The sequence below is a fragment of the Saccostrea cucullata genome, unplaced genomic scaffold (assembly GCF_032062105.1).
Source record: "Saccostrea cucullata isolate Sc308-1 unplaced genomic scaffold, CSIRO_AGI_Scuc_v1 ctg1615, whole genome shotgun sequence".
Classification (NCBI taxonomy): Eukaryota; Metazoa; Mollusca; class Bivalvia; order Ostreida; family Ostreidae; genus Saccostrea; species Saccostrea cuccullata.
This window is the reverse complement of record NW_026938994.1, coordinates 13,648-85,736: the sequence shown is the minus strand read 5'-3', so window position 1 is coordinate 85,736 and position 72,089 is coordinate 13,648. Positions and strand designations below refer to the sequence as shown.

Below are 72,089 nucleotides of genomic sequence, written 5' to 3'. Positions count from 1 at the left end.
CTGAAATTTACATCTTTTTGTTTCGTGTGCTGTGCACTTGGAATAAATCAAGGTTGATTTTCTTATTTGAAATGGGACCACTTTATGTTTGTCATAGTCATCAGAAATATGTTTTCCTACACAACGAATGCACAGATTGACTTCACATAAATCACAGTACATTTGTACTACAGCTGTCTCACAAAGGTCACAACGGGTGACATTTTGGGCACTGGTACTGGGATCCATGTCAAAACTGAAATTTGAGCGAAATGTCATTATGAAGAAACCAATGCATAACTGATCAGCGAAAACGAAAGTACCTAAATTCTACTTAGTTTTTATATAACTTTCTTCACACAAATCATTATGTCTTGGTTTATTAAAATGTTAAACCTGTAGGTCTATATATTTTATTTGTTGATACATGTACACTGAATTCTGTTGAAAAGACAAATGTTGACTCAGAAGTATTACAAGATCACTATAAATTTTTGAAAAGAATATTCCCACTAACTGACTCTATTTTTTTTTTTACACTTTGTTAAGAAAGCTAGGTCAAACATTATTTTAATTTTTGGTTTATATTTTATATATATACTATTTTAAAACATTTCTGCTTTCATCCTAAAGTTTATGTAAATGAAAATATAAATAAAATATATAGTTCTTTAATACTTTTTTGATCTCAAGAATATGTTATTTTGTTCGAGACCTGTGTTTTTAATGCGCAAGAAACATGACCCATATACAGGTAACTTATTTCCATCATGCAGTAAGTAAACGAGATTTCTTCATGCGTGTAACTAAGATAAACTTGCTATAAATAATGAACCTGGCTGCATCAGATGCTTATACATAAAAAATGATTTCAAGGCATTCATTCAACTTCAGCATATAATCATTAGATACCCCAATGATATCCCTGACCCAGGGGCTTCGGAGGTATGTAGTTTTCATCTGTCCGTTCATCTGTCTGTCTGTTTTTCTGCAATAACTTTACCTTTGCCTATAACTTATTGACCTTGGAGTTTGACCCACTTTTGCAAAATATTCCCTTCTTGTTCCTGGTGAAAATATCGACCCGATTCTCGTCTAAAAAAAATTAAAACTTTTCTTGTCAAGATATTGCCTAATGGACTTTTACGAGAAGCGCTGACTTTTACGGTTGACGAATTACTTTCAAACTAGGAAAGAGTACGGAAGCTCTTTAACGATATAAATATTTAGCTCAACATTTAGTTCAACGAAAACTAGTGCTAATTGTAACGGGAACCGTTACAGATGTTCCCCAAACGCTCCCCAACTCCCTTTCGGTGCCATATTCCCTGTAAGCTTCATTAAATAAGACAAACTCTGTGCATTTTTGACTTTAACAACGTTTTTCCAGAAGGATACCAATTATATTCAATTTTTAGCATTGCACCCAAGCGCATGTGAATGCATGTGCGTTATGACCATATCATCTTGTCTTTCAAGAGTATTTTTAAATATACTCGTTTCAAATGCACGCACGTGCGTGCACGTGCATGATGATCATACCTTCTTGTAGGAGTCCCTTACATCTATCTATGTTCTAAATCCCATCCTGTTTGGTTGAAAAACAAGGGAGTTATAGCCATTTAAAGTTTCAGCCAATCAGATTGCAGCACACGTGCATGCACATAATTTCATGATTTTTTTAATATCATTTTGTAGGATATCTTAATGCATGACTATATTTTAAATTTCAAAGAATTTCGTCAAAAAACAAAGGAGAAATAGCAATTTAAAGTTTCAGCCAATCAAATTGCAGCACACGTGCATGCGCGTGATTTCATGATTTTTTTTTTGTATATCATTTTGTAGGATATCCCAATGCATAACTATATTTTAAATTTCAAAGAATTTCGTCAAAAAACAAAGGAGATATAGCCATTTAAAGTTTCAGCCAATCAGCTTGCAGCACACGCACATGCGCATGCTTTCATGAAAATTCTTATATATCATGCGGTAGATCATTATAATGTAGGACTATGTTCAAAATTTCAAAGGATTATGACAAGAAACAAGAAAGTTATTGATACTTTAGTTTCAGCCAATCAGAGCAAAGCGCACGTGCATGCGCGTGAAATCTTGCTATTTTGACCATGTTATCTTGTCTATACTACTAATGTATCCTTATATTATGAGTTTCAAAAAATTTCATCAAAAAATAGAAAAGTTACGGCAATATCCATTATATTGGTAATTTCACCTAATGCACGTGCGCGCTCTTGCAAGCACGTGCGCGCAAAATGACCTTTTTTTGGCAACTCTACATAACATGCCTACTAACCCTAAAAAGGTTTCACCTAAGTCGGATGTGTAGTTTACAAGATCACTCGTGGACAAAATTTTCCCAGGAAGAAGAAAAATAATAATAACTAGACCTTATTTTTGTCGTTCAACAAAAACGGAGGGCTTTTCAACCCCTTAAAAAGAAGAGTCTTATATTACACTGTAAAAATAAATATCAAATAATACAATATCGCACAAAGTTCTTTTGAGATCAATTCTGAAACGAAAACATAACAATTCTCTTTGTCCACCAGTGTCTACTCAAAGAGAAATAACTCTTTCATAAATATTTAATACATACGAAAATGTACTAATTTTCAATCCAATTAAACTCCTATAAGGAGTCCAAAAGTGACACCACGGCCTGTAATTTTTTAACTGTACTCCTTATGCTTAATGCAAAACCAGAATTAGTTTGAAAATTGGTTGAGAAATAAAAAAAAAGTTAAAGAGAAAAAGCTGTTTTCTGTACTTACCCATAAAGTCCCTTCCATTTAAGGGATTTTATTTCCATGAACTTACAAACTGTAGACAATGATTGAGTCATTATTCATGTGAAATATTACGAGAATTGCTTACTTCCTTTTTGAGATATGGGACATTGTATGATTTCATATTTAACATAGAAATCTCCATAGACAATTTTAAGGGACTCATAAAACCGGAAGTACTCTTCATAAACATACCAAAATTGAAACATAGAGGAAATATTAGGTTCCAGAAAGGTTGACAACGGGAGATAACTGTTGCACAATTATTTTTCATACTACTGAAAAACACAATATTTCAGATCTCTAAAAGTCCTATAAGGGATCAAAAAGTGACCCCACGGACCAAAATTTTTTAAATGTCCTTCTTATGCTTAACTCAAAACCGAAATAAATTTGAAGATATGGGGCGAAATAAAAAAGTTACAGTCAAAAAACTGTTTTTCTATTCTGGCCCCTAAAATCCCTTTTATTTTGGGGAACTTTGTTTTCATGACCAAACCCCTTAAAGATAGTACAAAAATTATTATTCATGTGAAATATCACAAGAATTGCATGCTGTACTTTTGAAATAAAAAAACAAACGTGATTTCAAATTTAACATAGAAATCTCCATAGGGAATTTTAAGGATATTATAAAACCGGAAGTACTCTTCATATACATACCAAAATTGAAACATAAAAAGAATATTACACTATAAACAGATTGACAAAGGGAGATAACTCTTACACTATCATTTTATGAAAAAACTAAAAAATACAATATTTCAGGACTCTAAAACTCCTATAAGGGGTCAAAAAGTGACCCCACGGACCATAATTTTTAGACTGTCCTTTGTATGCTTAAGTCAAATCTGAAAACTGTTTGAAAATTCATTGAGAAATAAAAAAGTTACAGGGAATGGTCTGTTTTCAAAGTTGGCCCCTAGAAATCCCTTATTTTCCAAAATTTCAATTTCATACTTTAATGATGTCAGAAGTGTATCAAAGTCATTCTGTATACAAAATATAACAGGAAAATCTTGAATACTTTAGTAGAAAATGCGCCACGATTAATTTCATTTTAAAAGAAAACTTTTAAGGGTCATAAAACCGGAAGTTCTTTTCGGATTGACATGAAACTTTCAGTATATATTCTACTAATTAGTTCTAACATATTTCTTTGCTCAAAATAATTTTGGAGACGCAATTGTGACTTTCAAAAATTTCATCCCCCCTTCTTCAATGTTTGAAGTCTTATATCTCGAAAAGTATTTGTGTTCAAAAATTACGTACGCGCACTTTTTTATTGGATTATGTCTCTAAAATTCATATCTCAAATTTGGGAGTCTAGACACTAAAATTAAAAATGTTTTCGGCTCCTTAAGAATTTTCAGTTTTCCTTTAGTAGAAACCGGAAGTGACTATTCCGGAAGTTGTTCTTGTTTCACGCACGAGAGATTTTAATTTTCTATATAGTGGTAACACAATAATATACCTATTCTTAAAGGTACTCCCTAAATGCTGAACGATAGAAGTGTTCAGTATAATAATAATAATAATAATAATAATAATAATAAACAAAACGAAAACAATAGGTCTTTTCGACAAAAGTCGAAAAGCCCTAATAATAACTAGAAACTCTTGTTGCTACAGCAACAAAGAAGGTCTTCCGTTCTCCTCTATTTATCTGTATGCAGGATGTTTTTTTTCTATTTTAAAAAAGACAGACATATAATAAACTAGTTGACTAATTGTTCAGTGAACAATTAACGGCCTTTCTACCTTTTTAAGCATTTCAATATCATTTGGGCTGAAAGAAGTAGAAAAAGCAAGAAAATAAATAAAACAGGAAAATTCTCATTTCTCTACTAGGATTTTAGATCGGGCTCGCAGTTGGTATAAATAAACTCTAAACAGACTTCCTGGATTATACGAGTCGACTCGGGGACAACCATGATTTCATTGATCACGCAAAGAGAGCACGTTCAAAACATTGTATAACGCTTCTAGGTGTATATATGAGCTTGAATGAGATTGTTTTCGAGTTACGATGTAAGGGGTAGGGTCTGATTAAAATTACGATATACCTAATAATATGAATAACATGCATTTGATCTGCGCATCAAGACGGAAGCGTAAGTGAAAACGTTGTGAAATGTCCCATGTGTACCTGCATCATATGCGCATTAAACATGTATTAAAGAGATGTTTGAAAATATCCGATTTGAGTTGTTTTATGTTTGAAATGGATGGCGATAAATTATTTAAGAGCATGTGAGAAACATGAGCGAGAGATGCAAGGCAGTTTGTAATTATGGAAAAGGAAAACAGAGAATCGGGTTCGGGTTTTAACATTCCTGACCGAAATAGGCATGAAATTCAATGTAAGTAGCATAAATAAAATTCCAAACATGTAATTCTAGATGCGAAACACAGGGAAGAAACGTGTATTTCTTTTTACTATGCTGAAAGTCGCTATTTCTTGGGATTTTGTTATTCTAGAAAAAAAAATCAAATTTCAAATAAAATCAAGATTCATTCTATTAATATTAAATCGAAATAAAATTGAATAAATTCCATACACTAAAGAAAGCAAGAGTACTTGGTATTAAAATGTCGTAATAGAGCAGGAGAATCGAATGATATTAACAAAAATGGCAGAAATAGCCAATACGGGCTTTCATTAATTTTTATGCTCAGCAATAACAAAATTTCAGACCAAAAAAAAATGCAGATTTTGCCGATTTTCACTAGAATTTCATTATATTTTAGAGACTAACCTTAAAACTCTCAGGACACTTTCTTTAAGGTCTCTTCTTGCTTTTACTCCGAATCTTATGTCGATATATCGTGTCGTTTGACTTTTAGACATTTTCTCTATACTGCTGTTGATTTTTTTTTAAGAAAGGAGGAAAGGGGATATAAGCATTTGTTAGAGTAAGAGTTGCAAATACCTCAACGACATTAAACTTGATTGTGACCTTGGGGTCAATAGGGGGTCATTAATCAAGTCATCCAAAAAAAAAAACAGAAAGAGATAAACTTGAGATTAACACTTGAAACTGAATCTAGATAAACGTAATGAATATTTCTTTATTACTTTTTGAGTAAGGGGTCAAAGGTCAAGGTCAAAGGTCAAACATCAAACTCAAAGGTCAAGGTCATGTGGCATATATAAGCAATTTAAATACTTTTCCAATGACCTTGACCTTTGGTGTTGTTTTATTTCTTATAATGGAAGTTTTCGTTGTTTTTATTTATTTTTGGTGGAGCTGACATATTTCAAAACTACTAATTAGATACAATAAACTAATGAAAAAAAAAAATTAGAAAGAAAAAAGTTGGAATTTTCGATTTTTCAAATCACATCCTGTGTTGACTGGAAGTGACGGCGGGGACATTTATCCCTATATCTGTTGTTCACTCTTCAAGGTTTATTATTCATATAAGTTAAGTGTCTTGATGTGTTACCATAACCAAGATCTGGCTATGTTAACTACTCAGTTTTAGGACAGGAAATCATGAGACCGGAAGTCAATTTTTAACAGATATTTGTAGTTACTCTACACATTTGCAGTCTGAATTAAATGTTCTAAAATCATTTCAAATACTCTTTCTATAAAAGATATTTATGGGATAGTATGATACTCAATTTATGCAGTTTTTCTCTCGGAAGTTGCCGTTTTTGTTTCTGGTGGGACGGACATACATCAGAACAACCAATAAGATGCAATAATGTGATGCCGAGAAGTATTCCAAAAAGATAAATTGAAATTTCTGATTTCTTTGATCACTTCCTGTGACGACCGGAAGTAACGGCGAACGATCTTAACCCTTATGAGTTTCCTTACTTATCAAGATCTATTACTCGTTTAAGTTTGACGTCTCCATCTCTTACCGTTTCTGAGATCTCTTTGTGATAACTTCTCATATTGAGGACAGTAAATCAAGCGACCGGAAGTGAATTTTACAAAGATATTTGACGTTACTGAAGACATAAGCAGTCTATATAACATATCTAAAAATCAGCACAAATACTTTATGTATAAAAAATATTTATGGGAAAGAAAAATACTCAAATTATGTAGTTTTTCTCTTATAACCGGAAGTTATCGTTTTAGTTTCCGGTGGGACTGATATATTTCAAAAATGCAAATAAGATGTTAAAATGTGATGCAAAAAAAAGTTTCATGAAAGAAAAGTTAAAAATTTTGATTTTTTGGATCACTTCCTGTGACGACCGGAAGTGACGGCTGACAATCTTATCCCAACTGAATTTGCCTACTTATCAAGATCTACCACTTATATAAGTTTGGTGTCTTAATCTCTTACCGTTTACGAGATCTAGCTGTGATAATTTCTAATTTTGAGGACAGGAAATCACGCGACCGGAAGTGAATTTTAAAAAGATATTTGACTTTACTGAAGACATTTGTAGTCTCAATAACATATCCAAAAATCATTACAAATACTTTATCTATAAAAAACATTTATGGGAAAGAAAAATACTCAAAATATGCAGTTTTTCTCTTATAACCGGAAGTTGTCATTTTTGTTTCCGGTGGGACTGACATATTTCGAAACTACAAATAAGATGCTATAATGTGATGCAAAAAAAGTTTCAGTAAAGAAAAGTTGAAATTTTCGATTTCTTGGATCACTTCCTGTGACGACCGGAAGTGACGCCGGACGATGTTAACCCAATTGGGCTCGCCTACTTATCAAGACCTATTACTCATTTAAGTTTGGTGTCTTAATCTCTTACCGTTTCTGAGATATGACTATGACAAAATATTTCTGAAAAAAACGGAAATCGGACAAATCTGACGACAGGAAGTGAATTTTGAAAAAATGAAAAAATCGTCTGAGCATATTTTGGTTCTCCATCATCCCTGAAAATTTCAAGAAAATCCGTCCAGCCATCGCTGAGAAATCCGTCTTACAAGAAAAGGGGGAAAAAAAAAAATAATAATAATAATAATAATAATAATAAAAAGAAACAGTACAATCTCTATAAGGTCTTCCGTCTGAAACGGAAGACCTTAATAAGAAACAGAGTAAAAACAATATGTTCCCCAACTTCGTTTGGGGAACATAATAACGGGTTATTTCAAAGCACGGATAAGTTGTCCTTGAAGAAAACCACAACCATCCTAACCATAAATCGAGACCTTCACATACAAGTGCCCCTAACACCATAACCATGACAACTAGAAAGGCTTTCTTTTCCATTATCAATTCTGTACCTCCGTAGATGTGAATGTTTAAATGTCCAAGTTAGTAAACAGTCAATTGTAAAAGTCAGTGCTTCTCGTAAAAGTCCATTAGTCGGTCTTTGTTAGTGAATCAAATGAAGATATAAAATAAATGCAAGGTTATTTATATGGATGAACACAATACCTTGTTACAGATTAATGCAATGTTTTCTTTCTGCAAAATAAAGAAGCAGACATGGCGGACATCGTTATCGCCAGGTATTTATCAGGTAAACATACAATATAGGTTATACTTCCTGGTCTGGTGTCATTCAGAGTTATCTCTCTTGATTAATTGTAATCAGAACCTTGGAAAAAGAAGATAATGAGTTCTAAAAACTAGAGAAATCAATCATTTCAAATATATAGGTATATGAAATAGGTCAAAATCAAAATTTTGAAAACCTACTCTAAGATAACATTCCATGTGATTTCAATGTGATCAACAAAAATATTTTTTTTATACAAATAAAAGTACAACAAGTATAAGGAATGCCCCTAAGAATATTTCAACCCATGTTTTTGTTTAAACATTTGACCAATTAATTTTTCAAACAGATTAATTTACAAATGGAACAGAAAAACAGACTTTGTCTTAAAATGGCAATTACATGCATTTTATTTTCCTTTTCAATTATCAAATCATTTATTATTTTGATTGCAAGCTCATGATCATTTATAGACTGATGCTGAACGACAGACAGAACGACGGAGATGGACAGGATAAACACTATACCGGTATATGCCTTAGATATATTCATGGCGGGACTTAAATATCTTATTCTCAAGAACAGCAAAGTCATGATTGATCACATTTATATGGACACATCTTAGGTAGTGTAGATTCAATATTGTTCAGATCATAACTTCGGGTCATTTAGCCCAGCCATATTATAAAATTTTCTATCAAAATGGGAACAAATTGCAACAGTTTCAAAACTTAGTTTTATCAATCTATGAGATGATCTGAATAAATAATAAAAAGTTTAGAAAAATTCATTCATGGTAAAATTGATAAATTGAGATCATTATTGGGAAGTATTTGTTCACTTTGATCAAACGAGCAATGTAAAGTAGAAATTTCTATACTGTTTTGAATAACATATAACACTTAACTGAATAAACTTAAGGGGGAAGGAAATATGTTAAATTTTGGTTGCTAACTTGCTATATTTGTTGGTTGCCATGGAAACAGTATAAATTGAGTGAGAATTTCTCATACTTTTAAACATTGAACCTCAACAAACACGAATACAGCCAAACTGATCATTTAGACAAAGACTCATAGTGCATTCTCTTGCCACATATGCTTTCAAGAAATTAGAAGATTTATGTAAATAGGTGGTAACCATGGATACATTATAAATGAATTTCAAAAAGAAAAATCTCAGTATTCACCAATGCTAAGTAAAATATGACTATACTCAATCACCAACAGTTAAAAAACAATGAAAATCTTTGAATTAATATGAAAGGTAATATCCCAAAATAATTACATGTAGGAGCAGATCTACAGGGGTCAGGGGACACCCCCACCCCCATACACAAGATCTAGAGGTTCTAGTGCAATGAATTCTTTTCTGAAAAAGTAGCGGAAAAAGGCCCCCCCCCCAAAAAAAAATGGTTCCCTCCTGAAACTGAACGGTTTTGCCCGAATATGAATTTTTTTTCAGAAAGACCTCCAATAACCCCACTCCCTTATATACATCAATTTCATTTTATTTTATTTCATTTTTTGATTAGGTAGGTTGTTAACATTCTTTTTCAAAAAAAAAAAAATTAAAATCCGAATTTTTTACGCAAAGCAAAGCTGTTCTTCAAAGAATTGTTGTGTTGTCCACCCCTCAAAAAAAGTTCTTCAACTTTTGACTCCAGTTTTGAGTCTCTGCAATATGATTGGTTGAAGACTGACCCAGTATAAAATCCTCAAAAATAAAAATATACATTAGTATCATAAAATGCGTATACACTGTGAGTAGGATAGCCCTCACAGTGGGATAGCCCTTACAGGCTTGATAAGAACCCATGTAGTCAGAGTCAGCGCAAATGCTCAATAGGTAGTTTCTATACACAGTAACCTTTACCACAACAGCGCTAGCTGAGGAGGCTCATTACAACACTTTTTGATGACGTACTACACAAAAGATAACCCTAAAATAAATACTAGGTAATATGAGTTATTTTCATTGTGTGTACTTGTCTAAAGAAGATGTCATCATTTGACACTGAAATTCTGAAATTCTGGTAATAAAACATTTCACAAACTAGTAAATTTTAAAAAGTAAAAAAAATCTCTAAAAATATTTATGATATCAATAACTTCATATGGATATTTGACATCTACATTATAAGTGGTGCTGTAATGAAATCTAAAATAAATGTAATGAGACACCTTAGAATAATATTCTGTATGGAATGTAGAAAACAATTTAACCCTTCATTTGCATTCTTGGGATAACATTAAATGATTAAATTAAGGTTGTAGAATGACATGTTTTGCAATACTTTCATGAGATTTATATATATTTTCTAAATATTTAATCAAAACCTATTCTGTGATTATGCTTGTAACAGCTCTGAATTTTTTTGTCTGATAAGCCTCCTTACCGACTTTTTAAAAAAAAGTTTTCATTCATTTCGTGTACTGGGTTCCATACTTTTTGTGTACATGAAGATAGAGTTTTTGGACAAATACACGATATGCCCAAAAATGGAATAATTATTCTTTTTGAAAAAACAAAATTTAAAAATTTTACTTTTTACATCTTCGCTAGCCAAGGGTTTCTGATACGCTACTCTCCTCATAAACCCTTGGCCTACGGTGTTAATAGAAATAGGGATTTTTTTCCCCAGAGTTCTGATTGGATTTCAGTACACCCAGGTCGACCAATCAGCAATTGTTTTTTGTAAATGACGATATTTGCGTTCGGGATACATCTTCACTCTTTAATCTCGGAAATGAAAAACGCAAGTAAACAACGATCCGTAAGATAACATTCAATTCTATGAATAGCCATGGTGTCATCCAATATCTTCTAAATATGTGATTAAGAATCTATAATGAAGCTTCAGATTTGTTCTATACATAATAAATAAACATAACTCAATTATTGCTTCTTAATTATTCTTGAAAAAACTTCGATTTAATTTTTTTTAACACGTGTCTTTATTTCTGGCGATGACGCAATCTGTGCGTACCTGATAGATTCGAGATCACGTGACGGAAAACAATCCCGTCTTTTGACTTCACCGTATGCCAAGGGTTTATGAGGAGAGTAGCGTATCAGAAACCCTTGGCTAGCGAAGATGTACTTTTTATTGTTTTGTTATTTTTGTGAATAAATAAATACCCAAATTCATGCCAATAGTAGTATGATTTGCAACATTTATAAGTTATAACATGTAAAGATGGTATTTGGTCTGTGTGGAAGTCAAAACCTCTTGTCATTGAAAATCAAAATGTATCATATTTTTGATTTAATAATTGGATAACAAACGAAAGTGTCCTGATTTTTGAAAATAAACACCACAATGTATTCCATCATTTCATTCTCGTAGTTCTGTACATTTATTTTATTTGAAATAAAGGAAAAGAAAAAATTATCGTGTCATTTTCATGCAGTTTGTGCATGCAGGTAACACAATTATATAATATACTTTATCGACAAGGAAATTTAACACCTAATGAACCTATGTTTTTCATTTTCTGTCTAAGTACATTTAAAATACTAGACTAAGTACTTGAAAAAGATTTATATGCTTGTATTTAAATAATAATAATAATATGATATAAAAAGTTACGGAAGCCCGTTGCTGTCTACGAAAGCCCGTTGAGGCCAGTTTAGAAAAAAGAAATATTTTTCATTGCGTTTAATCACAATAATATTTGCGTTTCATCTTACAAAATTGTTATGCAAAATAAACTGAATCCTCACGTCATAGAAATATTACGTTACCATTTCACCGCAAGCACTTTCTAGCGGGGTACAAGTTTCTCTAAATTTTAGCATAAATAATATCATGACGTAATATTTTAATTAGAAAATAATTTTTCTTATTTTATGAGATTAATCAAGTATGAAATAGTTGGAATTTGGCAATAAATTGAAGATTTAATGAACTTTTTAAAGTGCGTGAAAATGCGTGATTGCGGGAAAACGGTAAATGCGTGATTTTGCGTCAGAAATAGGAAGTGGGATATGCGATAAAATGCGTGACTGCGGGGAAGGGGGTTAATCTCAATAATCAAAACGTTTATACGCAAAGCACTTTGCGTTTATTCGCAAAAGATTGCGTTTAAACGCAATAATTTTGCGTTTAAACGCAATAATTTTGTTTTAAGAACCCTCTCTACACTGCACACTAAAGAGTTCTGATTCTATGGTATTTTTTTGCAGTTAGAGTGATCTGCCCTTAGATCTAAATTCTTAAAATTAGAAATTCACAGTTTATTACACAATTTGTAATCAATTCAATTTTTTCTCAATATCCAAAAAAACATTTTGTACTGGTGTAATAATAATAATATGTACATGTACAAATACGTAAGTCTTAACATTTCATTTAAGATTTCATCAGTCGTTTCCTTAACCCCTTTACACATGGTTTAAACTTTGTGACCGCAATGTAGGGTGTCAAAATGTCAAAAATTACTTTTGCGGCGGCATTTGTACTATTTTCATAATTTTAAAACAATTCACTCTATAAAAACTATATATTATTCAATCGGTAATTGTCACTTAATACATTTTAACAAAAATATTTTTTAAATTGTGATGTTGCTCAATCCGAATACTTTGAACGCGTTCTTCAAAATGCAAGACAGAGATGTAGATAAGAAGAAATATGGAAGGAACATGAAATGTCATCGGTAACTTAATAAAATAATTTCATGAGAAAAATCAATTTTGAAATTGCATGTCAATGATCCTTTTTGTGTGCAAGTAACTATATTTTAAATCAGACTGATGCTTTGTGTCAATATGTATGTTGGGTTTCTGATATTAAGCCGATTTATTGTGGGGACATTGAATAAGATGGCGTGTCACAAAGTTTGGAGGTTCAATGTCACAAAGTATTCGTAAAATGGCAAATTTTATAATGTTTGATGAAAATTTGAAGTTGAAAATTATTTTAAATTCTACAAAATGTTGCCATGTTATTAAGGTAAAGATCTCTAAACAGAATTTTAACTTGCTGTGTCTTGAATTTTAATACTTGCCGTGTCACATATATATACTACATGTAGCTATACGTCACAATTGAATTTGATGGCAAAAACGTCACATTTAAATGCTACACTAAATCAAATACCTTCATTTTAAGAAGTCATTTTTCTTTGACACCACACAACATTTAATACAAAATGTGCAAAATAAAAACTTTATTTAGATATGAAAATGAATTGATTCTATAAAGAAATGTTTGTTTTAGAGGTCTTTTACAATGTCAACATAAATGTCACACACTGTCCAAAAGTAATAAATCTAACTGAAATTGTATAAATGTGGTGACATGATTCATGAATCATATGTGTAGACATATTGAAAATTAGAGGATTTTTATGGAATGTGCATTTTTTTTCAAAATTAAGTTATTGGTATATTCCAAAATAATTTCAATAGAACTGTGACAAAATCCTAGCAAAATATTATTGCGATTAAACGCAAAAGATTGCATTAAAACCCAACAGGTGATGCCGAATATGTGTCAAAAGGCTCACTAGGTCGTTAAGGGGTTGGACAACAAACTTTAAGTTTTTTTATATTACAATGCCCGTGGTCACATGTCTTTTTTTGTCAGGGAATTCGAACCCACTTGACAATTGTATTTACCGATGATATAAAAAAGAAGTACAAACGTAAATCGCCTTACAGTATTGCTTTGAGAAACCAAAAGTTCCATATTTATTTAATAGATGAATTGCTTGTAATAGTAAACATGAAAATAACAGAATAAAAATCTAGTAGATTGCATTTTAGCTAGGAAATGCATGTTCTTTGTGCCTTTCCGATCGTCTGTAGATTTGTTTTTTTTTCCAAACGTAAAATTCTTGTAGTTTCCATAGTCACCCACAATGCAATTCTCATTCTCGTTTAGCCGATTTGTCATGCAGCTAAAGCCATGTAGATACCTAATTTGTTAATATTGCCCCAATGAATATAGTCCCACTTCCAGTGCAAGTAGGTCTGTCCAAAAAGATTTTTTTTTACATAAGACTACAGAAAACTAAATATCATTGAGATGGTGGCCATCTAAAAGAGCCCCGCTTTCAGCAATGAACATTGGCACGAAAATTACCAATGTAACCTCTATAAAAAAAAGGCACAAAAATCACGAATGTGGCATTTTCTCTTTGAAAATTGTTGTATATCCTCTATCAAAAATGGAAGGAAAATCACAATTGATAAAGTTTAAGACCTACTGAACTTAAGGGATTATGCACCGAACGAAGATTTTAAACAGAGAGGTTACTAGTATTTTTGAGAGGAGATATGCTCTGGACAAGAGCTCATGGAAGGACAGACTGCTCAGTATAGGGCGCTTGCATAATGGGGCCCTTATAATGTCATAAAGAGTACATGTATTTATATACAATTGCCAATGCAAATTCATTTTGATAAAATAACTAATCTGTGGAACCTCATTCTTTAACATTTCCGTGTACTGTCGTGAACCAAACTCACAATGATTGTACTATCGCAGAATTTCGAGAAACCGCCTTCACTCTCCATTTTCATAAACAACAAAACACTGAGGTATGTTGCACTTTGTCACTAATTTGACTTTAATTATAGAAAATACTTGTAATTAATTATGTATTAATACGCAAGTTTCGAGATTATCTCCCTTGGTGCGCTTTTTCGTTGAGGAGGGGAGTTTGGTTGCCGCGTAAACAAACAGGTGGGACAGTTATTTATCATTGGATATATCGCATCATCAATTTACTGGTTTATCGTAACTATATAATTGTAAGGATGCACTGTTCAACTTGAGAATAATCGAATTAAAGTATAGGTGTCATTTTTTAAAGTAAAAATTCGAAACAAAAAGAAAATTCAGTGGATGTGAGACTATTCAGACGAGAGAAGAGATATATGGACCTCTAATAAATACGGTAAACATGAAACTGATCATTACATGTCGGCAATCTAAATGACACGTTGTTTTTTTTTTCCTTATAATAACTTCAAAAAACCCACTAACTTTTGAGAGAATGTTTGACGTACAATCAAGAAAATCTTTTAGTTTTTATAAAGACCACATGCAACGTTTATTACGTTTTCAAGTACCCTATAATTGAAAGTAGATATGTAAATATTCACAGCTGAGCTTGATTATAAAATGCATCACTGCATGTTTAACATTTTTATCTTTCAATAACATTAAATAAATTTTAAAAGCCATAAACATCGTTCATTCATTTATGCACGTTTGTATGTATTACATAAACAAACTGTCCCATCTCCATGCTGAAATGGATACTTTTTGCGCCTCTATCGCAGGAGAGTTACAATCTCGAAACTGGCGTATTGGTCAAGAAATCCATAAAATTATTAATTAACAACTTATTATCTGTATCAAAAAATTAATTCTTAACAGAATGAAACCGAATTATGAATATGATTGATATGTACACATTGATTACATAATATATGGCGTTTTGATTATATATTATTGATTATATAATATATAAATTGATTATATAATATATAAAACCTTCTTGTGGTCTGAAACCGCCAAGTACTTGAGTGAATATATACTTTAAATGAAATACTATATAATCAAGTTCATACCCCAAAGTCTGAGTTCTTTTCTACAGGTTGGTGAAAACTGAAACGTGACATAACTATTCTCTTTACCATATCTCCACTTGCTAGTCACTTCCAAGCCACATTTTCGTGAATAATTTATCTTATCTCTCTGTAGCTATAGTCTTGCTAAATCTCACCAGAGGTACTGCTCGTTGTCGTGAATGATGCAGGATAATCTCCTCGGTCTTGAAATGTTGTCTGAAATATAAAAGCCTCCGTCGACTAATGCATCGACTTTTTACTTTCAAACAACATTTCTCGACTTCGGAAGTTATTCTGCAACATTCACGAAAACGCAGACTTTATTTCTTTAAAAAAATATTTGAAGTAAATAAGTAGCTTTAAATGTTTGTCCCCATTATATTTCTAAATACACAAATCTATTTAAGATATTTAATTTTCTTAAGCTTTCCACACCACTCAGCTACAAACAAGTTGTCTTTTTTGTCCACACATAATCCCAATGGCTCCTTCAGATCACAGTTATCTATACAACGAAGAAACTGTCCGTCCTGGTTTAGGATGTGGATATTGTGGTTATGATAGTCTGCTACCAGGATCTGACTCTGACTGTCTGTTGTTATACCGCGGGGCTTAAACAGATTAATCTTTGTAGTAGAACGATGACCAGTGTATCTAAATCTGAGTTTTCCTGCTTGATTGACCACTACCACAGCACAAGCACCTACGTCAGCAACACAGATATCCTGGTTTCTGTTCTCACTGATATACTTTATTTTGCTATTTTCTGAATACAGAGGTTTACCCTCCTCATCAAACTGGATTGTTTGTTTCTCTGTGGAGCCTGAGTAACGGACAACTTTAGATTGTGTTTTATCATCACTGTACATAGTAACCAGGATATCACTAGAGGAGGTGTCACAGAGATTGAGAGGTACCCAGCCCTGTAGTCTGATCACCTCCTCCGTCTGTCCATTTTTCACTTTATTCACACTCTTTGTCTTCCAGTCAGAGTACACTAAATCCTCCTCACCTGTCACTGCTATATCACCTGGCCATTCCCCTGATTTTGTTTTGATTGTCATAAAAAGTGAGCCTTGATTGATAAAGCATTTTATATCACTGTCCATTCCACTAGTCCAGATTTCTACTTCACTGAGATTGGCGACACTACGGAGGTTATCAAACCCAGTATTTATCGTGGTGATAAGTTCTGATTCTTCCAGCAGTTCTCTAGTTGATTGCTCTGAGTTTTTCAATGTATAACCATTTTTTTCTGTTGTGGTGCATAATGGTGTTAAAAATCCAAATAATTTATAAAGATGTTCTGAATCTTTTGACTTTGGACTGAATGTTGGTAGTGATACCTTAATTTTGGAAGGAAGTGTGCTCAATTCTCTGATATTGGAACTGTATTCCATAGTCATAGACACTTCATTAGATTCATCAATTCTGATTAGTTTTAGCAGTGTTCGTTTAATAAGAGTCTGTATCTGTTTAATTTCATCTAAATGTTTCTTCAGAATGCTCATATGTTTATTTTTTATCTCTTCAATTTCTGTTTTCATTTTTTTCACAATGTTATCAATTTCTTTGTGCCATTCTTTTCCATGTTCTGTAACTGCTTCTGTAAGTTTTCCATATTCTCCATCAATATTAGCTAACTGAGCTTCCAAATCAGTGGCAATTTCTTCATAGGTTGGAGAAATTATAGTTTCTAATTCTTCAGTATCTTTCTCTATGAGTTCTCTCTTTGAAAGAAATATATCTAAAAGAATTGTAATGGTATGCCCCTTATGTTTATCTGATATATTACACAAAGAACACACAGATATATTACACTTTGTACATTGAAATTTACATCTCTTTGTTTCGTGTGCTGTGCACTTGGAATAAATCAAGGTTGATTTTCTTATTTGAATTGGGACCACTTTATGTTTGTCATAACCATCAGAAATATGTTTTCCTACGCACGGAATACACAGATTGACATGACAGTAATCACAATAGTTTTGTGCTATAGTGTCCTCACAAAGGTCACATCGGGCGACATCTTGGGCACTGTGGCGGGGATCCATGTCCAGATCTAAAATTTGAATGATTTGTCATTATAAAGAACCCAATCTGTTAAAGATCAGCTAAAACCAAAATGTAAATATTATCTACAATGAACTAGTTCATTAGATTTTAACCTTATATGTTCGTTGATACAGTGAATTTGTTTAAAAGTAGAATTTATGCGATATAGTATTAGAGGATTAGTGTCTCCATCCCTTTATCAGTTTCTGAAGAAAAGATTTCCCCATTTATTTACCTACCCCAATTTTTACCCTGAGTTAAGAGAGCTGGGTCAAACAGACATTATTTTTAATTGCTGTCTTGCATTTCATTTACTATTTCTAGACATTTAATATGCTTTCATTATAAAGGTGATGCAAATGGTAACTTCTACAGCTATATGCGACTATGGATAAAAAGTGCTGAAGCCTTTTTGTGCATAAATGAAATAATTATACAAACAGAGGTTATAATCTTATCAACGAAAATGGTTATTGGATACATTCTATGCTATAATTTAAATTGTTTAAACAACAAGAGGCCCACGGGCCTGATAGGGCCTGATAGGTCACCTGAGTATCATGTAATAACTTTCCAACTGAATTTGGTTCTGTTTTAAACCAGAGGCCATGAAATTCACAGTTTTGAAAGAGGCACCATTGCTTATCATAATTATAAACTTAGCATGCTTACTCTATTTACGTAATACCCAGAGGTAGATCAGATTAAAAAAAGAAAAAATGCACTTCCACTTTGTAACCAGTTGTGCACCCTACCCCAAAGGAACCACTGACCCTGGAGCCACATATTTCAAAATTTTGGAAATTTTATCATAAATTATATTTCAACATAAATGGTTGATGATGCATATGAGAATAACCTTATGTCTATTACACAGAGACATGGTATAATAACACTTTTACCAAAGGGGGATAAGTCAAGACAATTTCTCAAAAACTGGCGGCCAATAATACTCCTAGATACTGTATACAAAATTGCATTAGGTACTATTGCTAACAGAATAAAAAATAAACTTGTCAAATTGATAAATAGTGATCAAACGGGATTTATTTCAAATAGGTACATAGGAGAAAATACACGTTTGATTTATGATATAATGCAGTACACAGTAGAAGAAAATATACAATATACAGGCTTGTTACTTTTGATTGACTTCGAGAAAGCTTTTGACACTATTCCATGGAATTTTACCCAGAATTCCTTGCATTTTTTTTTTAATTTTGGCCCCTTAATACAAAAATGGATGAAACTGTTTTATACTAATATAAGTTCCACAATTCATCAAAGTGGTAATTTTTCACAAAGATTTAATATACAGAGAGGATGTAGACAAGGGGATCCTCTATCACCCTATATCTTTATCTTGTGTGCACAGGAAAAAAATCAAAACAAAAAAAATCAAGGGATTCACTGTTAAAAACATGGAAAATAAAATATCCCAATTAGCAGAAGACACGTACTCAATCTTTTTAGACGGTAGCAAAGAATCATTGACAGAAGTGATGAAAACATTAAAGAAATTTTCCGAAATGTCTGGTTTATATATCAACTGTTCAAAATCTCATGCAGTTTGGACTGGTTCCAAAAGATTTAGTCAAGAAATACTAAGTCATGAGTATAATCTTAAGTGGGGATATGCAAGATTTACCTTACTTGGAATTCATTTTGATGTTGATTTGAATGAAGTTGTAAGACTCAATTATGAACCAAAATTAAGACAAATAAAAGATATAATTAGTCAGTGAAGTAAGAGATATTTGACACCTATTGGAAAGATAACTGTTTTTAAAACTCTTTTACCGCTGCTTAACCATATACTAATGGCTATTCCTAATCCACCAGTCTGAGAAAACCTTTTGAAGGAATTGGAAAAATTATTTTTCTCATTTGTATGGAACGGTCCACAACACAGAGTGAAGAAAGATGTCTTAGTAAAATAAATATGAAGAAGGCGGAGTAAATATGATAAATCTTAGAGCTTTCAATGCATTACTACATTTATTTTGGATGAGACAGCTTATTCTGTCAGATAAAGGTTTACAAAAATTAACGTGCGGCATTAAATATATTAAAAATATCATGAAGAACCTTAAAAACAAGTTTTGGAATGATGTCTTTGAGGCATGGATTGAATTAAATAATAAGCACTACAATGTATGTAAGGTTGCAGGAGACATGCCATTTTTTTATAATCCAAAAATTGTCAGTGGTGGGAAAGTCATTTATAACAAAAATATGTATGACCTGAATAATAGAGTTATTAATGATCTTATGGACGAAAATGGTTCCTGTTATAGTTTTGAGGAATTTTGTAGCATATATCCAAATGTAAGGCTTAATTTTTTAGAATGTGCAGGTATAATACATGTGTAAAGGCATGGATGAAAGCAAAAGACACTAATGATATAATTGCAAAATTACCTAACCGATTAATTTTGTCCAATACTCATATTCTTTCAAAGTGTAAAAAAGCAAAACAGTTTTATGAAATAATTAATGTAAATGATATTGAAAACACTGAGAAAACAAGACGGAATGATATTTTTATGCCCCGTCATGAATATAGCCGGGGCATATAGCGTTTGTCATGTCTGTCTTCCGTCCTTCCGTCACACTTTGCGTTTAGCTCTGTTCAATGCTAAGTTTCAAAGAAAGTATCCAAGATATTTTCATCAACTTCATATGCTGATAGATATTGATGAGAGCTATGCAACTGCATCAACATTTTTTGACCTTGACCTCACTTTTCTTAAATTAGTGTTTAGCTCAGTTTTAAACATACCATTCAAGATGGTGTTATCAAACTTCACATGTTGATACAAACTTGCACGGATGATGCATCTAGGGATGGACACTACCAGACTTGCTTCGGATGCTGGATCTGACCTACATTTTCCAAATGAGTGACCAGGTTAAAGTTTTTGGAGCAGGTCCATTCCTAAGGAACTATAAGCCCTACATGGACCAAACTTGCACGGATGATGCATCTAGAGATGGACACCACCAGACTTGCTTTTTGGATGCTGGATCTTACCTACATTTTTATTCCCTAGTAACTATAAGCCCTACGTGAACCAAAGTTGCATGGATCTTGCATCTAGGGATGGACACTACCAGACTTGCTCCGGATGCTGGATCTGGCCTATATTTTCATTCCCAAGTAACTATAAGCCCTGCTTCAAACAAACTTGCATGGATGATGCATCTAGGGATGGACACTACCAGACTTGCTTCGGATGCTGGATCTGACCTATATCTTAGTCCCAAGTAACTATAACTCCTACCTGAGCCAAACTTGCATGGATGATGCATCTAGGGATGGACACTACCAGATTTGCTTCGGATGCTGGATCTGACCTACATTTTTATTCTCTAGTAACTATAAGCCCTACCTGAACCAAACTGATCAAATTTTATACACATACAAATTTTCATGTTGCCTTACTAATACAATATGTATATCCTCGGCGGGGCATTCATGTCCTATGGACATATTTCTAGTTTTATTTAGGGGAAAGTGAATGGAAAAGGATTTTTAATCTTCCATTTAAAATTACAAAAATTAGTAAACTTCAATGGTTTCAATACAGAATTTTAAACAAAATACTAGGTACAAACTCATATCTATGTTAAATAAGGAAAGAAGATGATAACTTATGTTCTTTCTGTAATATGGAAGAAGAAACAATAATACATATTTTATGGGAGTGTGACAATGTACAGACCTTCCTCAACAGTTTTGAAAGACATTGTGAACAAAGGACAGGGTTGCAACTTTCATTTACAAAGCAAAGTTTTATTTTGGGATTTCCAGTCAAAAACAAAGATATTCATAACTTGCTGGCTCTATGGATAAAATATTATATATACATACAATGAGATGTTTAGAAAAAAAATTAGATGTCAGACTTGCGACTTCACATATTAAACTTTTTTATGAAACTCAAAAATATTTAGCATGTAAGAATGGTGACAGAGAGATGTTTGACACCAACTGGAATCTGTGGAATCAAATGTTTTCATAAATTGTTATAAAATAAAAAAAAACTCTTATTTATGTAATTTTAAAACATGCTAACTCTCTCTCATCCCCCCCCCTCTCTCTCTCTCTCAAAACCAATCTCTGTAATATAAATAAATTTTGTATTATGAATTGTGAAACAGATTGTGTAAAATAAATAAAGAATTAAAAAAAAATAAATGGTTGATTAATACCAAGGAGCAGATTTCAAAGCATTAATTTATTTTCAGACTATGTAACCTTCCCCCCTTCCTGACCCAGGGGTATGAAATTAACCATTCTACTAGATGCACCTTTCTTCATCATAAATAAATATACTTGGATCATGAGCATAACACCCAGGAACAAAGGAAAAGATTGTCAAAGAATTAATGTATTTTCACTATATAATCAAAAGAGCCCCCCTTACACCAAATGGCAAAACCCCTGATACAGGGACCATGGAATTCACAAATTTGGTTGAGGCATAATAACTTTATACTAAGTTAATTTATTTAATACCGAGGAGCAGAGAAGAAGATTTTGAAAGAATTAATGCATACAATATAATCAATAGAGCCTTGCCCTAACATCAGAACCCCTGATCATGGGGCCATGAAACTCACAATTTTCTAAGAAGCACTCTTGCTCATCATAACTATTTTCTTAGTTAGTTTATTTAATACACAGGATCAGAGAAGAAGATTTTCAAAGGTTAAATGTTTTTTTTCACCATATAATCAATAGAGCCCCGCCCTAATATCAGAACCCCTGACCCTAGGGCCATAAAATTCACAGTTGTGGAATATGCACTCTTGTTCATCATAACTATGTTCTTAGTTAGTTTATTTAATACCTAGGAGGAGAGAATAAAGTTTTGAAAAAATAAATGCATTTTCACTGTATAATCAGTAGAACCCCGCCCTTAAACACCAGAACCCCTGACCCTGGGGCCATAAAATTCACAATTTTGGAAGAGACACTCTTGCTCATCATAACTATGAACTTAGTTACATGTAGTTTATTTAATACCCAGGGGCAGAGAAGAAGATTTTCAAACAAATAATGCATTTTTACCATATAATCTATATAGCCCAGCCCTAAAACTAGAACCCCTGACCCTGGGACCATGAATTTCACACTTTTGGTAGAGGACTCAATAGCTCATTACATTCATGCTAACAGTTTGCCTGCTTGATGTCCAGGAGTAAAGAAGATTTTTCAGAATTTCATTAATTTTAGTGGTTTGGCCCCACCCCTCAGGCTCCAGGGGGCAGGGACCATGAAATTCACAATTTTTGTTCCCCTTTACCCATAGATGCTGTGTACCAAATTTGGTTGAAATTGTTGCAGTGGTTTTAAAGAAGAAGTTGAAAATGTTCAAATGTTAACACACGACACAGTACACACGACGCACGACGACGGACGAAAACGGATTGCAATAGGCCACCTGAGTGACTCAGGTGACCTAAAAATGGTTCATAAAATATTACATTTACAGTTTTACATTTACATAAAGTGTTACATTTGCGCAAATTACCAAAGGTCAAAAACGTAATACACTACATCACCCCTACTAATGTTATTGTGATTTAAATTCAAGACACGTGGTTTAAGTGTACCTATTCAAAGGTGATATGGTAGAACCGGTTTTATAAATAGAATTGGCAGTAAACAGGAAATTGCTATAGTCTGTTTCTTCTGAAAACATGTCCTGTGCAAAATGTGTTTCCACACCTTTCTGAAAGACTTTCATGATTTTCAACAGAAATGGGTTGATAAAGGGGGGGGGGGTAAGTAACAATTAATAAATCTTATCATAGTTTACTGCAAAAATTCCAGCTCACTAGCTGGTAAAAAATGTGTAATATCATCTACACTGACAAACCTTTGTTTGCCTTATATGGCTATTGCTATTACTGCGCACAGAGGATCATACCACGAGCAACTGGCCAATTGTTGATTGAAGACGTTGATGCCAAATGCACGTTTACATGTTACTTCGAACACGTGGTTCAGGTCAATCTATGACCAGGTAAATGGAGTGCAAAATAAAAAAAAAATGTTATTATAAACATGATGAACAAAATGCAAACATAAGAAACTATGAAAAATATCACGGGCGTTTTTAATTTTTTGTTAACTAGAGAAAAATATTTTTAATAAAATGTATACGTAATTGGTGTCAAGTTCAGAACCAGCACTTCAAGGCTAGGGGAAACGAACAGCTTCTCGTATGCATTTAAATGGACAAAACGTTTTTACATATACTCGTGATTACGCGTGTTGGCCAGAGAATCCACCTGACAATTGTATTCACCGATAGTACACTAAAGGAATATTCTAGTAGTATTCGTATAGTAACCCACAATGCAATTTTCATTCATCTGATTTGCCAGTTAAAGTCACATTGGTGCCTCATTTGCTAATCTGACGCCAAAAAATATAGTCCCGGTTCCCATGCAAAATAGTTGTCTAAAAAGAAATTTGAATTCTTGACTGCAGAAAATTGTATCATAGAGAATATTTATAATTTAAACTTGAATGAATTCAAGAAAGATCGATTGAAGTACATTTCTACAGAATGATATTATAGGGTGGTGAAAACTAAAACGCAGCATAACTTTTCTGTTTACCATGTCTCCACGTGCAAGTCACTTCCTAGCCACATTTCCGTGAATAATTTACCCTATCTCGCTGAATTCTCGCTAACTCTCGCCAGAGCCACTGTAAGAGCTACTCTGAACTCATCGCTTTTTATAATTTGTAAAACACCGAAAAATAAAAGGTTCCAAACACATTAGTAGGGGTGTACATGATATAATTCAAGTAGTTTTGTATATGTGATTTACAACTACGCTCTATGATAAACGTGATGACTTCTTACTTTTCTATCGACAACTTCCCTCACTTATACAGCAATATACCATCACCACCTGCATACGGCGTTTATATATCTCAGCTGATTCGAAACGAAAGAGCATGCTCTACGTTTAAACAATTTCTGTTTAAAACGAGGTAGATTATTAACATACAAGTTGATAAAACAATAATATCAGCAGTCTCCTTTAAAGTCATCATTTCTTAAGTTCTTGGTCTATACAATGACCTTGTCAGTAAAAACAGTTAATCATTGAGTCAAATGCTGACTGACATTTTTCATACTAATTGTTAGTCCATTATTTATGCAGTGAACTGACGACGGATTTTCCTGTTATTTTCCGATCATGACAAGGAGCACATGGTGGGTGTGATTGGTCGGCAAGGTATGCTCACTCCTCCATGCCAGCTGATCCCACCTCTGATGTTTTGGAGGTCCGTGTTTGCTTTGCTCCTATATTGTATTGTTTTATTGACTTTGACATTGAATACTGTTCTTGTCTCCATATCCTTCACAGAATGTTTTGACTCCTTGACAAGTTGAAATTGAAAATAATATAATTAATCTGGCATGTTCGTTATGAACATTGGTTCGCGTTCCAGCTTACTTGCGCTAGCTTGAAAGTAAGTTGGAGTATGACTCAATATAGTTTGTGGCTATAAAACAATTCTGATAAAGAAGTTTTAAGTCGAGCATATACTCGAAATGTACCTTACTCTGTACTTGCGAGTAACACATGCGTAAGGAACAAATGTTATACTGAAAGCTGGAGTAAATTTGTAAGAAGTAAGCTTTACTCCGACAAATGAAATACTGGGAACACTTTCCGCAAAAATTCAGAGATACACCAACGTCGAATAAATTATGTTAGATATGAATTGTTAAGAATGGCATATAAAATCCATGGTTCTTTGAACCTAAAAAGGGCCCTTTCCTGAAAGAATTTTGAACCAGAAATTTTGTTAAATACAGAAAATAAAGCTCTGCTAAATTATGGATATGTGCCCTAACCCCCTTCAATAAAAACTTGATGACCCTTTTTGGCTTGTAAAGGAACAGTGACGTAGTATCAAAGTATCAAAAAGCAAGGGCGCCGCCCCTTAAAAAAAAACTTGACTATTACAAATGTTCATTTAACATCGCCTCGTGCCCCCCCCCCTCCCTTCCCTCCCACATTTGTGTTGCAATTTAGTCAAATACGAGTAATGTAGTAGATTATGAATAAAATTTAGTACTGGAAGAAGTTAGAACTTATTTTGCTTGTCAATCTTATTTTTCGGATTAGTTAATTTTTTCTTCTCGGACACTGATGCTACAAAACGTCCCTGAGAAAACGTTGCTTGTTAATGACTACCCAAAATGTTTGGTTTCGCCCCCAAAATGAAATATTTCTTATGAGCCTGGAAATTTTTGACTAATTAAGACTTTGTTAACACAACGCAATAAATCTTACATGTATATCTTGAAGAGGGGAAGACTGTATGATAAGTACTTCTTCATCTTGTATAATACTGTATACAGAGAAATTTTGCCCCCCCCCCCCCCCCCCCCCCACTTACTTTCGCCTTTTTCGCCCTATTCTTAATTGGGCGAAATTAAAACTGAGCGAATTCAAATTACGTAGCATAATTTCTTAAACAGAACTATGATTGATTGATTTTATACTGTTTAACGTCCCTCTCCAGAATATTTCACTGATATGGAGACGTCACCATTGCCGGTGAAGGGCTGCAAATTTAGGCTTATACTCGCACTTACGGCCTTTGAGCAGGGAGGGATCTTTATCGTGCCACACCTGCTGTGACACGGGGCCTCGGTTTATACGGTCTCATCCGAAGGACCGCCCCATTTAGTCGCCTTTAACGACAAGCAAGGGGGTACTGAGGACCTATTCTAACCCGGATCCCCCAAGAGGCCAGAACTATGAATGGGCGAATTTAAAACGGGGCAAAAGGGCGAAAATAACACGGGGCGAAAATAAACGTGTATACAGTATGTAGTGCATGTGAAGAAAATTTGTCAAATCAAAATTTGACTTTACATATTCACTTTAAAATTAATTTTAAAAGAAGAATTTGTCCTAAATGAGTTCCCTTTGCGGGGATTGAAACTGGTATTAATTAGAAAATGAAAGAAGTCATAGAATATTTTAATTTTTTTAATGAATAAGGTTTGAAGATGAATATCATTTTTTTTGCTTAATCTTTGAGTAAATGTCCTGTACATGCGCCTCTAAGTAAAATATCCTCTCATAAGAATTTAATTTTTGGCCTAATAATTTTCTGTAGTATTTCAAAGCTTTCAGTGGTTCCAGTCCCTAGGGAAATCCCCCACGACCTTAGCCTTGTCAGCTTGCCTCACCCCGCTTTAAATTCTCTATCCACCCTTTATTGTATAAAATGCACTTTTCAGAGATTGGTAACTGAATTAATTTAATGTTTTGAAGTTAAAAAACCCTTAGTGATGTTTGACAACATCGCATCCCGGGTATAAAAAGAAGTTTATAGTACTAAGCAACATTTTTAGTGCATAATGCACTCCATAGTTCAAATACCATAGTCGCTATTTTGTAAATGTTCACCCAACCGAAAATTTCATTATGACCGGAATTATTTTAAGAATTTCCTTATGAAACTATGATTTTTAAAAGAGTCGACTTTTGTTATTATATGAAGATGTAAATTATTTGCAAGGTCATTTATATGGATCATTAAAAACAAAGAAAACAATACCTTTTTACAGATTAATTCAATGTTTTCTTTCTGCAAAATGAAAAAGCAGACATGGTGGACATTGTTATCACCAGGTATTTGTCAGGTAAACATACAATATAGGTTATACTTCCTGGTCTGGTGTCATTCACTGTTATCTCTCTTGTTTCACTATAATCAGAAACACAGAAACAAACTAACCCAGATAATGGATTATAAAAAATGACACATTCTAGGATGTTGATAATTTCAAAAATGTATGAACTAGGTGAAAATCAAAATTTTAAAAACCTGCTCTTCACTTTAACTTTTCATTAATAAAAATATTTTATACAAAGAAAAAGGAATATCTTTTAAAATCTATATTAAAGTATACTCTTTTGAAAAATTTGAACGATTTAAGTTTTTATGATGGCTTTTTATAGCCACAAACTGTTGCTGCTTCTCTGGGCTATAAATAAACAACAATGTAAAATTAATCGCTGGGACCCTAGCGGCGATTTTTGCAGAGTCAAAATAATGAAAGTAGGCTTGTAAGTTGTTTAGATTGACTGATTGTATAATGTTTAACGTCCATCTCGAGAATTTTTCACTCATATGGAGACACCACTACTTGCCGTTGGAGAGCTGCAAAATTAAATTTTGTTGTCCTATAATCGGCACTCAGGGCAATTGATCTGGGAGGGATCTTTATCGTTCCAGCACCTACCAAGACACAGGACCTCGGTTTATACGGTCTCATCCGAAGGATAAGTCTCTACGTTCCACGGTGGGATTCGAACCCGCGACGTAGAGATCAACTCCTTAATTGGCGACTCTAGAACAGACGCTCTAACCACTGCGCCACGCGGGTGACGACTCGTTTCAATCACTCCTGCTAATGTGTTAGGAACCTTTTATTTTTCGGTGCTCTGCAAATTATAAAACCCGATCCGTTCAGAGTAGCTGTGGCAGTGGCTCTGGCGAGAGTTAGCGAGACTACAGCGATATAGGGTAAATGGTTCACGGAATTGTGGCTAGGAAGTGACTAGCACGTGGAGACACGATAAACAGAAAAAGTTATGCTACGTTTAAGTTTTCACTACTCTATAATTTCTGTAGAAATAAATTTCAATCGATCTCTCTTGAATTCATTCAAACTTAAGTTTTCTCTATAAAACAATTTCCTGCAGTCATGAATTAAAAACTTCTTTTGGGATCAATATTTTCATAGGAACTGGAACTATATTTTTTGGCGTCAGATTAGCAAATGAGGCACCAACTTGACTTTAACTGACAAATCACCTGAACGAGAATTGCATTATGGGTTACTAAGAATACTACAGGAATTTTACGCTTGAAAGAAAGGGAAATCTTATGGCGATCGGATAAGCACAAAGAGCATTTTTCCCATCCATTTTCATAATTCTTTTATTTTCATGCTCATAATGACAAACAATTCATTTTTTAGATAAACAATGGAAGTCTAGGTTCTCAAAGTCATACTGCAAAGCACATTGCGTCTGTATTATTTCCTATGTTGTACTATCGGTGAATACAATTGTCAGGTAGATTCCCTGGCCAAAACACGATCACGAGTATAATTATGTAAAAGTTTTGTCGGAGATGCTGCTCGCTATCCTTACCCTTGAAGCGCTGGTGTTCTCAACTTGACACAAGCTACATTTTATTAAACATATTTCTTTAGTTAACAACAAATTAAAAACACCCGTGACATCTTTCATAGATTCTTATCTTTGTATTTTGTTCATAAGAACATTTTTTATATTGCACTCCACTGACATAATCATAGATTGACCTGAACCTCGTGTTCGAAGTAAAATGAAAACATATATTTGGCGTAAACGTTGCTTTTCATTCAACGATTGGTCAGTTGCTAGTGGACTTTTACGAGAAGCACTGACTTTTACAGTTGACGTTTACTTGGACATTTAAACTTGTATCATGTACGGAAGTACAGAATTGATAATGCATAAGAAAACCTTTCTTGTGGTCATAGGTATGGTGTTAGGGGCACAAACATGTGAAGACCGGAGTTGAGGGTAGGGTCGTTGTCGTTTTCTTCAAGGACAACTTATATGTGCATTGAAATAAACCGTTATTTCCGTTTAATTAAATGTTGAGCTAAATATTTATATCGTAAAGGAGCTACTGTACATACCACTAGTGTAAAAGTAAGCATCAACTGTAAAAGTCAGCATTCCTCGTAAAAGTCCATTGGTAAGATCCTCTGTGCGCATAGATAACAATAGCCATATACGTCAAACAAAGGTTTGTCAGTGTAGATGATATTAGACATTTTTTTTACCAGCGTATCGGTCGCTTGTGAGCTCTAGTTTTCGCCGTAAATTATGATGATATATTGTTATTTTAACCTCCTCCCCCTTTAGCCACCCTTTTCTGATGAAAATCATAAAAGTCTTTCAGAAACGTCTTGAAACACATTTGGACATGATTTCAAAAGAAATAGAACTATAGCAATTTCCTGTTAACTGCCAATTGTATTTATAAAACCGGTTCTATCCTATAATCTTTGAATAGGTAAACCTAAACCACGTGTCTTGAATCTAAATCACAATTACATTAGTAGGGGTGTCGATATTTGAAAACAAAAACAAATTGTGAACAAATACTCTTTATAAAGATAAATAAAATATTTTCTTTCGTGATGGACACAGCGTAGTTTTTGGTTTTTTTTTTATTCAAAAGTGCAAAAAAATGGAATTTGAAGTGAAAAATATCTGTATAGAATAATAAGGATGGTTTCAGAAGGGTAGAAATTTAAACATCACATAAGGTTTACAATTTCTTTATATTCTAGAAATTTTTTATTTGCAGCATTTGCAATTAAGGGTGTCAAAAAATGAATACCAATCCATTCAATACTTTTTTGTATGTATCATCTGTCCTTAATTAAATAACAGATAGAAAGAATGTAATTATTCAACTAATTAAATCAATGCAATGTGTGTAACATGTATGTGATGGTTTTGTTTTTTTTTAATAAAATAAAATATTTAAAAATTGACATTACCCTTTCAAACTAATGTATTATTTTTTTTAAAAATTCCATTGTTTGTCAATATACTTATACATGTATGTTATAATTATACGACTACTGAAATAAAAATGAGGTTCATAAAAACTTAAAAATCCATGTTTCTGAAAACGCAGGTTTCAAAAGTTTGGTGAAGACCCTTGGACTACTTGTTTATCCCATGGGTAATGCCTTGAATTCTTAGCACTGTCGCTCACATACAAAGCGTATACGTAGGAATTTGCGAAAGTTTTTATTTACATTAACGGAGTAATGTGCATCCATTATCCACTTGTCAGTTGTTATAGATTTCCAGATTGAAAATTTTCAGTGATATTTATTAAATTATATAACTCGGTCAGCTGTGTACCTTACCAACGGGATTCCGAAGGATTGATTGATTGATTGTACGAGGGTTGTTCAATAAATAATGTCCTGAGCTCTGTGACATACAATTTAGAAATCATATGACATTAAGCTTGACTTTCTCTCATGAATCAATCTTTAATGAATTCATTACAGTTTATTTGACCACTTTTCATTACATAGTTTCAAAACAAGGGCTATTCGAGACACGGCATTAAAAAAAATGGTAAAGAATCAACTAGAGCAAAGCTCGTTGCAAAGCAACGAGTAGGTCTTCCGTCCTGTTTGACCGGAATCAGCTTTCATTTTTAACAAAAATGAGAAATAACGCCCAAAAATGCTTTGAATCCTCTAAAGCTATGTTAATTAATGCAAAAATAAGCCATGTTTTGCTACTTCCGGTTTGACCGGAAGTGACGACGACGCACGGAAAATTAATTTTTAAGCTCCCAGAGACATATGTTACCCAAAAACTTGTCAAAAACGGCAAAAATACACGTTTTCCGACTACTTCCGGTTTGGCCGGAAGTGACGACGCTGGACGTATTTTGACGACTCCATTAGATTAAGCTTGACGTTTTCAACAACTTTGCTTCTTTGATGTATAACAAATTCTCAATACTTTTTGAGATATCTGAAAAAATTTTTGACCCCTCTAAATCCCTTAATTTAGGAGTCAGCCCTTTTTCTGACATATCATTTGAAAGATCTTCTAATTCTGCACAAACTATGTTCTATATATTTTAACAAAATATTTTTAGTTTAGAAGATAAAAAGCAAAATATGAGTAATTTTTGGTTCTTTTAAGCGTTCTAATTTTTGACCCCTATATAGCGCCATTTTGAATAGAGAAATCGAAAAACAAAAACCGAGGTGCACAACTTCAATCTAAAATCAGTAAAATTTCTGCTCCAGCTTTAGCCGTCTCTGAGCCTTTGTCTGGAAAGAAAGCCTATAAATTTTCGTTTAAAGGGAAATAACTCAAAACCGAAAGTGACTTTTTGAAATTTTATCAGCATTCTGATAGAGTTTATAAACGTCTATAACCTCTGAAAATTTGAGCGAAATCCGTTGAGAAATGAGTGAGATATGAGGCCTCAAAGTTGCGGTCTGGGAAGTAGAAGAAAAAAGAACTAGAGCAAAGCTCGTTGCAAAGCATCGAGTAGGTCTTCCGTCCTGTTTGACCGGAAGTAGCTTCCATTTTTAACAAAAATGAGAAATAACGCCCAAAAATGCTTTGAATCTTCTAAAGCTATGTTAATTGATGCAAAAATAAGCCATTTTTTTGCTACTTTCGGTTTGACCGGAAATGACGACGACGCACAGAAAATTAATTTTAAGCTCCCAGAGACATATGTTACCCAAAAACTTGTCAAAAACGGCAAAAATACGCGTTTTCCTACTACTTCCTGTTTGGCCGAAAGTGACGACGCTGGACGTATTTTGACGACTTCGTCAGATTAAGCTTGACATTTTCAACAACTTTGCTTCTTTAATGTATTACAAATTCTCAATACTTTTTGAGATATCTGGAAAAAAACTTTTGGCCCCTCTAAATCCCTTAATTTAGGGGACAGCCCTTTTTTCGACATATCATTTAAAAGATCTAATTCTGCACAAATTATGTTCTATATATTTTAACAAAATATTTTTAGTTTAGAAGATAAAAAGCAAAATATGAGTAATTTTTGGTGCTTTTAAGCGTTCTAATTTTTGACCCCTAGAGAAATAAAAAAACAAAAATCGATGTGCACAACTTCAATCCTTCTATTATATAAAATCAGTAGAATTTCTGCTCCAGCTTTAGCCGTCTCTGAGCCTTTGTCTGGAAACGAAAGCCTATAAATTTTCGTTGAAAGGGAAATAACTCAAAACCGGAAGTGACTTTTTGAAATTTTAGTCAGCATTCTGATAGTTTATAAACGTCTAAAATCTCTGAAAATTTGAGCGAAATCCGTTGAGAAATGAGTGAGATATGAGGCCTCAAAGTTTCGGTCTAGGAAGTAGAAGAAAAAAAAAGAAACAACAATTTTTAGAATAATAATTGTATTTATGTATTGAATGCGATAACTTAGTTGGAGGTTTCCGGTAGGTTTAATTTTGGTAGATTGTGAAAATTCTTAGATCCACGCCTTGGTTGATGGATTACATATGATACGTGTAAGGTCACGTGGTCAGCTCAGCGAGTCATTCAGTTGTATTGTGATAACCCGCATGCTGACCACGCCAACATCAGGCACGTCTATTTTGAAGATTTGTTACAACGTCTGTGATTGTTTAACTTAGCTGAACGTGCCTCAAGGTTTTCTGTCGAGATGAAATTCCAAAAGAATTGAAAGGAACAAAGTATTTTTCATGTTGTAAAGTGTCGTTTACAAGTGCGTGTGGATTTTCTGGTTTATTGTTTACTGATGCGGTGACCAGTGCATGTGCGCGGGTTATCAAAGATATTACCTGATTACTATATGATACACTTGGTGTACATTCTATGTTATTCTGCCGATATGAACTTTAATTATGAACAGATATTCATGAGAAGAACATATTACATGGAGCGATTTTACAGAGACATCAAACGTGGAACTTTTTCCTACAGTCTGAGTTTTGAAAGGATTTCAGAGTAGGCTATTTGTTACTGATTGAACGAAACAAACGGATACCTTTAATGATTACTATCTCTATATCGATCAGCATGATCAGTGGACACAGAGTTCGATCAGCAAAAAGTTGTGATAGATAACGAACATCCTGCAAGAATCTGCTGCAAGCATCGCTATTTCACAGCTGGGGCCACAGCGGGAGACCCTGAACCTCAACGACTTGGGCGTTTTAGGTCCAGCCGGCGTACACCTGTGCTGCTTCACCGCGTGCATTAGAGAGTTTGCCTTCCCATGCAATTGAGGACGAAGGCCAGTATCATGTTTACTTTATAAGTGCATTACAATTATGCATAAAGCGCTTGCGGTTTCCAAGTATAGTTTTTGAGTATAAGTTATCACTTTCAATTATTTGCAATCAAAGGCATTGCTAAATACTCAAATCATGTATACTCTATGGTGTAAGCTTTAAGTTAGCAATTTTATGCAAAAGTTTTTCAATTTTGTTGAACTGCAAGGAGAATTACCTATCATAGTTTGCATACTAACTTCATGTTTTTGCACTTATTTTAACATGATGTATAACAGCTAGGCAGCATTGTTTAGGCACTGTATCAGAATCAGTAGAAGGTCTTCCGTTAGAAACGGAAGACCTTAATAATAATCTTTACCGACAGAATCAGTAGAAGGTCTTTCGTTGGAAACGAAAGACCTTAATAAACAAGAGTGAATATAAACGCTTCATGAAAGCTAACGTAAAACTCGTTAAGAACCCCAAAAAAATATTCTCTGAAACATGAGAAATTTACAGCAACTAATGTTTGTTTTATAGACACATGAGCAGGTGGATTTCAATGAGCAAAAATGATATATTGGGCATCAAATGGGTACCGTCCTTGGTGACAAATACTTACAACAACCAATGTTATGTTTGTGAAAATTCAGCAAATGATCACTGATATATTTGATCGATTTTTAGACACATAGCAAAATTGATAGGCATCATAGGGGGTGGTTTACAATGCTTTAAAGAAACACTTGACAGAAAAAAAAATTAGTACACAATGGTCACCCATTTTCTTTTAAATGAGTGAAAACAACAGCGTGTAAGAATATCTAAACAATTATTTAAAAAAATCAAAAATTGAAGTTATCAACGTTTGCCTGAACTTCAAACAGATAGTGAAACTTGATCTCATTGCTTTAAACCCTCAAAACAAATTTACAATAAGATGCACTTGACAAGAACAGCCAATGTCTGAAAAAAGCAACGAATTTCAAAAGCACAAAAATAGTTTTATGTTTCATTTTCTTAAATATTAGTTGCCTTGTTATTCAAATTCTTATTCTGTGAGGCAGTTCAATATCTGGAGAAGTCTTAAAAGCAAATTTTGCAAAAATAATTGAAAGGTTTTTAGAGAGGATGGATCCAGAACCAAGAATCCACTACTTTTGAAAAGATGTCTGTTATAACCAGTTTTATTTCACAGTATTCAAAATAAAATGCTGATCTCTGTGTTCATTGTAATAGCTATTGGTCGCATGCAGGTTAAGGTGTTATATTTTGTTGCAGTAAAATACTCAAAACTTGTTGACATAAATTTAAAAACTCAACAACAACAAAATTGTTTTCTACATATATGCATCACCTGAAAAAATCTGATATTTTCATTGTTTAACAGAACAGACAAGAAAAGGATGCCAGTCCACTTGCTTAAATTAGTTAATAAATATTATGTAGTAAGAATTCATTTTGTAGAAAGTGCCAAGTGCAGCCAAGTGTTTTGGAAACTGGTGATTTCTTTACCTGACCCTGACTACATACAAACAAACCACCAAGATCAAAGTCTAAGTCATCTCACTAAATGGCTGAAGGCCAAATTCTCTAGAGGGCCCCCAAATCTGACCAACATTCTTTAGTACAGGTAAATCTAACCACTTAAGCAATATGTATTTGAAAGATAAAATTTGATAATTGAATGAGAACAATAGCCTAGAAAATCTAATATTTCACTAAAAGAACTTGAAGAATTAAAAAGAGATAAAATTATTTTTATATCAGTTTTGTTTGTTACTAGTATTTATATCAGCGATATTTGTTCTTTGGGTTACTTTTAAACTGATAACACGAGTAGTCACCAATGGACTGTATCCATAATACAGTTTTACAAAAATGATATTATTCAATTATTCTATTTCCCACTTGAAAAGTGGTAGGTTATAAAGTGATCGGGCTGTCCGTCTAGCTATATACCCATCCGTCTGTCTGTACGTCCGTCCGTCTGTCATTATGCTTTGGGGTACCCATCTCTTATCCGCAACTTGGTTGTTCAACAAAGATATTTTAACTCAGCCTTTACACATATAATATACACTTTATATATCAAACTCGACTCTGAACAAACCTGTACTCGGTGTTTACAAAAGCTTTAAAGTGTGTACCTGTCAGTGATTTCTTTCATCACAGAACCCCAACTTCAGCATTCAGCTTCATATGCTGCATATATCTATTATTTGACATTCACAGGATGAAAATCCACCATTCAGTCGACTGAATGGTGGCTGAATGGCCACTGAATGGTCACTGAAAGGTCACTGAAAAGACCCTTTCCCGTGACTTTTCCGTGATCATTCAGTTACCATTCAGTCGACTGAATGGCACATACATTTCAGTGACCTTTCCGTGATCATTCAGTTGAATCTTTTTATTGAATAATCGGCTTATTTTTTTACCTAAAAATTTTATTTCACTTTTTCCTGGTATAATAGCATTAAACGCATCTAATTCCGAATAAAAAAAATAGGAAAAAAATTAATACAAGAAAAAAAAATCCTCCCATGCCCAGAATCGAACCCTGGTCTCCTGCTCAGGTGTCCGCGACCTTATCAATTACGCTACGACTTCTTGTTCAGAAATGAGGATTTAAAATCAATTAATTTATAGAAATCGATGGAACAATCAGTTCACCTGTTGTATCGAGGAGCTGCGATGTGTATATATCTTGTATATCTTTTGTATATTCTATGTTAGTTGCGCGGTTTTTGGGGACAGACTAATTAATTACACATCTCCTATCGGGATGATGACAATTATCAGAGACGAGCACCTGTTCCTGTGTCAAAGATTTAAGATCGTTGTAAATTCTCTATCTAGAAACTTAGTAGAATGATTTTATTAAAGCAATATCATTTAGAAAGCTAAAATCTCCTATATATTTTTTTTCTACAACAGGCATGTATAAACGATTTATTTATTCTTGTAATTAAAAATGAATTTAAAATAATGTCTTTCAAAAACTAGATATCCTGCAGTTTTGACAATGACATAATTAAGAAACGAAATTGGTCAGTAATACTTGCCATCTTCCAGAAATGGTTTAAATAATATAAATTCTGTCTCATCAATCAAAACTATATATTTCCATGAAAAAATACACGTATAAGCACTATAGAATGTTATGCATTTATTTAAATTTTGAATCGGTTTTCGGATCATCATTTTTTATCACTTGACGCATTTTTGTTTTCTAAATGTAACTAGAAAATTAAAAATCATTTTGAACAAGTCTCACATATTTTATAAAATTATAATAATTACTTAGACATATTTTAAGGTACCCGAATTTGATCACGATAAGTAAAAAAAAACACACAATCAAGATTGAATAATTAATCTTTATTCAAAATATTGCTTTCTTGTTAAGGAAAAATATCTGATTATAAAATAATACGCTAGTTAAAAAATTGCTAAATTGAGACTTAAATATCACTGAAAGGTGGCGGAAAGGTCACTGAATGACGACAGAAAACTCACTGAAAGTCGACGGAATGGTCACTGAAAGACGACAGAAAGGTCACTGAAAGTTGACGGAAAGGTCACTGAGAGACGACGGAAAGGTCACTGAAAGTTGATGGAAAGGTCACTGAAAGTTGATGGAAAGGCCACTGAAAATTGACGGAAATGTGTCCGCTGAATGGTGACTAAAAGGTATCTGAAATGTGACTGAAAGGCAACTGAGAGGTAACTGAAATGTATGTGCCATTCAGTGGCTGAATGGCCACTAAAAAGTTACTGAAAGCCGCCTTTCAGTTTTAACTGAAAGGTCTTGTTTCTTCCTGTGATTTTCAGATGACGACTCAAATAGTAAAGACATTAAGGCTTTTGATTAATGTTCGAAATTTGACGAGTAACCGAGGACCACAGATAAGCCTTTTTGAGAATTGTCCTTTGATAAAAATATAGATTCTGAATTAAATGTCACTGATTTAGGTAACACATTTTTTGATAATGAGAGTGAAAGTATTACCCATGTCCCCCATAATCAGTTAATCAGAATCTGCAAAGAGTAATTTAGATACAATAGGAGACAGTGTTTATATTATAAGAGACCAATTTTTCACATGAGCATGTTATTCATTAAAAGTACAATAATTATATTGGTTTTTGAAGGAAAACAGTAATTTGAAGATTTGCCCTGAATATTAACAAAAACAATTACATAATACTAGTGCATGTACTTGAATCAGAGAAATGAATAAGTTTAAAAAGTTTTCAACCTATGTACATAACTTATTTTCTGAAACTGCATTACATGTAAAACGGGCATAAGAACATTGATATGTAGTAGAATAATTATACTTTAACACTACTTAGTATATCTTATATAATGTTAAACGTAAATTACCATCACATGAAAATTTTCACAATTATAATACATGTACTACATACTTATCAACTGTTCAACGACCTAAAAATGGCTAAAATCATAACAGTTTGGTATAGATTTTCTCTGAAGGTGAAGTGTCCGCCTGTGTAGATGCATTCACTGTAATCTTGGCGAGAAATTGGGGAACTTCTCCAACTAAATAATGATTCTGGGCACCGAGAAAGTACAAGAAAGAATTTGATGTGGTAAAGAAACAATCGATTAACAGGTTGGAAAGGTCCTACAGTGTACAGATTCCTCAAAGCAGGTCCATTTCCGGACAGAAGAAGGTAGGCGTAGGTCTAGAGGAACAGGTTCCAAAGGCTCATCTTGGGGGTTAACTACAGGAACAAGAACTTTCACAGGAATGGGGTATGGAGTATGAGGCGCACGATCAGGTGACGACTCCCTATCAGGAGTGGTCAATGAATAACAATCATGCAAGTTTTTTTGGAACAAATTCAGGAACATAGGTCTTGGGATACGGAAAGGACATCAGCTTCGCGGTTTATAAGGCGTAACTTCTCCAACCCAGATTATACAGTATAACGTGGGTTGCTATTTAATTCATTCCTTAAATAGCCAATATGTGTTTGTGTCTTGTCTGGGTCCAAGACGTCTCCCAAGTAAATAGAAGCATTCCCTAACAAAAAATCTATAGTTAACTATAGTGATATCTTTGACAATATGAAAACGTTGATTTACTATAGTGATAACTTTGACACTTTGATTTACTAAAGTGATTACTATGAAAACTTTGATTAACCATAGTGATCACTGAGAAAACAATGATTAACTTTGGTAAAACTTTTATTCACTTTAGTGATAACTTTGAGAACATTGATTTACCATAGTGATAACTATGTCACTTTAGTGATCTTTTTGAAAACTTTGATTTACTATAGTGATCATTGTGACACTTTGATTCATTATAGTTAACAATAGTACACTATTGTTAATTGAAGTTTATTTTTGTTTGGGCTATGTCATTAGATATAGGAAAACAATTTACATATGCATGTGTTTTTAAAGAGAGATATTAAAAAATATATTAATCTTAATCGCCATCCCTCTTTCTCTTTCTAAAAAAATCAGAAAAGTAAAAACAAAAATGACCAAAAAACTATGTTTTTAGTTTACTTGATGATCAAACTTTATAAGATAATAAAACATTGACATGCGACTTTACCAACTGATATAAATTTACATGAGATATTTAATTTTTTTCACACTTCCACTGTACTCGGCTACAAATAAGTTGTCATTTCTGTCTACACATAAACCAAAGGGCTCCTTCAAATTACAGTTATCTATATAATGGAGAAACTGTCCGTCCTGGCCTAAGATGTGGATACAGTGGTTATCACCGTCAGCTGCAAGGATCTGACTCTGGCTGTCTGTTGTGATGCCTCGGAGTTTAAATGGTTTGTTCTTTGTAGTAGAAGGATGACCAGTGTATCTAAATCGGAGTTTACCAGTCTGACTGACCACCACTAGAGCACCAGCTCCACAGTCGGCCATACAGATATCCAGGTTTCTGTTCTCACTGATGTATTTAATTTTGTTATTTCCTGAATACAGAGGTTTACCCTCCTCATCATATTGAATTGTTTGTTTTTCTGTGAAGTCTAAGTAACGGACAACTTTGGATTGTTTTTTATCTTCACTGTACATAGAAACCAGGAGATCACTAAAGAAGGTGACACAGAGATTACCAGGTATCCAGCCCTGTAGTCTGATCACCTACTCTGTCTGTTCATTCTTCACTGTATAAATGGTATTCGTCTTCCAGTCACTGTACACTAGATCCCCATCACCAGTTACTGCTATATCATTTGGAAACTCCCCTGATTTTGTTTTGATTGTCTGGATAAGTGAGCCTTGAATGTTGAAGCATTTTATATCACTAACATCACTTGCTCTTGTCCATATTTCTTCTTCATTTAGACAGACAACACTGCGGAGGTTATCATATCCAGTATCGATAGTAGTGATTAGTTCTGGTTCTTTCAGCTGTTCTCTTGTTGGTGTTTCTTGTTTCTTCAGTATGTAACCATTTTCTTCTGTTTTGGTGGATAAGTGTGTTAAAGATCCAAATAATTTATGAAGATGTTCTGTATCTTTTGACTTTGGACTAAACACAGGCAGTGATATCTCCACTTTAGGAGGAAGTTTGCGTAATTCTTTGATTGTAGAAATGTATTCAATAGTCATAAACACTTCAATTGATCCAGATATTCTATTTAACTGAAGCAAATTATTCTCAATTTCATATTCTAACTCTTTAATTTCATCTAAAAGTCTCCTCAGAATTCTCAAATGTTTGATTTTTATCTCATCAATTTCTGTTTTTATTTTCTTTACAATGTTGTCAATTTCCTTGTGCCATTCTTCTCCATGTTCTGTTACTGCTGTTGAAAGTTTTCCATATTCTCCATCCCGATTAACAATCTGGGTTTTTATATCAGTGGCAATTTCTTCATAGGTTGGAAATATTATGTTTTTTAACTCTTCAGTATCTTTCCCTATGACTTCTCTCTTTGAGTTAAAGATATCCAAAAGAGTTGCAATGTTATGCCCCTTATGTGCATCAGATATAGTACACAAAGAACACATAGGGGTGTTACATTCTTTGCATTGAAATTTACATCTTTTTGTTTCGTGTGTTGTGCACTTGAAATAAATCAAGGTTGATTTTCTTTGTTCGAAAGGGACCACTTTATGTTTGTCATAGTCATCAGAAATATGCTTTACTACACAACGAACACACAGATTGACTTCACATAAATCACAGTACATTTGTACTACAGCTGTTTCACAAAGGTCACAACGGGTGACATTTTGGGCACTGGTACTAGGATCCATGTCCAAATCTAAAATTAGAATGATATGTCTTATCAATAAATTATCAAGGAAAACGAAAGTATCTAAATTCTATGAGTTTTTATTTGCTGGGCTTTTACTGCAAGCATCGTCCTGGCTGTAGGGATCATGATCGACTGCCTTACTATAAATAGCACAGTGTAGAAAAGTAAACTAAAAGCCAAACAACGTCAAAGCAGACGGTTCTGATATACATAATAGTCACATTAATTGCGAGACGATATTGAAACAAATATCTTTAACAACTCAATATTTGTAATTGTTAATGATCAATATTTTTGCTTGAGAATTAAATTGACTGCCGTCACGAGAAAAGGGCCCTTAAGGTCAAATTTTCATAAATCTACTTTTTGGTAAATTTTGATAACCGAACTCTTTCTGAATGCAAATATACATAAATTTTAATAAATATCTCACTTTTTCAGTATTTTATAGGCATTTTAGTAAGGCGCGCCTAAATAACTTTGACGTTACTCACTGAAAACGTAGTGACTCGACTGCGACTAATTCAATTTCCAAAAATTCTTAAAATAACGCTATATAAATAACTCAATCGTTTTGAGAATTATAAACTTCAGAAAATATTTTTTCCCCGGCGACTAGTATGTGACTATTTCTAAGAGATTTCATATGTTATTACTATTTTCATACTATTTTAGAGCAGATCTAGTAATATCGTAAAGGAGGATGTAAGTCTAGACAAAATCTAGGAACGGTTTAATGGGTTTATAATATATTCAGTAAGAAAAATAATACTTGTTTAAATCCATACGAATTATTCTTTTTATATAAATCATACTAAAATAATCTAACTCAATTTATGATATATATATAAAGCACTTGTAACATTTAAACATTAAAAGAAATAGAGAGAGAGAGAGAGAGAGAGAATCCCAGAAGGACACCGCGCGCAAAACGGGGCATCCCCTCGCAAAAAAGCACTTCGATCCCGATATTAAAAAGAAAATTATTTTCTTATCAGTCATCAAAATTCATCATTCACTCACCATCACACACACACGTAACTTTTTTCCCTTTAACTGTTAGGATAGGATCAAAACACCATATATTTTCTGTATCACCGAAAAATGAGAAATAAATGCAGATACGCCAAGATATGTAAACTTGTTTTTAAAATGTTTATTCCGTTTATAAAAAAATATGAATGCATGAATTTAATTCCTGTCCGCTATTTCCATGCAAGCGGATTTTTTAAAGTTTACTTTTTTGAATATTTTATCAAAAATGTTTAAAACACTAAGCTTTAATTGTTTATAATTATTTTCTTCGACTGTCTTAGTTATGGAGTAAAAACAATATAAAGAGGCAAAGGATGTTGACAGAGGATTGTCTTATGAATGGTTTATATACCGTACCTTAAATTGAAACTTTCTTTGAACTTATACCTAACTTTTTTAACTTTTAACTTCTTATTTTTTTTTTTTTTAGTAAATCACACTTAAAATCGGTCACAAATATTTCTACACATTCCTCTTTCACCTTTTTTTTTTTAAATTTTGAGGGCACCTTTTCCGTGTTTCACTTGAACATAACATTTGTATATATTTTTTTTTTACAAGGACCGCTACTATGATCTCAAAAAATGATTTATGTTCATTGTATAACTTGATAAGAGATGGTTAATTGCACCGTTCTTGTCTCTTTTTTTATATATGCACACTAAACGGAGCTAGAATTTTCTGTGCGAAATCATAGTTTCATTACAATTTTGAAGAAATCTATTTGAAATTGAAACTGAATGAATATATTATTACGCAATAAAGGAAGGCCCGTAGGGAGCCATTTTATTTGTGTGTGTGTCGGGGGGGGGGGGGGGGGTTACAGCTATATTTTTTCAGTTGTGGGCACTTTCAACTACAAGATATTTCTTGTCAAGCAAAAAAAATTTTTTACGGCCAGGAAAGGTCATCTATTCATCTTCCTCCGTGACATTGGCTAATTTGACACCTAATAAAAGCTTTTCACATTTCGATGCGATTGTCTTAACCAAAAATGAAATATTACGTCCAACACACGTTTTTTTTGTATGAGGCGATGCGGTAAAGTAAAAATCTGCCGCTCTTATCCATTTTTACTTAGTTATTAGTTCAAAACATAATACTTTATCGATATATCGAAATTAAAATATACAGTGTATATATATATATATGACTTGATTTCGCCTGCCCCCCCCCCCCCCAACTCTGTGACGTAGCATCCTTTGAAAAGAGTGTGGGGGATAGCCAGAATAAAAATTCATTTTACCATAAAACTAATGTGTCAACTACAATGGGGGGATTGTCCAAACTCGAATTCAATTTCGCTTTTTTTTTTTGGGGGGGGGGGGGGGGGGGTTAGTTGGTTAGGTTCTCACTCACTTCTTGCAATATCATTTTTTCTTAATCAAACATAATACACTGCCTTTTGTCCTGTTGTGCACTAATTTGACTATGCTGCAACAAAAAAGGGGAGGGGGGCAACCGGACTTTCAATGTAGCCCCCCCCCCTCCCCGATGCTACTTGCGTGCGACTGTAATATAGACAGTATTTGTCGTTCAATGCAAAAATATTTGAGCTTGTTTATTAATTCCTTTCCTTAGCTATAGAGTCATTTTAGGATTATGATATAAACTTCAGTATTTCGATTTCAACGGTAATTTAATGAATGTCGAGATATGCGGGGTATCTACATACCTATAAATGTATCAGAGTTGAAGATTTCAGCGTAAAACGAGACTTACGTATTTACTTCATATCATGAATTCCGTAGTCAGTGAAATCTTTTTAATGATTTTATTTTAACCTTTAGTATTAAGTACGAAAGCCTACAAGGGTCAAATTAGAAAATGAAGAAAAAAAATTAAGTCGTAATAACGACTTTTTATCTCGTAATAACGACTTTTTATCTCGTTATTATGACTTTCTTAAGTCGTAATAACGACTTTTTATCTCGTTATTACGACTTTCTTAAGTCGTAATAACGACTTTTTATCTCGTAATAACGACTTTTTATCTCGTAATTACGACTTTCTTAAGTCGTAATAACGACTTTTTATCTCGTAATAACGACTTTTTATCTCGTTATTACGAATTTCTTAAGTCGTAATAACGACTTTTTATCTCGTAATAACGACGTTTCATCTCGTAATAACGACTTTCTTAAGTCGTAATAACGACTTTTTATCTCGTAATAACGACTTTCTTAAGTCGTAATAACGACTTTTTATCTCGTAATAACGACTTTTTATCTCGTAATAACGACTTTCTTAAGTCGTAATAACGACTTTTTATCTCGTAATAACGACTTTTTATCTCGTTATTACGACTTTCTTTAGTCGTAATAACGACTTTTTATTTATTTTTTTTTTTCATTTGAAATATTTTTTTTTAACTTGATCCTTCTAGGAGAGAAAACGGAAACGTGCCCGGTATAACGGTGTCGTGTAGCTGAAAACGCGATGATTGTTTAGTTATAAAATTGTCAAAAACAGTTGCACCAGAGTTTGACAATTTATTTATGACAAAAATCTGTAATTATTGACAACATTTGGACGTGTTTTGTTTACACACTTATAATCTAAATCAAAATGCCGCTAAATTGAAGACTTTAGTGTTGCACATCGCAAAAATCATTTCAAAATATTACTAGTAAATATAATACATAAGCGCGTGTCGAAAGCAAACTAAAGTGGGGGGGGGGGGGGGGGGCAAAACCAACAAAAAATGTTTGGGGGCTACTCAGTAAGCCCCAATTATTAATGCCTATGTAGACTATATAATGTATTTCTTTGCAAAAAAGGGGTTTAAATTGTTGTTCAAGTGTTCTTCGTTCACAGACAAAAACTTTGAAAATATCAACGTGAAAGTCTATGTTATATATAACCAAATTACCATATATATAGTTATGTTTAAGAAAATAATAGGGAAGTCTCCACCCCCGCCCTGCAACGTTAACGTGCCTAATAAGCAGATGATACTCATTTTATTTTGTCAGTTTGATGTATAAATCAACTTCACGAAGCGGTCATAAGTTTCCAGAATACGGAAAGGTCAAAAATAGCAAACCATTGAAAATATACTTAAAAAAGAAATTCGTAATAACGAGATAAAAAGTCGTTATTACGACTTAAGAAAGTCGTTATTACGAGATAAAAAGTCGTTATTACGACTTGAGAAAGTCGTAATAACGAGATAAAAAGTCGTTATTACGAGATAAAAAGTCGTTAATACGACTCAAGAAAGTCGTAATAACGAGATAAAAAGTCGTTATTACGAGATAAAAAGTCGTTAATACGACTTAAGAAAGTCGTAATAACGAGATAAAAAGTCGTTATTACGAGATAAAAAGTCGTTATTACGAGATAAAGAGTCATAATAACGAGATAAAAAGTCGTTATTACGAGATAAAAAGTCGTTATTACGACTTAAGAAAGTCGTTATTACGAAATAAAAAGTCGTAATAACGAGATAAAAAGTCGTTATTACGACTTAAGAAAGTCGTTATTACGAGATAAAAAGTCGTTATTACGAGATAAAAAGTCGTAATAACGAGATTAAAAGTCGTTATTACGAGATAAAAAGTCGTTATTACGACTTAAGTAAGTCGTTATTACGAGATAAAAAGTCGTAATAACGAGATAAAAAGTCGTTATTACGAGATAAAAAGTCGATAAAAAGTCGTTATTACGACTTAAGAAAGTCGTTATTACGAGATAAAAAGTCGTAATAACGAGATAAAAAGTCGTAATAACGAGATAAAAAGTCGTTATTACGACTTAAGGAAGTCGTTATTACGAGATAAAAAGTCGTAATAACGAGATAAAAAGTCGTAATAACGAGATAAAAAGTCGTTATTACGACTTAAGAAAGTCGTTATTACGAGATAAAAAGTCGTAATAACGAGATAAAAAGTCGTTATTACGACTTAATTTTTTTTTCTTCATTTTCTAATTTGACCCTTGTAGGCTTTCGTAATTAAGGATTCTTTAACCTGTAATAATTATTTCCCCGACAAAGACTTTACTGTACCAACATTTCATGATTCAACATCTATCTTGGAAAATAATAATCTTGTTTCCTTCTGTTGAATCGCAATTAAACTAGAGGTACTGTGAGCGATGAGCTCACTAAATGATACCCCCCGCCTCCCATATGGTTATAACTGGTGAAAAAGTCCATCTTTTCCTGTGGCCGGGAAACCCAAAATATCTGTCGGATCAAAAAGTAAAATAGGAGGTGCACAATGGCAATATGTAATAAAGAGTCTGTGAAAGTTTCATCAAATTTCATTCAGTGGTATGAGAGGAGTTGCGGATAAGAGATGGGTACCCCAAAGCGTAACAGACGGACGGACAGACGGACGGACAGACACACATTTGGTTATATATTGGGTACATCAAGTCCAAGTCCTATTGGATACTGCTTATTGGATACAAAAAAAGTGTACACACGAGAGAGCATTATTTGGGTAGTTACTGTTCAAATCTTATTGGATATTAATCCTCGTGTCCTTATTTTATTGGGTTTTTTCTTATTGTTTTTTATTCATTTTAAATTTATTATATATTTAATATTTGCTGGTAAATTCAGACAAGACTGAAAACCTTTGGTTTTGAACCCATATATTTGTCAATTTCTGTGATATAGCTCTTTTATTGCAACACCTAACTAATTTGTTCTTAGCAATAAGGATGTACACCTGTATATTAATTGCAAAATATCTAATATTAAAATATATGAATACCTAAGTGCAAAAAAACTGAATTGTGAAAACACAACTCAACACATCTCAGACTCTGTTCAACCTTTCTTGAATAACAAAATTAAGTATTTAAGGAGAAACCTTTTTGAGTCATGACCAATTAATAATAAGCAAATGCCCATTACATGTTGGACAGAATGAAGGTATCCAACAGGCATTGGACAGGTGTCCAATACCTGTTGGGTTGTATTTTGACGAAGGGATAAAACTACCCAAGAACAATTGAACATGTGTACATTGTCCAATTCTATTTGGGTTTCTTGAATCTCCTCATCAAAATGCAATCCAACAGGTAATGGACACCTGTCCAGTTCCTCTTGGATATCTACATCCCACCCAACAGGTAATGGACACTTGTCCAATTCTTCTTGGGTTTCTTGAATTGTTTCATCAGAATACCACCCAACAGGTAATGGACATCTGTCCAACTCCTCTTGGATATCTACATCCCACCCAACAGACAATGGACACTTGTCTAATTCTTGGGTTTCTTGAATTGCATCATCAAAATACAACCCAACAGGTAATAGACACCTGTCCAACTCCTCTTGGATATCTACATCCCACCCAACAGGTAATGGACACTTGTCCAATTCTTCTTGGGTTTCTTGAATTGTTTCATCAGAATACCACCCAACAGGTAATGGACATCCGTCCAACTCCTCTTGGATATCTACATCCCACCCAACAGGCAATGGACACTTGTCTAATTCTTGGGTTTCTTGAATCTCCTCATAAAATACAACCCAACAGGTAATGGACACCTGTCCAACTCCTCTTGGATATCTACACCCCACCCAACAGGTAATGGACACTTGTCCAATTCTTCTTGGGTTTCTTGAATTGTTTCATCAGAATACCACCCAACAGGTAATGGACATCCGTCCAACTCCTCTTGGATATCTACATCCCACCCAACAGGTAATGGACACTTGTCTAATTTTTGGGTTTCTTGAATTGCATCATCAAAATACAACCCAACAGGTAATGGACACCTCTCCAACTCCTCTTGGATATCTACATCCCACCCAACAGGTAATGGGCACTTGTCCAATTCTTCTTTGGTTTCTTGAATTGTTTCATCAGAATACCACCCAACAGGTAATGGACACCTGTCCAACTCCTCTTGGATATCTACATCCCACCCAACAGGTAATGGACACTTGTCCAATTCTTCTTGGGTTTCTTGAATTGTTTCATCAGAATACCACCCAACAGGTAATGGACATCCGTCCAACTCCTCTTGGATATCTACATCCCACCCAACAGGTAATGGACACTTGTCTAATTTTTGGGTTTCTTGAATTGCATCATCAAAATACAACCCTACCTGTCCAACTCCTCTTGGATATCTACATCCCACCCAACAGGTAATGGACACTTGTCCAATTCTTCTTGGGTTTCTTGAATTGTTTCATCAGAATACCACCCAACAGGTAATGGACACCTGTCCAACTCCTCTTGGATATCTACATCCCACCCAACAGGCAATGGACACTTGTCTAATTCTTGGGTTTCTTGAGAATCGCCTCATCAGAATACTACCCAACATGTAATGGACACCTGTCCAATTCCTCTTGGATATCTTCATCCCTTCAATAGTATATAAACTAAAAGGTATTGGACATTCTTCTTGGGTTACTCAAATTTTTTTTCATAAGAAAGAAAACCCAAGAGGTATTGGACATTGGTTCAACTCTTCTTGGATATTACATCCCAACATTAGAATAAAACCCAACAGGTGATGTTTACCTGTCCAATTCTTCTTGGGTTACTTATGCCCTTCATTAAAATTGTCAAATTTGTCTTGGATATTTATACTCTTGCATTAGATTGCAAACCCAATAAGTATGACATTTACCTTCCCTAGTTGAATTCAAATTTATCTGCATAAGCATACATAAGTCCAAAACATATTTAATACTTTAATTCTAACATTCCACATCTCATTCAGTGTACACTTTACAAATGATAGGAAATATATAAGCATTTTGTGCCTAAACTATTTGGCTTTTAAAGAATTTTATAACCATGTTTGCAAAATTTAAATTTAAATATTGGAACTTGGAGCAAGTTATTACAGGTAGAGCAAGATGCTGAAAACCATATTGATAAATAGATCACACCCTTGATAAAATATTTGCCTTCAGTTGCTAAGATTGTGTTGTATTATATGGAAAATTTCTATAATCCTGTTTATTACAGATACATGTACAATGCATATTTTCCCTGTAATAATAAAAATACTTCTGAGATGTAAAAGAATGGATTAAATAGTCACCGATGTTAAAAGATATTACATGATCTCATTAATCTTGTTTGGAAATCACAAACTTAGTTTTGAAGCCGATAAAACAGTGTCGCATTAGAAAACTCAGTTACAAGTACAATGAATGAATTCGTTGTATCAAAACTTTAAAATAATTGATGCACTATGACCAAATCTTTTCGACAAATCGGGATAAAGATATAAAATCAAATCATCACTGTTATAAGTCTTAGAGCTAGAGAAAAGTCATTACATGCCCAAATTTTACATGTAAGACTTTGATCCTATATTTCAATAAATGTCAAAATGGTTTTATTTTTGTTTCTGTTCAATACTTTCTTCTTCAGGGTCTCTCATGGCCTATACTGTATGATACCTTCATTGACCCTGCTCTTTTATATTGCCATATGTTTATCCAGTAGCAGTGGTTATGCTCAGGCAATCTTTGAAATATTCCTCATTTCATGCATCTCCTTCAGTTCTGCCTCTGTCCATTTTATTCATTCTGCAATTAGATAAAGGCATTTCTTTGCCGTATAAAACATGTTTTTCTTGACTACAGCAAGATCACCCTTTGTGTTGATCAAACCCAACCAAGAAGTAGAAGTATATTTCTTATTCAGAAATATGTATTGATAAATAAAATGGAAGAAAAACTAAATTCTATCAACTCTTTTTTTTTTCTCCTACGTCTAACTGCATCTTCATCCTACCCTCATCCGCCATAATTTTATCAAAACGGAATCATCATTCAACACACAAAACGATGTTGCATATTAATTAGACAGTATGTTAGTTTCTGATTGTTAAGAAGGAGATTTTAAAAAGATTTTACACCTATTCCTTGCAAATTTTAGACTTCTAATGTAACACTAACAGTACATTAGGGGTACATAATCTTCAAAAACATCTCTACACTTAATGATAAAGCCTTCACATTAGTATTGTTTTTAGCCCAATGGTTCTGCTAAAGAGGATTTAAAATTGACCAAAACCTTACTAACTGCTTTGAAATTATATTGACAGGGACAGAGACACACTTGACACTCCATCCCCCTTCCTGGGGTATGCTTTGCACAAAATTTAATTAAAATTGCCTAAGCTGGATAGAAGTTGAAAATATGAAAAATTACAGTCAAACAGATTATGAATAACTTTCAGCACATCAGACATGAAGTAGTGATCCTTAAATAAAATACACCTACAAGATGAAGCTGTTTTATTCCTTTGAAGTGATATCTAGTATTGTTTCTTTTCCTGTATGCCACCTCTATCAGAACAAAATGTTATACATGTATTAACATAACCTATGACCGTATAGTACCCCAGTATTTACTTTACAATTAATTAAGTTCTGGAACCAACCCTCAGATGCCCTTAAAACAAATGATTTTAAACTGGCAAAGGTAAAGGACATCTGAAGAATTTAAAATAAAATGATAGTACAAACAAGCAAACAGTGTGCATGAAAATGTTGGCAAACACTAGAAAAAATACTAAGGTACTTTCTCAAACTTAACATGAATACTAAAGAGGTTTTATGTAGCTGTATTGCACATACCAAAAGCTTTCCTGCAGTTAAAGGTTGGTTGCCTAGTAGTTATGTAGTATGTACAAGTTTTTCCCTCTATCTCTTCTAACTTAAGAAGAGAAAATGTCTCTAAAAATCTTATGGTTGGCATGAATTATTCCTGTTCATTTTACTGATTACTTACAATTGTCCTATTTCTGAGGGTCATCTTCTGCTGAGTGTGTTCTCTGCAATGTTCACAATTGAAGTTCCTGTTTGACCTGTTACATATTGAAAATCCTCAATAAACGTGATTATGGTTTTAATTTCCATTGTAATTATTGATTACTTTTATTAAAAAAAATCTAAACCAATTTATTGTAACATAATACTTAGGAAAATATTTATGTAATATCAATGGAAAAAAGGAATCATTATCTCCAGTTATCCTAAAATCACAAGTAAGCATTAATCATATAAATTCACAAACGTAAACCCATTAGCTTTTTGTGCTATTAAATCATAGTCATCGCTGTGCAATAAAGGAAATCAAGTACTAATCCACAGCTTTGTGGCAATAAAGTTACTATCCCCGAGTAAAAAGTGAGAAGCCCAAATATAGAGGCAAAAATTAAAAGGTAACATTGAAAAAAAGTTCATCGTGAAAAAAGTCAGGGTATTAACTACAGATAATTCTTTTTAAAATTAAAGTTTAATTTAATTTTAGCTAGTAAAATTTAATCATATATAAATTAATGATTAAAAAAATGAAAAAAAAAGATTTTAAATATTCCTTTTCTGGTCATTCACTAGTTCGTATAATTATAACGAAGCAAAAATCAATTTGTTTTCATCTTGAATCATTTAAAGCCATATATGGCGTATGTACAATGAAAATTATTAGACTAAAATTATAAGAACTTATTATTTGTATCATTACTTTATATAAACATTATAAAGATAGAAATTTTCCGTAAATTACAAAATCTAAGTCAATTGCGTTATAAAGATATCAAAATTTAATTTGGATTCTCAGAATTTTCTCCGACTTGGAAGAAAATACAGATTTAAATAACACATTACAGAGAAGATACAATCGTATTATTAGATAAAACGAGGTGTTCTCCGTGCTCCGAATTGTATGAAAAGCTTTAATTTAAATGTATTAACTATATTTCTGTACTTAATTTTGTATTTTTCAAAAATATATTTTTTGATCAGTTACGCAATATATGGCTTAAAAAGAAAAAAAACGCTACATAATTGCATGACACTTATCATTGAGCTGATTGAGTGAATGTATATAATTTAATAATGAGATATCTGTGAGGCATATATGTGAAAGCAAATATTGCTATATTAAACAAAGGAAAGGGGGGAATTCAAACTAGGAAATAAAAGATCGATTTTAAGTAAATCAGTCTTGTAGTACTGCAAAATGGATGCAGTTGTGGAGATTTATGGATAATGTGAGCATGCTGTCTGGAATATTTCCATATTAGGGAATTTAATAGCAAAAAAGAGTGAAAGTACCGGTGGAGCTTTTCATGTATTACATGTGTATTTTAAAATTCCCAATAGCCCAAGGGGATTCCTCAGTGCAGAAAAACATAAGCCCCATCCTCAAAAATGGAAGCCCCGGATGTAGCGCGATGCTAATTACACACCCATCATGTGAAATAGTTATAGTAGCCCTATATCAATTTCAGTATTGTTTTAAATTAATTAAAACAAATGACAAAAACAATAATTAAAAAAAAATCAAAATAAAGCAGACACTCATTTTTTATTTTAAAAAAAGTGTTAAATCTAGACCCTAAAAAGGGCATGGTAATCAAGGAATCAAAAGGGCACTTTGTGTCGCGACAGGATCTCACGAGGGCACTTTGAAAACAAATGTTAATGTCATTGAAATTATATTTAACATTTTTAAATTTTTACATACTTTAACATGTTTGATTACTTTTAATATTCTTTGATATTGAAATCTTTATTTAAAACAAGTTATTTAAAGATAAATTCATATATCTGTATTCCATTCTTTTTTTTTTAAACAATGTTTTAATTATTGATTCAGAAACAAAAAGAATATAAAAAAGGCATTTACATCCAATTTCTTCAATAAAAAAAATAGTAAGGTTACACTTGAGAAAGTAATGGTATTAATCTAGCTGAAACAGGTGCAAAAATTATTAAAGTTTGGAGGTATGATTGTTTTTTTTACCTGCTTGGACTGTTATTTGTTTACAAGTACAGTCAATTTAAACATTAAAGGAAAATACTTTTTTCAGGGAAGGGGGGATGGGCATTTTGAAAAATACATGTAGAGACCATTCTCTTTACTTGGAAAATATTCTACCAACAGGATCATGTGAAAACTGGTCTTACATGTACTGCCATGCATAATTTGTTTAAAAAAAAACTCTGACTTTAATTAGAAACTTTGACCCTCAGCTTGTCAAATCTATCAGTTCAATCAAAGAAACTAACTTAGTTTGTTGTTTTTAAGCGGCCTATTTATCACATCACATTCAGTTTTTTGGTACACTGTACGTATTTTATTCAGATAAAATATCCGTTTTTTCTTCAAGTTGAACTATGTGTTTTATTCTACTTTCGGTTTATAAAAAAACGATCCTGATTTTTATTAGTTAATAATTTACAAGTTTATTTATCTTTGGTCTTGGGCTAATTCTTGCATAATCAATGCAATCAAATGACAGTTTCTCAAGTTAAATCCTCTACCCTGACAGCCTGAGGCATGTTAATTAGCCAGGTGGCTGTGTGCGTGCGTTCAAGCGTGAAGTGATTTCATGTCGTTGTTTAAACAAAGGGATTATCAGCATGCACTGAATAAACAGAACAGCAAAGGAATATTGCCTAAACTGGGCATATTTATTAATTTTGGGTTAGGAAATAAGGGCATGGCGCTGGAAAAAAGGGCATGGCGCCGAGAAAAAAGGGCATGGCGCAGCGCCATGCTAGTTTGCTTTAGATTTAGCACTTTTTTGATTTGAGTCAAAATCAAAGACAGAAAGAAGCACTGTTTTGACTGAAAGTTTTTCAGTAATACAATGATTCTCTTAAGTTACATATCAGATGAGATAAACTTACATACAATTATTTAGTTGTTGTCAATTATCCCATTTATCATCATCTCAGCTCACTTTGCGATTGTAATACTGTCTACATGAACCGATAATTTACAGCTGATTTATGAACACACGATTGTTAAATTTTTCATTTCCCTTTCCAATATACATTGTCAAAACATACTTAGTTGGTTATGATATAAAATTAAATAATAAACACTTTCGATTTATTAAAGATTATCTAACAATATACGATCATTTACTAAATACTTCTCGCCCTCAAGAGAGTTAAAAAGACAGAGAAAATTCAAAATACAAACAAGTGCAACTTAGGATTAATTGTTCCGATATATCTATTTTAATTTTGTGCACAATTGTTTTCAAAATTACATTAAAATCTATTTTCCTTAAACAAGAACCCAGGAATGGATAGATATTAATCGAATAAACTTACCTTTTCTCTTGTCAATCAGAAAATCTTGTTGACATTAAGTGTTTCTTAGTCGCCATATTTTTTTTCCCATGAAAACAAACGTTGTTATGATCAGGATCAACGGAAGTTGATTTTCGGAACTCTCGAGAATTTAGAGTTCCGAATGTAAAACTGAAACAACAAAACACGGTGCGTCCGTGAAAGCAACTTTTTTGGACACTTTTTTGGACAAATCGTCGTGTCCAAGTTTTGTTGGGTACTAACCTGCAAATACCCAATTAGGGTGTTTTAAGCATATTCAGCGACACTTCTTATTGGGTATACCCAATAAGCAAAAAGTACCCAATAAGTACAATCTTGGCATGAAAAATACCCAATAAATGCACTCTCGTAAACACGGACGGACGTACAGACGGACGGACGGACGGACGGACGGACGGAAATACCGATTACTATATACCCCCACTTTTCAAGCGGGGGGTATAATGAATATGTATATGCGTTTCAAATTATGAAAATTTGCTACTGATTACACGTAATTTAATAAATGTATACATGTAACAAACTTTAACAATGTCAAAAAAAATTTCCTGCAAAAGTTGCATTGAACATGCGTACATGTACATGTATGGGGATCTTAAAGCAAAATTAGTACGGTACAAATCTGCACAAAATATGTTAATCCGTGGTAATATGCCTATATTTTCTATGGAAGGGAATTACCGCCAAAAGTCTATGTATCTTGCTTTTATTCTTATTCTGCCTACTTCTTTATGCTTTGTTATTATTGTAATTATATGTCACTTTATTGTTTTCATATTCGTCTTTATTACATTTCACTTTGACTTTTATCCTTCTTCATTTCGTCCTTACTTCTATGTTTCTTTATTCTTGTTAAGTCATTTTATTTTCTTTGAAATTGATACAGTATCTTAAATGATTATCTCTATTACGAACGTTAACTCAATCACGCAAACAATGAAGCATATTCAATGAAGACGAATACGAGTTGTCCTAATTTAGTGCCGCATTATAACGCTAGGCGGCAGGGGTGTTCGCTAAGAGTGTTGGTAAAATTAGGTAAGCAAACCGGGCCGGGGTTATTCTAGTTTTTTCCAATTTTCTGCCTTAATACTTTCATCAATGGAACTTAGATTTTTAAATGAATGATGTTTGTTGTTAGTTCAGGTATGTACCCGATACATGCCATTCCCTCGGAAGTCTCGCTAAATGGTAAGATTTCTCCTGGAAGACTTCCTTCGGAAGACTATACAGTGGGACTTCCCCCGGGGTATAGCTAGTCTTCCGTGGGAAATCTCGCTATAAATAGCAATCCCCCCCCCCCTTCATAGCAACCCCTCCCCCGAATAGTTATTTTAATCGTAAAACGATGTTTATATATACAAACGTTTTCAGTTTATCCGTCCTATACACATGATAAATGTATGAATAAATATTTAAATAATATCATTTTAAAAGTGCTTTATAATTAAATCATTTTAACCAATATGTAAACATAGATAATCTTCACTAGTACATATGGATAATGATCCCCCCACCCCACGTGGCACTGTGGTTACGGCGTCTGCTTTAGAGTCACGAAGTACAGAAGTAAGGAGTCGATCAATACGTCGTGGGTAAGAATCCCACTGTAGGACGTGGAGTTCAATCAATCTAGTGAAATCTAGACCTTGTTATTCGAGGTCCCGTGTCGCAGTAGGTGCTGGCCCTCACTGCTCAATGGCTATAAGTGCGAAGACGTATATAGGACAAGTTTGCAGCTCTCCACCGGCAAGATGTGGCTTCTCCTTTTGAGTTAAAAATTCTCGCAAGGGACATTATACAATGTACAATCAAACCACCAAAGTCTCAATATATATACTGACTTCCGGGTGGACGACCTCCTATGGGGTAAGTTTCGCCGGTAGAGGGCTGGGTGGCCACGAAACATTTTCCTAAACGTAACTTTTTACTACTGGAAAAGTTCAGCGAAAGGCTTGTTGCCCCCATCCCTTACCCTTTTTGTTGCAGTAATAATAGTCAATTCATATATTAAAAGTCATGTACTTATTTGGCTTGAGTAAAATAAGTTGACGACCCCTCCCCCCTCACCACCACCAAACAGAATTTTCGAGTTCTAAGATTTTTTAGCTCTCCTGGCTGATCACAAATACGATGCGTACTAAAGATATTTCTTTCTTTATTGAAAATTAAGTGCTATTTTAATATAAACTAGAGGTACTGTGAGCGATGAGCTCACTAAATGATACCCCCCGCCTCCCCTATGGTTATAAGTGGTGAAAAAGTCCATGTTTTCCTGTGGCCGGGAAACCCAAAATATGTGTCGGATCAAAAAGTAAAATAGTAGGTGCACAATGGCAATATGTAATAAAGATTCTGTGAAAGTTTCATCAAATTTCATTCAGTGGTATGAGAGGAGTTACGGATAAGAGATGGGTACCCCAAAGCGTAACAGACGGACGGACAGACAGACGGACGGACGGACGGACGGACGGACGGACGGAATTAACGATTACTATATACCCTCCCGCTTTTCAAGCGGGGGGTATAAATATCAACGCTGAAAATAAGACCAGGGAGTTTCCAGTATGTCTGGATGCACGAAGCCTAGTTCCTACTTCGCCTACCATGCACAGATCTAGAGGGGGGTGGGGTGTTAGGACCCCCTGGAATTTACAAGGTTTAAATTAAAATGTATATACTAAAGCAAGGGAAAAAAGTTAAGCGCTCCCTACGAAATAGGATTTTGACGTTTGGGCGAGTTTAGGTTTTTTTATGCTCGTCAAGAAATTTCTGGGATTGGAATTTTTTTTTGGACTGGGGTGGACCCCCCCCCCCCCTTGGAAAAAAAAATTTGATCCGCGCCTGACTACCCATATAAACGCTCCTCACTCCTTTGCAAAGCCCTGTCCCTAGAATCACGCACATGAGCAGTTACTATCTGTCGTGAAATAAAGTTCAGTTCAGTGGAAGGTTCTGAAAAACAACCCAATTTATGAGGGTTAACTAGTATCAAAATATTGAACATTTTTATATCAATTAAACTGGAATTCAATTATCCAACAAATAATTAACTTTAAATGAGTTATATTTTTCAGGCGAGAGAACAGTGACGTAGCATTGTACGTTTTTGAAAGTGGGGATGGGGCAACAAGAGAATAAATATTAAAGTACCCGGCTGAAAACAACTTGACAAGCGCAAAAAAAACCAGGAAATTGTCCAAACTTGAAAATACTAGGCGTCGGAACCGTAGGGGGGGGGGGCTTAGACCCGACTTTAGTTTCCAGAGATAGACTTAGTACAGACGTTCCTGCATAGGTTTAGCCCCCCCCCCCCCACTTGCCATGGACACGACGCAGTACAGGTTTAAAATGGGGAAAGTGGTGGTGTATGGAAAAAAAAACTTTGGCACTGGAGTTCGAACCTACCCCCCCCCCCCCCCCCCCCCCCCCCCAAGAAATTGAATATTTGAGTTCGGAAAATTGACATTCCTTTTCTTTTCTTCTTTTTTTTTTTTTGCTTGTCAGGTTTTTTTTGAAGGTCATAAAAAAATCTTACACTTAGCCCCCCCCCCCCCCACTTTCAATTTGCTTCCGATGCCAATGAAATCCTAATTCGAAGGCGGGGTGAGTTTTGGGTTAGATTCGACTTCTTCTATAGAATCAAATTCAAATTTTTTTCCTACTATACGTACTACTAAAACTTATTTGACCCTTACTCTTACAAAAAGTGGATCGGCCTTTCAATGAACATATTCAGTATAGTATAAAGTTATGTCTGAAAAAAGAGGCCGCTATTCCTGTGTGCCCAGAGAAAATAAATATGGAGTTTCCATTATTGGATCGGATTATTTGATCCGGCCTTCAGAAGTTCGATTGATAATTAAAGTACTAAGGCGTTTTGAAGAATCTCAAATAACCCGACCTGGGTTTGGTTACCTAGTTTTACCAACACTCGTAGCGAACACCACACCACCTAGCGTTATAATGCCGCACTAAATTTTTACGGTTTGACAACTTCCATTAGTCTTCATTGAATATGCTTCATTGTTTGCGTGATTGAATAATTTATTTAAGAAACTGTTTAAGTTTAAAAGAAGGTAGAATGAATTTACAAGAATACAGCAACATAGAAGTAAAGAAAAAATGAAGAAGGATAAAAGTCAAAGTAAAATGTAATAAAGACGAATATGAAAACAATAAAGTGACATATAATTACAATAATAACTAGTGCTAATTGTAACGGGGACCGTTACAGATGTTCCCCAAACGCTCCCCAACTTCCTTTTGGTGCCATATTCCCTGTAATCTCTATTAAATAAGAAATACTTTATGGAATTTAGACTTAATCAAGATCTTCCCAGAAAAATACAAAATATTTTTAAAAATAGGCATTGCACGCGTGTTCATGTGCGTAACGACCATATTACCTTGTCTACACCATCTAAAATTTTAATATACTTAATATCAAAGCATTTAATCCAAAAGTATTAAAAAATACACTCATTCGAGTGTATTTTCAATTTTAGTCATTTCACGTGCACGCACGTGCAAGCACGTGCATAATGACTACACCTTCTTGTAGGAGTCCCTTATATTTATCTATGTTCTAAATCCCATCCTGTTTGGTGGAAAAACAAGGGAGTTATGGCCATTTGAAGTTTCAGCCAATCAGATTGCAGCACACATGCATGCGCGTGATTTCATAAATTTTTATCTCTATCGCATTGAGGGATATCTAAATGAATAACTATATTTTAAAATTCCAAACATTTCGTCAAAAAACAACGGAGATATAGCCATATAAAGTTTCAGCCAATCAGATCGCAGCACACGTGCATGCGCGTGATTTTATGAATTTTTTTCTACATAATATTTTAGGATATCCTAATGCATGACTATGTTTTAAATTTCAAAGCATTTCGTCAAAAAACAAAGGAGATATAGCCATTTAAAGTTTCAGCCAATCAGATTGCAGCACGCTCGCATGCGCATGCTTTCATGAAAATTTTTATATATCATGCTGTATATCTTCATAATGTAGGACTATGTGCAAAATTTCAAAAGATTATGACAAGAAACAAGAAAGATATTGAGACTTTAGTTTCAGCCAATCAGAGCGAAGCGCACGTGCATGCACGTGAGATCTTGCTATTTTGACCATGCCATCTTGTCAATACTACTAATATATCCTTACATTATGAGTTTCAAAAAAATTCATCCAAAAAAAGAAAAGTTACAGCAATATCCATTATATTGGTCATTTCACGTGTTGCACGTGCGCGCTCTTGCAAGCACGTGCGCGCAAAATGACCTTCGTTTGGCAAATCTGCATAACATGTCTACTGACCCTAAAAACATTTTACCTTAGTCGGATGTGTAGTTTACAAGATCATTCGTGGACAAAATTTTCCCAGGAAGAAGAAAAATAATAATAATAATAATAATAATAACTAGATGCGTTCTTGTTGCTAGAGCAACAAGCGGTCTTCCGACCGACTTTTCGTTAGAGTTCTCTCATGCGTCATCCTATGAAAAAGATTTCAAAATGTTTTTTTTTTGTTTACGTTTATTCACAGCAGTATCTCAATATACATCAGGATATTCCAGGTATTCCTCAAAATATCTCAAAAAATAGCTTTCAAAAATCGGCAAAATATTCCATACGTGTTATAAAAGAGATAAAAGTCATTTGCAACTGAAAAAATACATAAACAAACAAAAAATTTTTGAATCGCCTCCAGCGGGATTCGAACCCCCGACAGTGGGACAAAGTTTGGTTTGGTCATATCTTTTCAATATATGCATGCATCAAGATACTGAACACATATTTAGAATTCTTATAAGACGCACTATAAACCCTGCAAATCCTAAAGAAAAATGTTGAAAAACAAAAAAGTTGAGAAATGAGACTTTTTGAATTCACTTCCGTTTGCGACCGGAAGTGCCGACGACAAAAAATAAAGGTCGTTGGCCATAACGGAGTTCGATGTTCTATCACCTCAGTGAGTTTCACTTTCATATCTTTAGTCGTTCTCGAGAAAACTGCTGGACAAAATGGCTTTTTAAAAATACAAAAATCCCCAAAAATCGCGAACGAAAGGGAATTTTGAAAAAATGAAAAACACGTCTGGAGATATTTCCATAATGCATCATCCCTGTAAAAATCTTTCAAATCCGTCCACGCACAGCTGAGATATCGCCCTAACTATGAAAAAAGAAAAATAATAATAATAAAAAACAGACGAATAACAGTAAGGTCTTCCGAAGGAAGTCGGAAGACCTTAATAAGAAACAGAGTAAAAACAATATGTTCCCCAACTTCGTTTGGGGAACATAACAAAGCATAAAGAAGTAGGCAGAATAAGAATAAAAGGAAGATACATAGACTTTTGGCGGTAATTCCCTTCCATAATTTTCAAGATATATGGAAGTTGGGGGATATAAATATCTGAATATATTTTACTTAAGTAAATGATCAAAACGCTCTATATTCTAAGATAAAGGATTTATCGAACATAAAAAATACAAGTTGGTCGGCTTGAATATTGCGTGCTTGATTAACTAACCCATTCATACAGCTTCTCATGTATCAAAGAATGTATAAACAACAATTAATTATTTTTTAAAGAATAACAAAAGTTACATCTTAAGATTGTACATGTGTGCCTTGTTCTTGTTGTTTAATTAAATCAGGTAATCTATTAAGCGTGAATGTCCATAGCTGAGACAACCCCCCCTCTCTCTCTCCCGTTCACGATGATCGAAGAATATTACGAATGTTTTACCCGTTCTCTTACTTCCTGTTGCTATTTTTAACATGCGTGTTTTAACCTATATTAAAATGCAACTAGCATTTAATATGATCGAAATAAATCATAATGTGTGCATGTACTTTCTAAGGAAGGTAACAATGAAGCTTTATATGTATGCCTTATATTCTATGTCTAGAAATGAAATTGTGGAGTGTACGTGTCACATATATAGGATTCATATATATTCTGGTATTTTGGTTTGTTATTCGGCTTATATATACAAGGATCGGTTCAAAATTAATTCATGATTAACTTCATACATATAAATTGCAGATTTTTTTATTTAACAAGATTTAAAAATACATATATTTTATTGGGTTGGGATGGGTGTTACTTTCTGATTCACTGAAAAGTATGCAGACGCATTTGGTAACGAAAATAATTCCAAATATATTTATTTTCAATAATTTAAACCTAAATATAAAATAGGAAACAGAGGGCCAGGAAAAATTAATCAAATGGTAAAAAATTACCAAGAAATAATAATTGAACACTTTAAAATTTGATGCACCTAATCTTTATTGATTTGATTTAAACATTTAAATTATACAAACGGATTGGAAACAAGTTTGACAACTTTCAAGTTCTTCTTGTGACTTAAAGACAGATTTCATAACGACACCCGAAGAAGAAGAGGATCAAACTCCACTATAAGAGACAAATACAATTTATTTTTGGGTGCAGAATATCTTTTCAATAAGCCAAAAAGTCTTAAAGTCTTTGAAGTATTAAAACATTCGAAACTAAAACAAGTAAATAGTTAAAACTTGTGTTAAAAAAATGTTATTTTTCCTTTAGATAGAAAAAAAACCTTTCGCACTCTCTAGAATTTCAGGCATTTAAAACATGACCTTTGACTATACTTTCTATATATTCTGTGTATTATATATATATGTAGACTTTTAATGCCGGAGGGGGGGGGGGCTTAAGGAATGTCTCGAACTTTTTTAAAGATAAATACTTTGATAGTGTACCAGAGACAAATAAGTGCCTCTGCTTAATTGGGATTGAACCCGAGGCCTCTGTGCTTTACCGAAAAAGCTTAAGGGTTACCCACTAGGCCAAGCTGGTAGGAAGTCGTACGTGTGTCGTTTGTACTACCACAATAGGATTTTTTTTATCCAAATGTTGTTTATTTTCTTTTACTATAGAAGTGATGTAGATTTCTGCCATTTTACTGCATTAAAACGCCATAAATTGGAAGATCTCCCCGAGGAAGAGAAGATTTTTGATTTTGTCTTGAGTTTTGTTTTTTTCCCTTGACGATCATTTCGGTCCACCCAGTCACACCCCCCCCCCCCCCCCCCCCCCCCCCCCCCCCCCCCCGTATTTTGTTTCTCAAAGATATACTTTAGAATGTTTATTTTCTGTTATTACGATGAAAAAATCTTAAATGTTGATATTTTAAAGGGAATCATATCAAAAGTTTAATAATATAAATATCATCAAATTATATAGCTTTACGTCATTTTACGTTATGAAAATTCATGCAGTTACGCACGCGTACACTGTACGTCAAAGTAAATATTCTGTCTTTGTCATGCGATCTTTTATACATTTATATACAGAAATATATGTCATGTTATACATCAAATGAAAGAGAAAGAAAAACTCTACAAGAATCAATAAAGAACTGAAAATGTCAAAATTCTTCGTTAAGGGAGGTTTTTGCTTGGCGCGTCACATATATTTCACGCTCATTAAAGTTTTGCACGAACGTCCTTCTTTTCGCAATGAACATCACCAGTGCTTAAATCTATTTTTTCATCATTCTAAAATTTAGACTTTCTTTTGGAAATTACACCCATAACCACTTGTCACATACTTTTTGCTCTTGCATTGATTCTCACAAGATGTCCCCATATCTGACATTTAAGCCAGAAATTCGTACGTCTTTTCGCTAGCTGCAGAACTGTAGCTCTCCGGAGAAAGTATTTTGACAGAGAGCTACAGTACCACCCATTTAAAAAAACTGTTTATTTATTGCGCACAAAAAAGTGCGCTGTTTTTCTCTATTTATTTCTCCATGTTTATAAAATGCAATCTCAAAATATTACGAATTGTGTGTTCCTAACATATTATTTCACTGTTTTCACAACAAAACATCCCTTATAATTGTTGTTAATAGCCCTCCTGGCCCTGAAATTGAGATCATCAAAAATTTTGTTTATTTATACTGCCATTTTGGTTTGAAAGATATTCCGTCCAACACACAGGTACTTGTGGATAGGACACCCCCCCCCCCCTTGATATTCAACCCCGGAGCTTATTTGACAATTTTTTCACAATTTATATTTAGTTCACCTTTTCAACATATTTGCAATATGAACAAATCGTCAAAACCCCAAAATAATCGCTCTTCAAAAAAATACCCCTCTATAATGTATAGGGGGTTGTCCTGTCCACAAGTACCTGTGGTCCAACACACTTCGTGCAGATGTCAACTACGAGAGTAATTTATACATGTAGAGGAGTAACGTATAATTTCTTTTAAATCTATCTTTTACGAGATTGGGGTTAGAATTTGGAAGAATTAATCCAGAACTAAGCGCAACTTTTTGTGCGCAATAAATATACAGTTTTTACCATGGGTGGCACTGTAGCTCTCCGGTCTGCCGGATTTTTTCGGAAAGCTACACTTCTTCAGCTATCTTTTCGCTTAATCTATAGTGTTTTTTTCCTGGTTTATAAATATCCTCATTCATAATACACGGTGTAGTACCTAAACGGTTGCTATCAGAAAAAAATGCGCGTTCATCACTGCTATCTGAAAAATGAGCGGTTGCTAGTGGAAAAAATGGACGAAATTGTAAGTATTTTTCTTCGCTGGCTCAACAAAATGGTCAATAATTCAATTATTAAAGTTTAGCTGCTTGGTATTCCACCCTTACGGAACGTTACATACATTTTGAAACTAACATGTATATTTAGAATTTTAATGAATTAAAGAATTGCTGATATATAAGACGAAAACTGTCGAAAGCGTTGGACACATTTACATGCACGTAAGAAATATTTTAAAATTGCGTCAGAAGTTTTAGATATTTGATAAAAATGAATCGACAGTTCGTTGTGTATTTGTAAATAGTATTGGTTATTATATATCATTGTCCACTTTGATCGGTTTCTTAAAAGCTAGAGCGTTTTTATCAGGAGAATCTTGTGTTACGGCTACTATTAGACAACGGCACCGGTAACTATTGGAATAGGTTTAAGTTTTTTAAATTTCATGAAATCACATCATCAATTAACATATCTTATGCAATTATAGTTAAGAAAACTATATACTTTCTTAATGATTAAACTTCGGCAAATCTTTTTTTTATTGGTGTGCCCCCCCCCCCCCCAACTTTCAATTTGCTTCCGACGCCTATGGCACATGTGCACACACACACAACCGTTAAAGTTTTGTGTTGGTCATTAAATCATGTGACCATTCAATTTATTATATTTCAGGTATGTTATTATGCCAGATTGATTAAATTTACGATTTGAAATTTAAAAAGTCATATATAATGATCGATTCACAAACCACGAGAGATTATTTGTCTCAAACATTCACGCAACCCACCTATAAATCCAAGCATAAACATACAAATTAACAACCTCTATATCTGATTAAAAAACAATATGAATTGAAAAATGAATAAAACTCACATAAAGTTATAAAGTTTTGCTGTCCAACGTTGATAATTTTTCAAGTACATGCATGTAAATTGCACAATGTACATAGGAGTAAAACGTGGACAATAACGTATGTACATAGGAGCTTACATTTATTACGATTTGTATACGTATATATAGGACGTTCAAATACTGTACATGTACATCGGGTAAAGCACGTTGAAGGTAAAAAAAGGGGGGGGGGTGTCTGCTCCTCTTTTCCCCTTTTTGTTAAGAGAATTTTCTGTGATTTTTTAAAAAGAATTTTTGCTGTAGTAGTGTCAAAGACTCTCAGAGTCCAACAATTATTTTAATGAAATATATTAAGTCAATTTACAAGAAATATGACAGTAAAAAGAAGTGGAAAACATCAATATAAAAACCACGCTTTCTTTCAGGGGGGGGGGGGCTTGTCTTTTCTTGCCTATATAATTTAAAGAACTCTTTAAAGCCTAATGGGGGAAGGGGGGGGGGTCGATGTTTTGAATATTGCATATGTTAGTCATACAACGAACCAATGCATCACCGTACTTCGAAAAAGAAATATGGAATTAGAAATATTTGACAAAGCTTACACTTAAACTTTTCTAGATATTATACATGTTTAAGTGTACATGTAGGCTACAAAAATCCCCAAAGACTCTAACTTAAGAAAGGTTTTAAAGAAAATTAATGATTGTAAATGATAGTAAAAATATATTATATGCTATTTCAGATTGATTTACGGGTCCATTCGTAAAGCTTTCTTTTTGAGTTGTGTAGCAATGCTTTTCGAAGATCAGCTCTACTTCGCAAAAATACGATACATTCGAGTTTACAGACGCCCCCCCCCCCTCCACAATTTGTTCCAAGCATAACCTTTACTTTCTAAAATGTTTATTGAAAGGTCTGTTGACTTTCTTCCAAGCATAACATTTACTATATTGAAAATTTTCATTGAAGGCCCCCTTTTTTATTGCAGTACAGTCAAAGAAGGGTAGGCAGTAGCGCGTGAGAAAAAATGGCACTGAAAGAAGTTTGACAACTTTCCTGTTTTCCCATGTCTGCTTTTTAAAAAATAGATTTGAATTTTTCTGCCCCTCCCCCTTTTCAAAATCGAAGTTACACCCCTGAGTTAAGTTTGTAAAAGTCAACTGCATATATAGACATCTTATTTCACATGCAATTTTAGATATTTAAAATGTATATTTTAGACATTTGCTGCCATAAGTTTGTTTCACATCTCTGTTAATAAGGAAAATTTTCAAACAGCATGCACCCGATGCGATGTTTTCAGTTATTAACCGGTGCAATATATGCTAAGACTCTGATAGCAACCGTAGCTTTAAAAAATCGTGTTTTGTCAAAAAATCTCTTTTAAAATACACTTGTCAATTTTTAAAAATTATTTCTAAGAATTATTATAGATTGACGCATCTTCAAATACCAAAATACCCACAATCTGAATAATAGATGATGTAAAAAAGCATGAAAACTGGGTATTTATTGACTGAAGATTTGATACAGGCTTCGGAAATTTTACTAATTCTAAATTATTAGAGGGCTATTCTGCAAATTACACATGACAACATCTATAGAAATACCTTACTTGTTCCGTGCACCCGGACTTTTCAGAGACTATCTTGATTTGGGGTCATGATTTCACTGTTTTACAACTTGTTATAAGAGTTTTCATCATATTTATTTCTGCTAGCAGCCGTAAAATTTTCGAATAGCAGCACTGAACGCGGTTTTGTTCCGATAGCAGCCGTTTAGGTACTACACCGTGTAATATCACTGTCGATGTAATATTATTAATTTCTTAAAATTGGGTATTATGTTTTTCGGAAAAGTCTACAATAGCTGTATTTAATTTCTAAACATATTGCAATTCAGTTTCGAGTGGGATTTCATTCATTCATTTCATCGGAACAATTTAAGAGAATTGAAACATGTATTTATTGGATCATTTTAAATTAGTTTTTGAAACAAAGTTTATGTTTGGCAAAATTTTCATGGCATTCCCATCTTCCGTATTTTTTTCTTTTTTTTCCCCTTAAAATATTCTCTTACTGTTGATTTAGTAAAGAATCATTTATTGTTGATGTAGAAGGTTTAATTGCATCTCCCATGTTACCAGAATATATATCCAGTCAAAGAGAGGTTATGTTTGTTTTTTATTTTCAGAAAAAAAGAAGCGCTTATAAGAACGGTAATAATACAAGTGCATAGACCTCTCGCTAGCTCTTTCTCTCTCTCTCTTTAAAAAAATATACATGGAATATACATGGAATATACCTTTTAATATTAAGACTTCTTAACATGAATTAAAATTTAAGCATTTGAAAATTTCTTAAAAACAAATATGCAGCATCTTTAATTTAGTCATGAAAAGAAATTGTTTTAATCGCTGTCCCTAGCAATGTGCATGTCCAATGTCGCTTATATCAACATCAAGTTAAATACTTAAACAGAACTATGAAAAAATTCACGTATTAAATAGTAATAATATCATACTATATACCTATTAAAAATTTCCGCATCAAATTTCAATTTTTTATTACACTTTGAAATTCAATTTTATTTCTAGATCACGAAACGCAGTTGACAATTTTTTTTATTCCGTGTTTACATACCGCAACTTTGACGTCGTTTTCTGAGCATTGTGACGTCAAAAGATAAGGGCCCTTTACTCATGACGGCAGTCAATTGTTAGGGGGATTAGATATTTACTTAATTAGGGTAAACGTGATATACAGTCATGTAGCAATTTGTGCACATACGCTGCAGAATTCATGTTGTAAGCGAACTATTTTCAATAGTGCGGGCTTTTCGAAAAGGTCGAAATTGTTTAAATTTTAAAGTTTAATACCGTTTCCGTCGATGCTATGTTAAGGCCGGTATACACGATGAGATTTGTAGCATAATGCAAGTATTATAATACTTTTGTATTATAATACTTGCCTGTACACACGCTAATACATATCTTATAAGATTGTAAATAAACTACGTATTCCAGCGTTGCCCGTACACACGCTAATACATATCTTATAAGATTGTGAATAAACTACGTATTCCAACGTGTTTTCCCGTTTTCCCCGCCATATTTCTCTTTCTGTCAAAGTAATAAAAATGGAGGATGAGGCTCTGATAGCAGTGTCTATCATCGTACTATGCTTTGCTTAATACATTCAACAAGTCCTCTTCCCCTTCCCGTTAAGCCACGAGTTTTTAGATGTCTTTACTTGTAAAGTCGACCATTATTATTTACCATGTGTTTTTTTAGTAAAGATAAAAATAGGATGACCCCCTAGTGTCATTACATGTCATTGGTTGAAAGTGATAGGTAAGTTAAGACTTGTATTAGGAAATAAAACATTGCTCTATTCTTAATACTGTTTTATAAGATTCGAAAAATAAAATGATACACGGTATTAAGAGTGGATACACAGTAAGATTTTGTATTATAATACTTAATAAATCTTACCGTGTACACCGGTCTTTAGTGCTTATGTTCTCTGTTTGGATTTTTAGCAAATTAATAGCTTAGTGAAATGGACTATTAAGAATTAATTTGCATTATGCCTTAAGTCTCTTGACAACGTACATGTATCAGTGTTTCTACATGAAGTTGGTGATATAAGTACTGTTTGTTTGAAACTAAAATAATGTTTCTAAAAATATTTGCATCATTTCATTTATTCAAAGACAGATTTTTGAAATTATGAGAAATTATGAGAAAAATAAAATGCTTATTGAATAGAAAATATGTGAGAATTCCTTGGAAATATGATTTTTTAATTTTAAAATCATTACAATACTGTACGTAAAATGATTACTTGATATTCTGAAATTCTTGACATTGACAATGTAAGAAAGTTGAGCGAAAACATTCAAATTAAAAAGAAATTTAGAGAATTTTATTTACCATGAAATATATTTCTTGCCTTGTAAATTATATCTTATGACTGAGTTGTCTTTATAAAAAGCTGACACTTTATCAAAGAGCAGCGGAAATTAATATTTTCCCTTTCTTATACAGTAAATAACTTTGAACAAAAGTCCTGATGATGGTTAATATTTTGTGTAAAGGTGATATAAATAAAGTTATCACTCCAATTCTATTTGGTTAATATTTTTATCAAAAAAATAATTTAACTTTAATTACTGGGATAAAGTTTTATTTTCTGTGAGGCATGTTTAATATGAAATAAATGAAAATATTACTATACAAATTTCATATAAAAACGTACAAATTGATTATTTATATCCATAATTGACCAATCAATTTAGCATCGAAATCGGAAATAAAATATTTTTTTATAAAGACCTGGTTTAAAAATGTTTGTGATTTCTTAATCAATGAAAAAAAAAGATATTTTAACTCTCATTGCAAATTGACTCATTGAATTTGAAAATAGATTTCATTTTTCCAATGTTTGTATTATGAAAAACAATTGTTACAGTATTATTTGTGCTATATCCGGGTACTGGGTATTTTAAAACACTGTCCATAGACAAATCATCTATTAAGAGACATGTTTATTCCATTTTATTTTGAAAATGATATTGTAATTGACAAGTGCACAAAAATAATCTATGGATATATAAATAATTACAATGTCAATCCTACATCAATTTCTACAATGTTTTTGGATTCTGATATTTGAATTCAAGATTGTTTGTAAAGTTGTAGAACAACCATGGACATTTCTGTTTAATGGTTATTATAATGAATATAGAATATTTCCATTTCTATTTTTTCTCTGTGATAACTCTTTGAAAGTTAGCGGACATGATTTCTCGATTATTCTACCGGAATGTAAATTAGGCGGGTTGATAGGTCAGGAGCTATTGAGGCCTAATATGCTTGCAAATCTCGTGCGCATCAGTCTCTGTGTCTGACACTAGGGAGGCCAAGAATGCATGTAAATCTCGTGCGGCTGCCTTTGTATTTGACGTCAGTGGGCGAGGACTATTGAAATTGGCATGAGAGTCCTCTTGTAACTTAGATTTAAGTCTACATTTTTAAAGTCTAAATCTACAATTTTATTTCACAATGAAATAGAAATATAAGGAATCACTTCGCCCGTTATGCAAATAATCCCATGTTTCCCACTATCGTTGATGCCATGGCATACTATACTAACTAGACAGTGATTCCTTAAACAATTCCAGTGAAATACTATATGAAAAAAATATTAATTTTATCTAACGACCATTGTGCTTTTTGTAAACAGGAGCAAGAATCAATGCAACATATTTTTTTTAATTGAACAAGAATCTCTTCATTAATATGGGGTAATCTTAGTATACACATTTTTTTTTACAAAAACTTCTAAAAGACTTGGGTTTAACATGTGTAGTATTATTTTTGGTGAAACTCCATAATCCTATCATAATATGGCGATTAACTTCATTATTCTATGTACCAAGCAATATATATAAATTTTCCTGCTTGAAATGTGATTGTTTATTTTAATTTGATACAGCGAAGTAAAGAGTACATGAAACATATTGAGATGACGAACAGTATTCAAGATCAAAAGTTCATTAAGCAATACAAAATAGGAGAAGAGCAAACACGGGCAATCTAATTAAAAATAGACCATCCATTTTGCTTTCGCTCGTGACAAATACTCGGTAAATTATAATTTAGAGCAAAATGAAAAGTCCAAATAAATTTTTGATTGCGAAGAGTTTATGGACCGGTCCTTCGGATGAAACCGTATAAACTGAGGGTCCGTGTCACAGTATTTGCTGGCACGAAAAATATTTCTCACTGCTGAATGGCTCTGAGTGCCGAGTATAGGACAAAATATGTAGCTCTCCACTGGCAAGTGGTGGCGTCTCCATATGGGTGAAATATTCTCTAAAGGGACGTTTAACAATAAACAGTATCTGTTTGAGAAATGATGACACCTCTTAATACCCTGATACTATGTGCCAGTATTAAACAGCAAACGAAAGTGCATTATCCCCATGCATTCGCATTGTGAGCTCAAATTTCTGAAAGGTAAACATTGTACATGTAAATGTATTTTCATTTTAAATAAGATCACCCAAGTCCTAACTTGTGGTCTTAAAGTTAGAATCTGGACTATTAATTTTAATTATTGGTAGAAGAGATAGTGTTATCATAATTAAACAAACTCTACCTGTAAATATCAATGGCCAGAAAGAAAACATTAAGATATATACTAATTTCGGATCAGGCAAAATATACACAAGCAATTAAAGCCCAACTTTAAGTACTTTGACTTTCTTCACATAAATCATTATGTCTTGGTTCATTAAAATTTTAACCTTTTATATTCTATTTATTGATAAATATACACTGAATTTTGTTTAAAGGTAAATGTTGACTCAGAAGTATTACAGGATCACTGTATAAAATTCATGAAAAGAATATTCCCACTTACTGACTGGCCCTATTTTTTTACGCTTGTATAAGAAACCAGGGGCTAACATTATTTTGAATTCTGCCTTATATTTCACATACATGTACTATTTCAACACATTAATGCTTTCATCCTAAAGGATATATAATTGAAAATATAAATAAACAAGATGTGTTTGTGAAACACTGATGCCCCCGTATGGCAACACACGAAATATTAAACTTTCCTTAAATGCATATTTAATATACTGGTACCAAATGCAGGGTATTCTCCTTGAAAGTACAATTGTGAAATATGAAAGTAGGCCAATGTTAAAGTTTTTTCATAAGTACGAAAATCTTCAAGATCAAGGTCATTGGTATCCAATAAAAGGTAGAAATACATAGAATACTATCTCCACATTGTAAATAACTATGATGAGAGGAAAAATATAACTAAACTTCGCATTTCTGCACATAAATTGAATATTGAAAGGGGAAGATATGCAGGACTTCTTCCTGAATCTAGAAAGTGTTCTCAATGTAATATACAGGAAGTTGAAGATGAACAACATTTTTTGCTCATTTGTACAAAATACAGCAATGAAGGGTTGCAATTAATGGAACAATATTAAAAATCAACCCAAACTTCTCTTCCTTGACACCTGCTTTTTTATGCTTACTTGGAAAATTAATTTCTGAAAATGGTAAAAGAACCAATGTATAAATACATAGATTATGTCATCATGTTTATGCATGCTAAGCCATTTAAATTTATACATGTTTAACATCACATTTTTGTATTGTTTTGTCATCATTGACATTCTTCTGGACAATTGTATTATGTATGATCATTAACATTGAGAACAATATTATTATGTAACTTGGTCATTTATATTAACAGTTTTAAAAAATTATATTGTTAAAAAAAAAGAATGTTTGAATTGTACATTTATGTATGTTGAAATGCCCCTCTGGGCCCTTGATTGGTAGATAAAAAATATCTTGTAAAATATAGTAAGTATGGAAGCCTTAGCCCTAACCGTTTAGAAATTATGACCAAGGTAAGAAATTTTTAAAAGTAGGTCAAACTCCAAGGTCAAAGGTCT

The 72,089-nt window shown here is 33.3% G+C and overlaps 2 protein-coding genes and 1 long non-coding RNA gene across 3 annotated transcripts in view; all 3 read right to left on the bottom strand.

Annotated features, from left to right (window-relative positions):
• Positions 1 to 228, bottom strand: part of LOC134252000 (uncharacterized) — a gene marked incomplete at its 3' end in the record, with an annotated part of 1,276 nt that extends 1,048 nt beyond the window's left edge. The window contains exon 1 of the mRNA XM_062734397.1: positions 1 to 228. This exon is cut by the window's left edge and continues 1,048 nt beyond it. Within this exon, the coding sequence (XP_062590381.1) occupies positions 1 to 228 (228 nt within the window).
• Positions 229 to 16,217: 15,989 nt separating this feature from the next.
• On the bottom strand, positions 16,218 to 40,829 carry LOC134251998 (uncharacterized). Its single transcript, XM_062734396.1, is given in 3 exon segments — positions 16,218 to 17,462; positions 17,817 to 17,884; positions 39,414 to 40,829. Coding segments are annotated over 3 exon segments (2,691 nt in total). The 5' UTR covers positions 40,792 to 40,829.
• A 7,902-nt stretch (positions 40,830 to 48,731) lies between these two features.
• LOC134251999 (uncharacterized) lies at positions 48,732 to 50,883 on the bottom strand. The gene is made up of 2 exons (XR_009988879.1): positions 50,804 to 50,883; positions 48,732 to 49,593 (listed from the first exon to the last, which is right to left on the bottom strand). It is a non-coding gene; the product is annotated as an uncharacterized LOC134251999 (long non-coding RNA).
• Between the last annotated feature and the right edge of the window lie 21,206 nt (positions 50,884 to 72,089).